This window comes from Phalacrocorax carbo, assembly GCF_963921805.1.
Source record: "Phalacrocorax carbo chromosome W unlocalized genomic scaffold, bPhaCar2.1 SUPER_W_unloc_1, whole genome shotgun sequence".
NCBI lineage: Eukaryota > Metazoa > Chordata > Aves > Suliformes > Phalacrocoracidae > Phalacrocorax > Phalacrocorax carbo.
In genome coordinates this window covers 473,442-545,530 of record NW_026990243.1, presented here as the reverse complement: position 1 = coordinate 545,530, position 72,089 = coordinate 473,442, and the positions used below count along the sequence as shown (strand labels likewise).

Below are 72,089 nucleotides of genomic sequence, written 5' to 3'. Positions count from 1 at the left end.
TAAAATTCACAGGCCTTAGAATCTTAGTATGCAATGTACATAAATTAGAATTCAGAAAAACTAATAAGAATACTGTATTTTTAAGTAAGCCAATCTTATTACTAGGCTTTCTCACCCCCTTAACATAATCTCCACTGCATAATGAGGACATGTGCAAAGCACAGTTTCAAACTTCAAGTAAACAAAATAAGTAGGTAATCTACATCTCCAAGCTTTAGAAATCAAACAATTAAAAATAACTATAAAAGCGACCTTCTCCATTTAAGTTTCATCTACAAACTGAGTGTTTAGAGAAGAACCTAAATTAAAACTATCAATAACTCAGAATGTTGTATGTAGAGAAATAGAGAGAAATACAGGGTTTTTATATCTCCTTAACCTGGTTTCAGGAAGTAACCTGTAGTAAAATATTATCAACAAGTATTAGAGACTGACTTAGAGAAAGGAGAAGTTTTGATTTATGCCACATGCTCTGGGATAGGAAAACAGGAGATGAAACCTGCCTAACTTTTAAGTTACTCTGTAGGGGAATAGACAGGGATCGGCGACCGGAAGATTACGGGATGTGACGGAAAGATAGACTCCTCCCCATAGGAGTGGCAGGAACAGGAACCGCAAGAGCTATATAAGCGTGTGACGCAGCCAAATAGACGGACATTTTGTATCCATCATATTGGTGTCTGTGCATCACTGTCCCCAGGGTGGGTAGAGCCCTGTGTCCCGGAGGTATGCGGCCCAAGATAAGTTCTCCCATAGAAGCGTACAGCTACATTACTCTAACATCAGCTTTAAACAAACCACCTCACCTGTTCTGAAGATGAGGACATATTCCGAAGAACAGCAATATGATGCTTTGGGGGAAAATAAAAGAAGGAAAAAAAAAAAAAGGAATGGTACAGAAGATTAAACAAACACCTCTTCTTACACAAGTAAGGAGACACAAAAATCCAAAGAAATTAAAGGAGAATGTATATGGTTTATAAATAATGTACAGCTTATCTAGAGAATTAATTGACAATAAGCTATTATAGGTTTAAAAGTTCTGCAAGATCTAGAAAAAAAACCAGGAAATTTTAAGAAAACGGCATAAAAGTAAAAAGGACATTAAAAAATCCTTAGAGAGGGGTAAAAGTCACAGAGCTGTAGAACAAACCAATTTGGAAGTATATTGGAAACCTCTGAATTAGTCACTCCATAAGCACCTTCCCCAGGGCTTGAGAAAGTTTTGCATCTGTTTCTGAAGCATCTGGTACTAGCAACTATTTGAGATAGGTTACTGAAATACCTGTTTATTCCTGTATAAAAATTCCTATGTTTCTAAAAAACAAAGAAAACAGCAGCAAAATAAATAGCAATAAGAAAAGTATCCATCCTCCAAATTTACTTTTCATCCAACTCCAAATCTCTTCATTCCCCAGGCAGCTGTTGTTCCTGTATATAACATATCCTGGACTAAATGAAAGCTAATCTGAGAGAATGGAAGTAATAACTACAGACCTAAGAAGAATTACTGTGACACTAGCCTATTCTGAAAACTTACTCTTCTTAGTATTACGGTGATTTTACCAAGTGTCAATAAAATCAAAGATAATTTCTAAAAGTAAGAATAAAACATAGTTATTTTATATGCTGTTAAATTTTGATTCAGGACCACTTAAAAAGTATACATAGACAACAGTACTGCTACTAATTTGTCATTCAATTACTGTTTTATCCTTGATTTGTCCTCTACTGAATGACAAATCTCATGTTACCAAAACGAACTATAAGGACAGCTTAATTATCAGCCAAAATACTTATCAAACTTATAATTCTCAGCATTAAATAACTGCATTGCATGAATACTACCCTCTCTTAAATAAGAGCTCCCACATGAGAGATCTGAAGGGACAGCACTGAATGCTTAAACACATGGCACTAATCAGAATTCTCCATCCTTGTGGTAAAATTTCTGAAAACTGATTCATAAAAACAAGAAATACATACACACAAGCATACTGATTTCAGTAAAACTGAAGAGATCTTTCAGTTTCATGATCAAATTTGTGGTCAAAGCCAAAGATTGATTCCAAACTCAAACAACAAGGGCACTTACCTGGGACATCCAAGAAAGGACTTTGAACCTAGTTTCCTATGCTCCACGTTAACACTCCCAACCAAGGGGCAATTTGCCATATCAAGACAGATGTCTCTTTCATTCAGATATGGAATATGGGAAAAAAAAATTTGGAGCACCACAAATTCACGGGATGGCAAAACCATTACCCGATCAGTTCTGACAGACCCCAGATCCCTGGGCTGTCAGTCACAGCAAAGAAATTCAGGTTTCACCATGCAACTGTGGCAAAAAGCCATACGATACAGATTACCAGAAGCCCTCAGAGTAAAGAAACTCTTCTTATCACATTTCTTCAGAAGCCCCAAACATTGGGCCATTGATTTGAAAGGACCCCAAAATACACCAGCCACTGTTAGTATTGCCAGAAATTCCATGCAACGAAGGCTTTTCCAAGTTATATGGTCTAATTTTACATCCTGTGTTTTCACAACCAGACGCTTCTGTTCACAAACAGTGCTACTTTTCTAAGCCTCCAAAATATCAAATGCAGTACCTACTGTGCATGTGTCAAAGAACCAAACATCACGTGTACAATCAGTCTAACTCTCCACATTAATCTGTCCCAGACTGAGAAGACCCTAGATGATCACTGAAGCAGGGTCTCTAAATTCCTTCAGGGAGACATGACCCATGCAGGATAACAAGGAAAACCATCATTAAACCAGTTTTACATATTCTCCAGCCTTCTAGCTGTCAAGCTATGCACAGTGTAGGACAGAGAAAAAAAATGTCAGTTCTGATTTTCATACACCCAGCTCACATCATAAACTGGAACCAAGGATGCCCCCATTCCCCTCTCCCTTTTTTTCCCCCTGAAAATACCTGAACCTGTCCATTATCTGCACTAAAACATAATCAGTACAAATATACTAACAAACCCTACATGTGAAGATGCAGATCAAAAGTTTTTCAACATGGTACAACATAAAAGTTTCCTGAACAAAGTTAAGAGATTTTTCTTAGATGGGATAACTGCATCTACATATAGTCATGCTTGCAGATGCTCTCTTTGCGAGAGCTGTATTTTCCCCTGCATGCACACAGAGTTGCACTACCAAAACTTGTGGGGAACTCAGGCTTTTAAGTAAGAACAGCATTTGTTTAAATACTTCCCTCAAGCAAGGTGTCAGCAGGAGCTCTGATCACCTACCCTGATATTTGGTTCCAAAGTATTCATAATAAACACAAACACCTTCTGCATAAGCCCTTTTAAACCAGTGTAAAATTGTACTGCAACTGACTCAAGTAAGCTGCTGACATCATTTAAGAGTGTTCTTTTTAAGTCTTTTCTGTACTAACACATATATAAAAGAAAAATTCAAGCTATCTTCAAGTTTTTAAATAAAAGATTATTTACAATAGTTTAATCAATTTACCTGGCTTTGGAGCTGCCTGAGACCTGAGCATCTGGTGCATTCTAAACATTCGCAAACACGGCATCTTTGCAGAATGCACCTTAGGTGGTAACAAATTGCCAAAAACAGGAGTTGAGCACCCACTAACAGCAATATGCAGAAGGTTCACCATTTCACCCAGACCTCACAGCAGACTCCTTGCCACGTATGGAATCCCTGCTGCACATGTAAAAACAAAGCAAGAATTATTAACAATACTAGACAGAAGATACGTAAACTCAGCAACTTCAGTCAACCGACACTAGCCACGAGACGATCATTTCTCCCTAGCTAGAAAACAAAATCCAGTTTTTCCAAACTGAGTAAGGCAAATATCAAACTGAAGCAGTAAGCCCACGAGAGAATTGACATTACAAGTTGACCTACAGATTGATATTTCTGTGACTCAAGACTGTATTCTCTTTACGCCGTTGCTCTAAACAAGCAACTCTCACAAGTGAAAATCTCCTGCACCCCAAGGAACCACACAAACAATTCAAACCCCTGCTAGAGCTCCCAAAGGAGTTACCCTGAGCAGGACAGCCGCTTACAGGCATCAGGAGACATACCAAAGCAGACACTCACAGTAGGAAAGGCACCACCAGGAAAAGTGGGTCAGCGAGGAACAGGCAGGAGAGCCGGTCCGCGCTCCCCGCCAGCTGCTGGACCGCCCTCGCTAGCAGGTGGCTACTGGCTGCCGGCAGAGGGAAGGGTTCTTCGCCCGGAATCCGCCGTCCGTGTTTATAGAGGCACTAACATGCCGTGCCATGCCGTGCCATCCCTTCCCTCCCTACGGCTCACGACGACAGCGACTCACTGCTCCCCACCGGCGCGGCCCACAAGGCGGCGGCCCTGTTTCACTTCCGCTGCTAATTTACAGCCCGTGGCCACTGACTGACCTTGGGCAGGCGGCTCGCCCTCCGCGGCTCACCCTCCGCCGCTCCCCACAGCCACAATGACCGGCGGCCATCGCGCCCGCCCAGGGGGATGCTCGGAGCCACCACCTCTCCGCCCCCCACCTACGAGCGCTCCCGGGGGACCCTTTCCGCGTCACCTACCTTCTCCACACGTCCGCCTACCCTTCGTTCCCGCCTCTCCCTGGGTGCTGCAAAAGCAGGACACCACAGCCTTCTCCTCAGCAATGGCAGGAGAAAGCGAAAATGCCCCCGCGCACCCCCCAGCCCACCACACCACAGAACAACACACCCACCAACCCCGCCGCAGTACTGACTGACCTTGGGCCTATCTGCCTGCCCGCCAACCCGGAAGGAGTGAGGGGAACGCGAAGGTCGGAGCGGACAGGTCATGCGGCGTCCCTCTCCCCGCTCTGGAAGGGGGCGGCGGGGGTGCCCGTCGCGTGGCTCCCACGTGCTACCGGCGGCTCGTGCTTCAGGCGCCCACGCGCGGATGAGAGGTGGCCCGGCAGCTCTCTACAATAAGGGAGGATAAAAGAAAAAGAGGAACTCTTGCAACTGCATAAATACTAATATATGAATCGATAAAGAGGATGTGCTATTAAAGAGACAGTTTACAGAGGACAGCTTATCAGGTTGCCTACAGTATTCCCTGTATATGTTGTCCTATTTCACACAATCTGTAATTTCCAGGTATAAATTAAACTTTTTTTATTTACATCTGTACAACTGCTTATACAAAATTTGCTTTGCCTGAGGCATTTTACAGTGTCATACAGCTTCCAGTCTCACAACTAGTGAATTATGACAAGAAGTTATGACGTGCAGAAAGCGGACTCCACAATCTGTAAGACTGTAAAGTAGGTATGTTTATTCAGCGCTGGGCAGCACGGGGGGTAGTCCCACTAAAGTCGTGCGCGCCCGTGTGATAGTTTGTCTTGGATTTATACAGTAAAGCATTACATATACATAAGATTTCCCAATACGCCTATACATATGCATGACCTTTCCCCGCTTCGTAGTAAAATTAGCCAAAAAAAGTTATTTCCATAAATCTTTCCCAACTAAGCTTGCGCAGCGCCTCCTCGTGGTGGTCATTGGGGGTCATAAAGATGAAGGCTGCTGGCTCCTCTTCGTCACCGCTAGTAACCTTTTGGTTTTGCGCAGACTCAGTTATCTCTTGACACTTGTCCAAACTGCAAAGTCGGTTTTAGCTGGTTCTTGAGACAATTTTCAATCCTTATCGCAGGTGGATTCCAGGCCTCCTTGCTAATTATTTTACACAGCGGCTAGATAAGCGTTCCGCGACAATTAACTTTCAGCTGGATAAGCATTCAGCAATAGAACAGTTAACTTTTGTTTTCCCCCTTTCAGTCCCCCCTTTCTACAGAGTTAGTAAATTCTTTTACTACACCCCAATCTAATACAGTGTTTCTTTATCTAATAGTCTTATTCTAATATTCTAATACAATGTTTCTTTATCTAACATTCTCAAAGTATTTGCCAGATTCCAGTCTTCGTCGCAGTTCGTTCTTTTTCCATTCACTGTAGGAATCTCCTGTACTCCAGAAACACCATAAGGCACCTCGTACTTCTATGCAAAGGACTATGGATAAGACTATAATGATTATTATAGTAACAAATAACTGTTTTAGCCATGTTAAATTTGGGAACCAAGTAGTTAGTTTTTCCCATAGCTCGAAAAACCCCCAGGACGTGTCGTCTTGAGTTACTCTATGTAAGAATTTTGATTGTTCTCTGATCCCCTGTATGTCAGCAGCGATTCGCCCACTTTGGTCTACATACGTGCAAGAGCTGGCATTGACTACTGTGCATACCCCTCCCTGTGAGGCTAATAATAAGTCTAGGGCCATACGATTTTGTTATACTATTTTCGATAAACCAGTAGTTTCTTCTTGGAGTGCCCTGATGGCATCTACAGTTTTATTCTCGATTATCTCTATTACAGCCGAGATGTTTACTATGGCCTTCTCCAACTCGCTAACCCCCAGGGATGGAATTAGCCACCGCACAAAGCTATGGTAGCCTGTCGGCCTTTCTATTAAGGGGTTATTTGTTCTTCGGTTTCTGATTAAAGTGTCTCTCCGTCCTCTTCTCGAGGGATTCTGTGCTGTTTTATCAATAATAGTGATGTTGGGGATCAGGGCTCCCCGTCACCCCAGAGGCAAAGTCTTCCAAGCTGCTGTACCACACAACCTGTCCCTAGAGGAACTGGGAGGCCAGTATAATTAAGTGACTGGAATGCTGGGTCAATATTTGTCATGTTCAATGAGATGGACTCATTGCAATTTAAATATTCTCCAACAAACATGCCATTTCTTGAGCTTACCAGGCAGTGGTCTCCTGAGGTATTGGCTGTTATTGTTTTCATTCCCAACCCCTGGCCCCACTTGGTTTGGGGATCTTTCCTGAGAGTAGTATTTTGCCAGAAAGTATAATCTGTCCAAGAGATATTTAGTGGCAATGGGACTCCTATAAGGGCACTCCATGACCAGAGTGCCTTGGCATTTGAGTATAAACCCAACAATCGGTCTTGTTTATAATTAGAGTAATATTCTGTGTCAATTGTACATACGAATTTTCTTGCCAGGTAGCTATGCTAATTGCCTGTAGATCTATCAGGATTATGCAAATCTTAATCCGCATTCTACCTCTGCAGTTTGAGCTTCAAGGATCCCTGGACTTCAGAAGTCCAAACCTTTTGCGGTGCTTTCTTCACCCTAGTGTGATGTATACAGGCACTCTGCTCTTTGATCTTGATTGCTGTAAAGGAGGTGAGGAGTACCTGGAACGGTCCTTCCCACTGTGGTTCCCGAGTTTTTTCTGCAAGAGACTTTATGTACACATAATCTCCAGGCTGGATATTATGTACAGGTCCATCTAAACCCCTACCTCGAGCCTCAACTACATGCTTTCTGACTTTATTGAGCTGTTTGCCCAATGCCACCATATAGGAAGTTATGATTTCATCCCCAGCTTGTATGGATATTCCTCCCTGTATCCCATAGGGTCTTCCATACAAGATTTCAAAGGGGCTCAGTCCTTCTTTTGCCCTTGGTCTTGTTCGTATGTGCAAAAGGGCTAAAGGGAGAGACTGAGGCCAGGTCAAATTTGCCTCTTGTCCCAATTTCACAATTTGCTGTTTGATTAAGTGGTTCATTTTTTCCACTTGGCCACTCGATTGAGGGCGATATGGGGTATGAAGCTGCCAATCTATACCCAAATGGTGGCTAATTTGTTGTACCACTTCTGAGGTAAAATGTGGTCCTCTGTCAGAGGATATGGTAGCTGGAACCCCAAAGCGTGGTATTATCTCTTGTACCAATATTTTAGTTACCTCCCGAGCCTTGGCTGTTCTGGTCAGGAATGCTTCTGGCCAACTTGAAAAGGTTTCAGTTAATACCAGTAAATGTTGATACCCCCCTTTTCTTGGGAGTTCTGTAAAATCAATCTGCCATTGTTGTCCAGGCCCATTGCCTTTCCCAATTTGGCCCATTTCTGGCCTGGGGTTATTTTTAGGCTTAGTCTGGAGGCAAATATCACACTGCTGAGTCACCTGTCTTACTGTAGTGTATAAATTTCTGGCCACAATTTCTCTAATTAAATATTTATATAGAGCTTCTGTCTCCCAATGCCTTTTTCTATGTTCCTCGCTTACTAAATGCCATATTAAACAGGAGGGAATGATTAATTTTCCCTGTGGGGTGTAGGCCTACCCTTCTTTGTTATATGACCCTTCCAAATCTGTGATAAGCTTCTGATCCTCCTTGGTATATTTTGGCTTACCTTCTAGAGAAATTCGTCCATCGGGGACCAGAGCTCCTTCCATTGTTACCTCTGTTTTGGTTATTTGTTTTGCCTCTCTATCCGCTAGCTCATTTCCTTTTCCCAATTCTGAGCTCACTTTCTAGTGTGCCTTAATGTGCATGATTGCCACTTTCTCAGGAAGTTGGACTGCCTCCAACAGCCTCAAGATTTCTTCTGCATGCTTGATATTTTTCCCTTGAGAGTTTAATAGTCCCCTTTCCTTCCAAATTGCTCCATGTGCATGCACAACCCCGAAGGCATGGTTGGTAAACCATCTTCTCCTGTATGTACCTCTGCAAGTCCTTTCCTTCTCCATGAAGTAGATTATTCAATTATTCCTAAAGGCCAGCAAGTATGCGTTACTTTGGGATAGAAAGCAAGCAGAAATACCAAATACCCTTTGTAAACATGACAGAAGAGTGTTTTCAAATAATGTCTTAAACACATTCTGCCACTTTTTTTTTTTCAAGTCTGGATATAATACAAACTCGGAAAATTTTAGTAGAAGCTGATCTTGTTACACAGAAAAATAATCAGTGTTTGTTACCTCTGTAGATGTAATCATGTCAGTGTGCCAAATCAGCTGGAATCTCAACTGAAAACTAAAGCTTTTATCTCCATCAATAAAGTAACTCCTGCTAGGGAAACTGGAGTGATATCCTGGCATAAGGAAATATCACCAGTGCCAGGGAAATAATCTGTTCTCTATCTTCAATCAATACTGCTCCTTTTGAGAGATGCTTCCCCTCTGGTTGGTATCACATACCATCAGCAACTCAGGAACAGAGCATTCTGCTATAATCATGCAATTCACATTCACCTCTGCACTTGAAACCTTTCATCTTCCATGAAACGTAGAGTATGTGTATACTATGTGGCACTGCAAACAAACTCACTAGAAGGCCAGTCCTTCTGCAAGTTAGGAAGGTAGAATAGCTGGATGAAGAAAAAGTTAGAGCAAAACAACTCTGTCTTCAATGCTTTCTTTTTCAAAACCCTATTTTATGATATCACTTACTTTCTTCCGGGGGAGATACATCTACAGTCTGTTGCATAAGCATTTTGGAGAGATTCTGATTAAACGCTCAGTGTATGCCTAGTCCAAAGCATTTTCCATCTTTTATTGAATACCTTTCATGATCATGATAGGTGAATGTTTGCAAGCATGTGCCAAAGGCAAAAAAGTTGTACTCAACATTTTTCCAAACTTTTGTATCTGTTCACTATAAAGAGGGAAAATGCTCACACTCTTGATGACTAAGACGACACTGGCTTTTTTGCAGCGCTAACCCCGGCAACAGAGAACCAAAGAACTGTGCCAACATTCATCCCTTTGAAATAGACAGCAAGAAGATATTTTCTTGTAAATCAAGTCACACTGAATGCGCAAATGGCAGCAGCAAGTAGTACAACACACATCTCCTTGATAGTGCCAGAGAGTAAAACCAGAGGTTTCTAATTGCTTTGATAAATATTTATCATGAAAATAACAGGTGATCAGCTTTTATATATTTCTGTTAAGAGAGACTGACAGTACATAGTACAAGCTCCAATGTAGGATACGCAAGTAGAGCCTTTTCTAAGCCTTATAAATGGAAAAATCTGGGTCAACTTTCAAGGCAGAAAGAGGTGCAATCTTTTAACAAATTTCATGTTCCTAGTCCAAGTCCCCATACACTGGAGCTAGAGAAAATTAATTTTTTAAAAGAAATGTAAACTGAAGCAAAGCCTTAGTATTGAAAATTTCAGACACAATAAATGTAAGTATACGAACTGCAATTGTTAAATCTTTTAAAGAGAAACTTCTTGCTTTGGACAGATTTTGATTTTGAGAAAGGAAATGGTCTAATTTTACAATAAACGTTTGTTTTGCATTAAAAAGTTACAATTCATTTTAAAAAGCTGATTATCCCTCTGCTGAAATATATGAGTCTAGAAGCGATGTAAGTGCCTCATGAGAACTGCCTTTGGTTGTTTAACTTCTTCATGTTTCGCTACATGTCAAATTATCTGCTGGATAAAATACTCCCTGAAGAGACAGTTTCCTTCTCCAGCAATAGGAAATAGCGGTGAATGATAGGAAGTCTAGCCCAATCTACAACCCCAATTTCAGTCAGCTGCCGTCTAGTTAGGACAATCCGCAGTTACTAGAATGCAATTCAGTGCACCAGAAGTAGACGTCTTTTTTAGGAAGAGATAAATCATGTTTTAAGCACCAATGAACAGACTGACTAGCTACACACTGAGTATAAAGGGAGTCTATGATGGCTTGCTATGAGATAGATGTCTGCATCGCAGGTATCCCCATTTAGTCAGCTGAACCCAGCTGAGGTATCTGGGTCAGGTACATTGAAGCAGAAGCATACTTTCATCCAACCTGAGGTAAGTCAAGCACTAGGAGAGAACATGAAACATTTCTGGTGTCTCTGTAGCCATATGAAATTACTAGAAATGCCACTCAGTCAACATTTACATGTCCAGGATGCAAGAGCATGGCAAATTGTTTTTACTTTGGAGGGGAGGGAGCGAGTGGCTGCGTGGTGATTAGTTGCCGTCTGGGGCTAAACTATGACAGTATGGAATATAGTAACCACAGAAGAGATGACATAAAATATTATATAGCAATTATATTATACCATTCAGTTCATTGGCTATTTTCACCCAAAAACGAATCCCTTTGAGGCACACATCTGACTTCTCCATCCTCCAGCATCACACACCAAGTGCACCCAGGTCCTCGAGCAAAAGCAATTCCACGAATGGGTTTGCCTTTGTTCAAGAAAGGAATAACCCAGACTGTTTTCCCCAGCATATTTTTTACGTGCACTACAGGGACCCTATCCCCTTCCACAGTACGTAAGGGTTCTGACTGGGCAGGGCCAGCTCAATTGGCAGATCCCCTTGTGTTGACTAACCAGGAGGCTTTTACTAAATGTGTATCCCAGTGTTTAAATGTCCCACCCGGCCCCCGCCCACCCCCCCCCATTGCTCTCAGTGCAGTCTTTAACAGTACATTGTATCGTTTCATTTTCCTGGAGGCTGGTGCATGATAGGGGATGCGATACACCCACTCAGTGCCACGCGCTTTGGCCCAGGTGTCCATGAGGTTGTTTCGGAAATGAGTCCCCTTGTCTGACTCAATTCTCTCTGGGGTGCCATGTTGCCACAGGACTTGTTTTTCGAGGCCCAGGAGACTGTTCCAGGCAGTGGCATGGGGGATGGGATATGTTTCCAGCCAGCCAGTCGTTGTTTCTACCATTGTAAGCACATGGCGCTTGCCTTGGCGGGTTTGTGGGAGTGTGATATAGTCAATCTGCCGGGCCTGCCCATATCTATGTTTCAGCCATCGTTCCCCATACCACAGAGGCTTTACCCGCTTCGCTTGCTTGATTGCAGCGCATGGTTCACATTCATGGATAGCCTGTGCAATAGCATCCATGGTCAAGTCCCCCCCTCGCTCATGAGCCCACCTGTATGTTGCATCTCTCCCTTGATGGCCTGAGGTGTCATGGGCCCACCCAGCTAGAAATAATTCACCCTTATGTTGCCAGTCCAGATCCACCTCAGCCACTTCAATCTTGGCAGCCTGATCCACCTGCTGGTTGTTTTCATGTTCTTCAGTGGCCTGACTCTTGGGTACATGAGCATCCATGTGACGTACCTTTAGAATCATAGAATCATTAAGGTTGGAAAAGACCTCTAGGATCATCAAGTCCAACCGTCAACCCAACACTACCCTGCTTCGTAAACCATGCCCTGAAGTGCCACGTTTACACGTCTTTTAAATATCTCCAGGGATGGCAACTCTACCATCTCTCTGGGCAGCCTGCTCCAATGCCTGACCACTCTTTCAGTGAAGAAATTTTTCCTAATATCCAATCTAAACCTCCCCTGACGCGGCTTGAAGCCGTTTCCTCTTGTTCTGTCGCTAGTAACTTGGGAGAAGAGACCAATACCCACCTCGCTACAAACTCCTTTCAGGTAGTTTACAATCAGGTTCTCTACCCGGGCAGCAATATCTTGCCACAATGCGGCAGCCCAGATGGGGTTGCCTCTGCGCTGCCAGTTGCGGACTCAAGAGATGCAGATTCAAACTGGCCAAAGGGATATTCCATATCATGTAACGTCATGCCCAGTATGTTAACTGGGAGGAGCTGGCCGGAGGAGGGAAGCAGCAATCACGGCTTGGGGACCGGCAGCGTCGGTCAGTGGGCGGTGAGCGGTTGTATCGTTTGTGTTTCTGGTTTTTTCCCTTTTTCCCTTTTCCTTTTTATTATATCATCATTATTGTTATTATTATCATAATCAATATTATTATAATTATTATTCTAATTATTAAACTGTTCTTATCTCAACCCATAAGTTTCCTTTTTTTTTTTGCTTTTGATCTTCCGATTCTCTTCCCCATCCCACAGGGTTGGGGGGAGTGAGCGAGCAGCTGCGTGGTGTTTAGTTGCTGACTGGGGCTGAACCACGACAGTAAGGCTATGAAATAACTGAGTGCTTGGGTCTATACATTATATACAGTTAAATGAACAAAAAGACAGAGGTGACTGTTGAAAATATATTGATAAAGCCTTATTACTTGAATCTTACAGTATTTATTTGGCCCAGAAACACTTCATATTTTTAGACAAGTCATCACAAAATTTGCTTCTAAATTGTTGGCAGTAATATATGAAAAGAATTTGGGTTTGTTTGAATATCAGCAATTTAAATTGAAATGTAAAAGTGAAACTAACAGCATTATAACCTTGTAAATTCCTTATGCCACTGTTATGTCTGCTATCTTTACCGTAGTTCCTGTACCAGAGCTCACAGCTACCAACTTCTTTGTCTCATCTGCAAAAATTGTTGTGAAGGAGTGGACAGCAAGCAGATCAAGGAAACTACCCCGCACCAGTCCAGGAAGACCTATTCAACGTTATGCAATTTTTAAGGGGAAAAAAATGACAGCTCAAAGTAAGATTGAATTTACTTGGCAACATGACGAAGGCTCCAGGGACATTAATAACATTCCTTGGACAAAGGAATTGTTTCTGTGGTGGCTATGGCAACAGCATATATTCTGACCTGGTGAATTACCCCTCCAACAGTTTCAGTATACAAATCCATTTTCACACAGATTTTTCACACATATTTACTAATACAAATGTTTTCAGTCAGTTGGTTTTGTTGAAACAAATCTGTTTTTACAAACTGCCTAGAAATCTACTTAACACTTCCATCAAAAGGAATAAATTTCTTTTAACTAGTTTTCAATATTCTGAAGATTTCCTTGACATTGTATTAAAATGTTTTTGCAAAGTAGTGGCATACCTGGGTTTCCTATTCATTGAGACAAGCACTCCGCCTTACCCCAGGAAAATTCAATACAAAATTAGATTAAGCAAACGTATTGATTATATGAACATTGAAGGAAAGATCAGTGTGCGATATATATAAAAATACAAGTACTATTTATCTTTAATGGTGGGTTTATGTTATAAGTAACAGAAAACAGTTCCACAGTACAGCATTCAAAATTATAATTCAATGCAGAGAATGTAAAATTTGGGGAATTTTAAGAAAGAACTGAAGGTACCAATTTAATATTTTGAGGAAAAGTGTTACTACTGGGTTTTTTCAATGACCGCAAAGGGTACTTTAACCTGAAAGCCCTTCCTTTGTTTCAGTGCAAGGTCTGCCTGTAGCAGGGAAACAAAAACTAACTTGTGGACTCAAATTACCAGTTGATCAAAGCCCATGCTATGTAATGCTTACAGTACAAAATGTCTTCTGCCCTGAATAAGTCTGCATAATTGACAGAATTTAGATTGGCTCAATTATTTAAACAGAAATGTACTCTTCTGATGCATTTCATCACTTCGCTTCATACTGACAGTAGCTGATGGAATAAAAATATGTGTTCAAAATTATCTATGTACTAACGTTTCCTTTAGACTGAATTTTAACCCCTTCCCTCCATCTCTCTTTCTGGAACTTTATTTCTATTGGCAAAGGAGATGTCCTTCTGATAATGAGCTAATAACAATGGCCCAGCTGTTAAAATTATTTCAATTTAATTCAAACTTCAAGCATGGCATCAATTATGAATAATTCACTTATCAATAACCAATTAAAGGCACATGATAGCTAATACAATATACTTCCCTGTAGAAAAAACGGTACCAGCAGTCACATGAAAATACAGATTGCATTTTAAACTAGAATATAAACTGATAGGAAATGTGTTCACTCTTTCTGTTAAGGCCACCAGGGAACTGGGAGAAATTTTATCTTGTTTCTGGAGGACCAGGGAGAAGAAATATTCAAACATTTTTCTTTTAACTTGGCAATTATTAGTACTGTGCTGGTTTTGGCTGAGAAGGGGTTAATTCTCCTCACTGTGGGGGTCGGCTACCTTTCCAGCTTCCCGCGCTCTGCCCCAGCGCGTGGCGGGGGGTGCTGGGAGGGGCAGGGCCATGGTGGGGGCGGCTGACCCCGACTGGCCAATGGCAGGTTCATTCCATACCATGTGACACCATGACCAGAATATTGGGGGGGGGGGCAGCGGCAGCACGGAGGCGGCGCGGCGTCGGGTCGGTGGGCGGCTGCGGCGCGTGCGGTTCGTTTCGGCGGTTCGTTCCCCTTCTCCCCTCCCTTGCCCCCTCCCCCGGGGCTTTGCGCCTCTCGTTGTTCTCCTTTACATTGCATTTCTATTGTTGTTTCTTTTAATTTTAATTATTAAACTGTTCTTATCCCAACCCACGAGCGTTACCCTTCTGATTCTCTCCCCCATCTGCCGGTGGGGGAGTGAGCGAGCGGCTGTGTGGGGCTGAGCTGCCGCTAAACCACGACAGTCTTTGGCGCCCAACGTGGGGCTCAAGGGTTGGAGATAACAACAGCTGCTGGTCACAGCACCATGTTGTCCTTTTTGCAGTTGGTGTTAAAGATGGGTGTTGGTTTGTTGAGTCTGCTGTGTTCTGCTGTGATTAGTAATGTTTTGCCTACAAGATTTGTTATACAAACACTCGTTTTCAGCTTTATCTGGTATTTGGGGTTTTTGCTGAAACCGTTACTGTACTTTGCATACCACCTTGTTGAGGCAATTAGCAATTATACCTCCTCCTCGGAGAGATTTTATATGGAGGAAATACGGAATAGTACCTTTGCAACTTTGTTCTATGATGTCTGTGCCTTTGTTACAACAACGTTTTTGTATCTTGAACATCCTTGGGTGGTTAAGGTGCACTTATTGTTAGTTTTTGGGCATGTTGTTTTGGTTTTGACTAAGCAACTTAAGAATATCACCCAGAAATCTGCCCCGAGGCTTGATAGTTATGAGTGGCAGGGCATGTGGGATAGCATGGGCAAATACCTAGGGCAGTGGGCACCCCCAGTGTTTTGGAGTTTCACCCCCGAACAAGTGCAGAATCCTAAAAAACTAGTAGAATATTTGGAGAAAGTATGTTGTTGTGCTGGGAACTCCAGAGAGACACAGATAACTGCAACATGCTGGGGCCTGGCCCATGCATACCGAGCCCTGCTCAACAGTATTCAGTGCCCCCAAGGGGAAGAGAATGTCTCTGGATTGAAATGCAAAGTGACTGGCACTGTAGACAATCCAGCCCTGAACAACAGGCACTGCAGCCACTCAAACCCCCACAACAAGTACCGGAGCTAGCTCAGAAAATAAACCCGTACCAGTATCAGTTGCCCCCATACACAAGACGAAATATTGGAAGCGGACATCAACTCGTTTAGAACGGGATGAGGAAGAACCAGGGCCATCGCGGGGAGAGGAGGGAGAAGTAATAAATGAAATAGAGACCACCCGATACCTGTCCTTAAGCGAGTTGCGAGATATGCGACAAGATTATAGCCATCGTTCAGGTGAGCACATTGCCACCTGGCTGCTCCGATGCTGGGGTAATGGGGCCAGTAGCCTGGAACTAGAGGGAAAAGAAGCCAAACAATTGGGATCCCTTTCTGGAGAAGGGGGCGTTGACAAAGCAATTGGAAAAAAACCACAAGCCCTCAGCCTCTGGAGGCGACTCCTGTCTGGAGTGAAGGAAAGGTATCCCTTTAAAGAAGATGTTACATATCGCCCAGGAAAATGGACAACTATGGAGAAAGGCATCCAGTATCTAAGGGAATTAGCTGTGCTTGAGGTGGTTTATGGTGACCTGGACGATCAACGGTCATCCAAAGATCCAGATGAAGCTGAGTGCACATGACCCATGTGGCAGAAGTTTGTACGGAGCGCACCATCTTCGCCTGCAAGCTCATTGGCAGTGATGTCCTGGAAAGATGACGAGACACCAACGGTGGCAGAGGTGATTGATAGACTCCTGGATTACTAAACAAATATCTCTTCTTCGCTTGCCTCAGCTGTGGAGAAACTATCCCAAGAGGTCCAGCAACTCAAAGAAGATCTGTCCTACTCCCCACCTCGACAGAGTAGTGTCTCAACTGTTAGGAATAAGCGTCCTTTTGCTCAAAGAAGGGGATACACACCACGGGCCACCCTATGGTTCTACCTGCGTGACCACGGAGAGGACATGATGAGGTGGGATGGAAAGCCTACCTTGACCCTACAGGCACGAGTACATGAACTGCAAGGAAGAACAGTCACTCAGGGAGGCTCTTCCAGGAAAGCTGCTGCTCCAGTTTCCAGCGAGCAAGTCCCCAGACAGAGGAGTAGAAGCGCTGATTTTATTTCTAAGTGTAATAGAGGGACTCCTGATTCACATTTGCAGGAAGTGAGTTGTGACTGCCATGATCAGGACTAGAGGGGCCCTGCCTCCAGCCGGGTGGAGGAAAGGGATAACCGGGCTTACTGGACTGTGTGGATCCGATGGCCTGGCACGTCCGACCCACAGGAGTATAAAGCTTTAGTGGACACTGGTGCAGAGTGCACCTTAATGCCATCAAACTATATAGGGGCAGAACCCATCAGCATTGCTGGAGTGACAGGGGGATCCCAAGAGCTAACTGTATTGGAGGCCGAAGTGAGCCTCACTGGCAATGAGTGGCAAAAGCACCCCATTGTGACTGGCCCAGAGGCTCCGTGCATCCTTGGCATAGACTACCTCAGGAGAGGGTATTTCAAGGACCCAAAGGGTACAAGTGGGCTTTTGGTGTAGCTGCCTTGGAGACGGAGGAAACTGAACAGCTGTCTACCTTGCCCGGTCTCTCAAAGGACCCTTCTGTGGTGGGGTTGCTGAAGGTCAAAGAACAACAGGTGCCAATCGCCACCACAACAGTGCACCGGTGGCAATATCGCACCAACAGAGACTCTCTGATGCCCATCCATAAACTCATTCACCAACTGAGGAGCCAAGGAGTCATCAGTAAAACCCACTCACCCTTTAACAGTCCCATATGGCCAGTCCGGAAGTCTAATGGAGAGTGGAGGCTAACAGTAGACTATCGTGGCCTGAATGAAGTCACTCCACCGTTGAGTGCTGCTGTGCCAGACATGCTAGAACTTCAATACGAACTGGAGTCAAAGGCAGCCAAGTGGTATGCCTCAATTGATATTGCTAATGCATTCTTCTCAATCCCTCTGGCAGCAGAGTGCAGGCCACAGTTTGCTTTCACATGGAGGGGCGTCCAGTACACCTGGAATCGACTGCCCCAGGGGTGGAAACACAGTCCTACCATTTGCCATGGACTGATTCAGACTGTACTGGAACAGGGAGAAGCTCCAGAACACCTTCAATACATTGATGACATCATTGTGTGGGGCAACACAGCGGAAGAAGTTTTTGAGAAAGGAAAGAAAATAGTCCAAATCCTTCTGAAAGCTGGTTTTGCCATAAAACAAAGTAAGGTGAAGGGACCTGCAAGAGAAATCCAGTTCTTAGGAATCAAATGGCAAGATGGTCGTCGTCAGATTCCAATGGATGTGATCAACAAAATAGCAGCCATGTCTCCACCAACTAGCAAAAAGGAAACACAAGCTTTCTTGGGCGTTGTGGGTTTTTGGAGAATGCATATTCCAAATTACAGTCTGATCGTAAGCCCTCTCTATCAAGTGACCTGGAAAAAGAATGATTTCAAATGGGGCCCTGAGCAACGACAAGCCTTTGAACAGATTAAACGAGAAATAGTTCATGCACTAGCTCTTGGGCCAGTCCGGGCAGGACAAGATGTAAAAAATGTGCTCTACGCTGCAGCCGGGGAGAATGGCCCTACCTGGAGCCTCTGGCAGAAAGCACATGGGGAGACCCGGGGTCGACCCCTAAGGTTTTGGAGTCGGGGATACAGAGGGTCCGAAGCCCGCTATACTCCAACTGAAAAAGAGATATTGGCAGCATATGAAGGGGTCCAAGCTGCTTCAGAAGTGGTTGGTACTGAAGCACAGTTGCTCCAGGCACCCCAACTGCCAGTGCTGGGCTGGATGTTCAAAGGAAACATCCCCTCTACACACCATGCAACTGATGCTACGTGGAGTAAATGGGTTGCACTGATTACCCAGCGGGCTCGAGTAGGAAACCCCAGTCGCCCAGGAATCTTGGAAGTGATTATGGACTGGCCAGAAGGCAAAGATTTTGGATTATCACCAGAGGAGGAGACGACACGTGCTGAAGAAGCCCCACTGTATAACAAAATGCCAGAAAATGAGAAGCAATACGCCCTGTTCACCGATGGGTCCTGTCGCCTTGTGGGAAAGCACCGGAGATGGAAGGCTGCTGTATGGAGTCCTACACGACAAGTAGCAGAAACTGCTGAAGGAGAAGGTGAATCGAGCCAGTTTGCAGAGGTAAAGGCCATCCAGCTGGCCTTAGACATTGCTGAACGGGAAAAGTGGCCAGTGCTCTATCTCTATACTGACTCCTGGATGGTGGCAAATGCCCTGTGGGGCTGGCTGCAGCAGTGGAAGCAAAGCAACTGGCAGCGCAGAGGCAAACCCATCTGGGCTGCCACATTGTGGCAAGATATTGCTGCCCGGGTAGAGAAACTGGTTGTAAAGGTACGTCATGTGGATGCTCACGTCCCCAAGAGTCGGGCCACTGAAGAACATCGGAACAACCAGCAGGTAGATCAGGCTGCCAAGATTGAAGTGGCTGAGGTGGATCTGGACTGGCAGCATAAGGGTGAACTATTTATATCTCGGTGGGCCCATGACACCTCAGGCCATCAAGGGAGAGATGCAACATACAGGTGGGCTCATGATCAAGGGGTGGACTTGACCATGGACGCTATTGCGCAGGCTATCCACGAATGTGACACATGCGCTGCAATCAAGCAAGCGAAGCCGGTAAAGCCTCTGTGGTATGGGGGACGATGGCTGAAATATAAATACGGGGAGGCCTGGCAAATTGACTCTATCACACTCCCACAGACCCGCCAAGGCAAGTGCCATGTGCTTACAATGGTAGAAACAACGACTGGCTGGCTGGAAACATATCCTGTCCCCCACGCCACTGCCCGGAACACTATCCTGGGTCTTGAAAAACAAGTCCTGTGGCGACATGGCACCCCAGAGAGAATTGAGTCAGACAAGGGGACGCATTTCCGAAATAGCCTCATAGACACCTGGGCCAAAGAGCATGGCATTGAGTGGGTGTATCACATCCCCTATCACGCACAAGCCTCCGGGAAAATGAAACGATACAATGTACTGTTAAAGACTGCACTGAGAGCAATGGGGGGTGGGACATTCAAGCACTGGGATACACATTTAGCAAAAGCCACGTGGTTAGTCAACACGAGGGGAATCTGCCAACCGAGCTGGCCCTGCCCAGTCAGAAATCCTACATACTGTGGAAGGGGATAGAGTCCCTGTAGTGCACACAAAAAGTATGCTGGGCAAAACAGTCTGGGTTCTTCCTGCCTCCGGCAAAGGCAAACCCATTCATGGGATTGCTTTTGCTCGAGGACCTGGGTGCACTTGTTGGGTGATGCGGGAGGATGGAGAAATCCGATGTGTGCCTCAAGGGGATTTGATTTTGGGTGAAAACAGCCAAGGAACTGAATGGCACAATGTGAACTGCTATATAATAAATACTGTGTGTCACCTCTTTGCTGTATCAATGATATCAGAGTACGAGCCTCCCAACCCATGGAAGATCAACTATGAAACAAGCCGTGCAGCAGTGATGGAACGATGACTGACTCGGTATGCAGCGACCCAACGCCACACACCATCTCTCCCACCCGGAAAGACTGGTACAACAGATGGAGCCCAGAGTCATGGACTGGGTGAACTCAATGGACATTTTAATGGACATTTTACAGGGAAGGTCCATGAACTAAGGGAATGATGTCTGTGTATTATGTTAAAGGATGGGAAGGGGAGGGGTGGTGGTTGGTACGGTTGTATTGCATCGTATGGGACCTGGGCATGGTGTAAATGGTATGGAATAAGGGGTGGAGAATGTGCTGGTTTTGGCTGAGAAGGGGTTAATTCTCCTCACTGTGGGGGTCGGCTACCTTTCCAGCTTCCCGCGCTCTGCCGCAGCGCGTGGCGGGGGGTGCTGGGAGGGGGAGGGCCACGGTGGGGGCGGCTGACCCCGACTGGCCAATGGCAGGTTCATTCCATACCATGTGACACCATGAACAGTATACTGGGGAGGGGCAGTGGCAGCAGGCAGGCGGCATGGCGTCGGGTCGGTGGGCGGCTGCGGCGCGTGCGGTTCGTTTTGGTGGTTCGTTCCCCCTCTCCCCTCCCTTCCCCCCTCCCCCGGGGCTTTGCGCCTCTCGTTGTTCTCCTTTACATTGCATTTCTATTGTTGTTTCTTTTAATTTTAATTATTAAACTGTTCTTATCCCAACCCACGAGCGTTACCCTTCTGATTCTCTCCCCCATCTACCGGTGGGGGAGTGAGCGAGCGGCTGTGTGGGGCTGAGCTGCCGCTAAACCACGACAAGTACCTACTTCCTGTGACAGCAAAGCATTAAAACAGGAAAAAAAAATAGTTCTAAACCAAAAGTCAGTCAGAAAAACCCCACACTTCCTTCAAATTTATAAGTACAACTTGAAAATATATGAAAAAGGTTTAGATTAGAATAGTAAATGAACCACTGAAATAACAGCAATATTTCAGTGATATGCCTCACACATTGTGCATGAAATTATTAGATTAAGTTTGTTAAAAGTTCTTTGCGTAATTCACATGCTTTTTCACATTTACTCTTTATTGTAATGCATGCAGTAAAGCACAAATTCATTAAGATATGTTTAGTATCTTGGTTTATTTTTGCCATGGTTTTGTTGCACATGGCAGAGATCAATGCATAGCTGGAAATATCAATGAATTTTACATGGAAAATATGACCGGGGAGGACTCCTCACACTCTTCCCCTGCTCCGGTGTAGGGTCCCTCCCACAGGAGACAGTTCTCCACAAACTTCTCCAACATGAGTCCTTCCCACGGGCTGCAGTTCTTCACAAATTGCTCCAGCATGGGTCCCTTCCACGGGGTGCAGCCCTTCAGGAACAGACTGCTCCAGCATGGTCACAAGTCCTGCCAGCAAACCTGCTCCAGCGTGGGCTTCCCACGGGGTCACAGCCTCCTTCGGGGCACATCCACCCGCTCCAGTGTGGGGTCCTCCACAGGCTGCAGGTGGATATCTGCTCCATCGTTAACCTCCAGGGGCTGCAGGGGAATCTCTGCTCTGGTGCCTGGAGCACCTCCTCCCCCTCCTTCTTCCCTGACCTTGGTGTCTGCAGAGTTGTTTCTCTCACAAATTCTCACTCCTCTCTCCGGCTGCTGTTGCTGCGCAGTAGTTTGGGCTTGGGTTTTGGTTTTGGTTCGTTCCCCCCCCCCTTCTTAAATATGTTATCACAGAGGTGCTACCACCATCAATGATAGGCTCGGCTTTGGCCAACGGCAGGTCCGTCTTGGAGCCGGCTGGAACTGGCTGTGTCTGACATGGGGGCAGCTTCTGGCATCTTCTCACAAAGTCACCCCCGTAGCCCCCTGCTACCAAAACACTGCCATGCAAACCCAATACACAAGGAGCCTAAGCTTGCGTTCCTGTGGCGTCAGCGGGGCTGTAGGAAGACTCCCATTGATGTTAACGAGCCTTGCCTTGAGCCTGTGCTTACGCTACTGGAGAAGTTTTAATAATTTCAAGAATATTTTGTCACCGCTGTTTTAATTTGTATGTTAATTTGCCTAGAGAAAACATACTGGCTAAAAGGAAATCTTTTTCTTGGTAAAGTTACTGGCATAAGAGCCCACATTTTTCTAATGCTGACTTTTCTTTAAAATATTCTAAACAAAATAAAGTGTTTCCAATTGCTCCCTCCAGCTGGAGGTGTAGCTCTGTGTATGATATCCTTTGCTGGGGCTGTAATCTGATTCATGAAAACGCTGTTATAGCCTGGTGCCCTGCTCTGAAAAAGGAACAGAGAAACCCACCTGCTTTCAGGGGCGGAGCTGCAAGAGTGGTGCTTCATGGGCAGACTTGCCTGGGGGGCTCACAGATGAATTACACAGAGGTGAGGGGAGAAGAGGGGGTTTTGCTGTTAAAACTGAGTAAACAAGAGACAGTGCCAATGTGGCTGTTTTTTGTTATTTAAATGCAGATTATTTGAAAGACACGTGTATTTCATCTGGCACCCTCTTCTTATGCTAGGACTAATTGGAGCCTAAAGCCAAAATATTTTTCAGTCTAAGAAATCCCATACTGTATTTAACATAAGAAACATATGACTAATTCCATGGAAGAAGCCAGGACATGCTTCAGTGTTTTCTGGATTGGGGTATTATTCCTTATATAGTGTAATCTATTCATAAAGCTTTAGAGGGGCTGGCACAGTTATTGATAAACAGAACAGCGTGTGTCACAAGAAATTTGTAGTTTCAGGGCTTTCTCCTTTGAGGATGTAGACCGATGTTTCAGTTGATTCACACCAGTAGATTTCCTGAAGTGTCGTGGCTCAGCCTGAGCTGGCAACTAAACACCACGCAGCCGCTCGCTCACTCCTCCCCACCCACCCCTGTGGGATGGGGAAGAGAATCGGAAGAGCAAAACAACTTGTGGGTTGAGATAAGCACAGTTTAATAATTACAATAAAATAATAATTATAATAATGATTATGATAATAATGACAACGATGTTAATAAAATAAAATGGAAAAGGAAGGGACAGAAAGAAAAAAATAAGAAAAAAACCCACAGAAACACAAACGATACAGCCGCTCACCACCTGCCGACCGACACTGCCCGTCACCGAGCCGCGATTGCTGCCTCCCTCACCCGGCCAGCTCCTCCCAGGTAGCATACTGGGCATGACGTTACATGATATGGAATGTCCCTTTGGTCAGTTTGAATCCGCTCTCTTAGCTGTGCCACCTCCCCTCCCGGCTTCTTGTGCACCCGGCAGAGCATGGGAAGCTAGAAATGTCCTTGACTAGTACAAGCGCTACCCAGCAACAGCCAAAACATCTGTGTGTTATCTCAACATTTTTTTCATGCTAAGTTCAAAGCACAGCACTATGCCAGCTGCAGTGAAGAAAATTAACTCTATCCCAGCTAAAACCATGACAGTATCCACCACTTATTCCATATTATTTACATCATGCTCAGGTCCCATACTGTCCAATACAATTTCAATAATCCCTACCCGCCTTCCGCCTTCTCATCCTTTAACAGGATATACAGATTTCATTTATCATTCCCCTAGTCTATGGACCTCCCCTGTAAAATGCCTGTGAAATGTCCATTGAGTTCATTTAGTCCATGACTTTGGGTCTCATCTATTGCAAGAGTCTTTCAGAGAGATGCTGTGTGTGGTGTTGGATTGTTGCATGCTGAAGTCAGTCCTTGTTCCATCACCGCTGCACTGGTAGTTCTTGTTCTCTCACTGCTGCACTTTGCTTGGTACAACTGAAGGTTCATTTTTTATTATTATTAATTGGGAGATTCCCACCATGATACCATTGATATGGCATATAGCAACCATAGTAGTGATGACATACAACATTATATAGCAATTAACAGCATATTATTCAGTTCATTGGCTGTTTTCACCCAAAATCAAATCCCCTTGAGGTACACACCGGACTCCTCCATCCTCCCGCATCACCCACCAAGTGCACCCAGGTCCTCGAGCAAACGCAATCCCACGAATGGGTTTGCCTTTGCCTGAGGCAGGAAGAACCCAGACTGTTTTGCCCAACATATTTTTTATGTGCACTACGGGGACTCCATCCCCTTCCACAGCACATAAGGGTTCTGATTGGGCAGGGCCAGCTCGCCTGGCAGATCCCCTCGTGTTGACTAACCAGGTGGCCTTTGCTAAATGTGTACCCCACACCAGTAGATTTCCTGAAGTCATGGGTGCATGTATGTTAGAGCGTGTTTAGATTGTCCCCCTTTAGTTAAGATTGTCCCCCTCCACAGTTAAGGAGGAAAATGCACTAAACTAAAAACTGATACTTGTTTTCAGGGAGATAAGAGTGTTTGTGCACATGTGTGCAAAAAAACAGAATTTTAAAAAGTACAATTCTATCAAAAAGTGTCCTAAACTATACAGATAGCCATGTCTTTATTCCCTATTACATCACTGTTACTAACATTACCAGAGAAAAAGAATAAGCTTTTAATTTTTTTTTTCTTCTTGCCACTTTTAAATGCTATGTTTTCTTGCACTAGGTAATTTCTTTTTAAATATTTTCTCAGATCCGAAACAGTTCCAGGGCCTGAGCAACTCTCCCTTGATGGCCTGAAGGTGTCATGGTCCCACCCAGATATAAATAGTTCACCCTTATGTTGCCGGTCCAGATCCACCTCAGCCACTTCAATCTTGGCAGCCTGATCTACCTGCTGGTTGTTCCGATGTTCTTCAGTGGCCCGACTCTTGGGGACGTGAGCATCCACATGACGTACCTTTACAACCAGTTTCTCTACCCGGGCAGCAATGTCTTGCCACAATGTGACGGCCCAGATGAGTTTACCTCTACGCTGCCAGTTGCTTTGCTTCCACTGCTGTAACCAGCCCCACAGGGCATTTGCCACCATCCAGGAGTCAGTATAGAGATAGAGCACTGGCCACTTTTCCCGTTCAGCAATGTCTAAGGCCAGCTGGATGGCCTTTACCTCTGCAAACTGGCTCGATTCACCTCCTCCTTCAGCAGTTTCTGCGACTTGTCGTGTAGGACTCCATACAGCAGACTTCCATCTCCGGTGCTTTCCCACAAGGCGACAGGACCCATCAGTGAAGAGGGCACATTGCTTCTCATCTTCTGGCAGTTTGTTATACAGTGGGGCTTCTGCAGCACGTGTCACCTCCTCCTCTGGTGATATTCCAAAGTCTTTGCTTTCTGGCCAGTCCATGATCACTTCCAAGATTCCTGGGCGACTGGGGTTTCCTACTCGAGCCCGCTGGGTGATCAGTGCAACCCATTTACTCCACGTAGCATCAGTTGCATGGTGTGTGGAGGGGACGATTCCTTGGAACATCCAGCCCAGCACTGGCAGTCAGGGTGCCAGGAGGAGCTGTGCTTCAGTACCAAGCACTTCTGAAGCAGCTCGAACCCCTTCATTTGCTGCCAATATCTCTTTTTCAGTTGGAGTATAGCGGGCTTCAGACCCTCTGTATCCCCGACTCCAAAACCCTAGGGGTCGACCTTGGGTCTCCCCTGGTGCTTTCTGCCAGAGGCTCCAGGTAGGGCCATTCTCCCCAGCTGCAGAGTAGAGCACGTTTTTTACATCTTGTCCTGCCCAGACTGGCCCGAGAGCTACTGCATGAACTATCTCCTGTTTAATTTGTTCAAAGGCTTGTCGTTGCTCAGGGCCCCATTTGAAATCATTCTTCTTCCGGGTCACTTGATTGAGAGGGCTTACCATCAGACTGCAGTTTGGAACATGCATTCTCCAAAAACCCACACCACCGAAAAAAGCTTGTGTTTCCTATTTGCTAGTTGGTGGAGACATGGCTGCTCTTTTGTTGATCACCTCTACTGGGATCTGACGATGCCCATCTTGCTGTTTTATTCCTAAAAACTGGGTCTCCTGTGCGGATGCGGGTGCGGTTCTCTTGACCTTGTTTTATTTTATGGCAAAACCAACTAGCTGTTGGGATCCCCCTGTCACTCCAGCAATACAGATGGGTTCTGCCCCTGTATAGCTTGATGGCATTAGGATGCACTGTGCACCGGTGGCCGCTAAAGCCTTATACTCCTGCGGGTCTGACATGCCAGGCCTCCAAATCCACACAGTTCAGTAAACCCGGTTATCCCTTTCCTCCACCTGGCTGGAGGCAGGGCCCCTCTAGTCCCGATAGCAGTATTTGCTACTCACTTCTTGTAAATGCAAATCAGAAATGTTTCTATTAAGCTCAGAAATAAAATCAGTGCTTCTACTCCTCTGTCTGGGGAACTGCTCACTGGAAACTGGAGCAGCAGCTTTCCTGGAAGAACCCCCCCTGAGTGACTGTTTTCCCTTGCAGCGCACGTACCTGTGCCTCTAGGGGCGAGGTAGGTTTTCCATCCCACTACGTCATGTCCTCTCCGTGGTCATGCAGGTAGAACCATAGGGTGGCCTGTGGTGTGTATCCTCTCTCTTGAGCAAAGGGCCACTTACGCCTAATGCCTGAGATACTGGTCTGTACAGGTGGGGAGTAGGACATATCTCCTTTGAAATACTGGAAGTCCTGGGACTGTTTCTCCATAGCGGAGACGAGGGAGGAAGACATATATGCTTTGTAACCTTGGAGTCTGTCAATCACACCCCCCACCATTGGTGCCTCGGCATCTTTCCAGGTCAGTACTGCCAATGAGTTTACATGCAACAATGGTGCGCTCCGTACAAACTTCCGCCACATGGGTCGTGTGCACTGGGCTTCATCTGGACCTTTGGGTGACTGTTCATTGTCCAGGTGTCATGGTTTTAGCTGGGATGGAGTTAATTTTCTTCACTGTAGCTGGTATAGTGCTGTGTTTTGGACGCAGTATGCGAATTATATTGATAGCACACTAATGTTTTAGTTGTTGCTGGGTAGCGCTTACACTAGTCAAGGGCTTTTCCAGCTTCCCATGCTCTGCCAGGTGCACGAGAAGCCGGGAGGGGAGGGGGCACAGCCAAGAGAGCGGATCCAAACTGGCCAAAGGGATATCCCATATCATATGACATCATGCCCAGTATATTAACTGGAGGGAGTTGGCCGGGGGACGCAGCGATCGCAGCTCGGGGAACGGCAGCATCGGTCGACGGGTGGTGAGCAGATGCATCACTTGTTGTTTAGTTTTATTCCCTCCTCGCGAGGTTTCACCACGCTCTCTCTCGTTATTTTCTTTTTCATTACATTATTATAGGTTTTATTATTATCATTACTATTTTATTCTAATTATTAAGCTGTTCTTATCTCAACCCACGCGTTTTCTTACTTTGGCCCTTCCGATTCTCTCCCCCATCCCACTGGGGTGGGGGGAGTGAGCGAGTGGCTGTGTGGTGCTTAGTTGCTGACTGGAGCTAAACCACGACACCAGGTCACCATAAATCACCTCAAGCACGCCTAATTCCCTCAGGTACTGGAAGCCTCTCTCCATGGTGGTCCATTTTCCTGGGTGATATATAACATCTTCCTTGAAGGGATGCCTTTCTTTTACACCAGACAGGAGTCGCCTCCAGAGGCTGAGGGCTTGTGCCCCTTTTCCAATCACTTTGTCAGTGCCCCCTTCCCAGTTATTTGGCTTCCTTTCCCTCTAGTTCCAGGCTACTGGCCCTGTTATCCCAGCATCGGAGCAGCCAGGTGACAATGTGCTCACCTAGACGACGGCCAAAATTTTTTTGCATATCTCGCAGCTCACTCAGGGATAGGGATCGGGTGGTTTCCGTGGTTTTTCCGGAGCACGGTGAACAGGGCAGGCAAACAGGGTTTGGTGCGTCAGAAGGGTGTGGCGCCTGATAACCACTGCCAGAAGGAACGTGGCGACTCAGACGGAGCCCCCACATAAAAACACAGCTGTCCAGGTCTCCGGCTGCAGGGAGTGCCCGAGCCTGGCGCTCGTATCGGAGGGCAGCAGAGCCAACAACTGCTTGTGGTGTGACCAGGTGGATGATCTACTCTGCCTGGTGGCAGAGCTGAAGGTGGAAGCGGAAAGGGAGCGTGAGAGGGAGCTAGATTGGTGGAGCTGCACCCTATCATCCTTGGGGCCATGGCAGCAGATGGAGGCTCCACAAGAAGCAGAGAATCTCCTACCCTCTTGCCACATAGCAGAAGGAGGGAACCTAAGAGATGGGGGGGAATGGAAACAGGTCCCTGCTCGGGTCAGCAGGCGAATCCCCTCCTGGCCTCCCTCACCTTCCCAGTTGCCCTTACACAACAGGTATGGGGCTCTGGAACTTGAGGGCCAGGCAAATGAGGATGTAGGTGAAGGTCCATCCAGGGGGTTGCCTAGGGAGAGTCGGTCAGCCCCACGCATTATGACCGCCTCTGTTAAGACGAAAAGGAGGGCAATTGTTGTAGGCGATTCCCTTCTGAGGGGGACAGAGGGCCCAATATGCCGACCAGACCCATCCCACAGGGAAGTCTGCTGCCTCCCTGGGGCTCGGGTCAGAGATGTTACTAGGAAACTCCCTGGTCTGCTACAGCCCTCTGATTACTACCCGCTCTTGGTTATGCAGGTTGTCAGTGATGAGGTTGCGGAGAGATGCCCAAGAGCGATCAAAAGGGACTTCAGGGCACTGGGGCGACTGGTCGAAGCATCGGGAGCACAGGTAGTGTTTTCCTCAATCCCATCAGTGGCAGGGAAGAATAATACTGAAAGGAACAGGAAAACGCATCTGATTAACACATGGCTCAGAGGCTGGTGCCACCGGTGGAGTTTTGGGTTTTTTGATCATGGGGAGGTTTACATGGCACCGGGCCTGCTGGCGGCAGATGGAGTTCGCCTATCTCAGAGGGGGGAAAGGATTCTTGCACATGAGTTGGCAGGGCTCATCGAGAGGGCTTTAAACTAGGTTCAAAGGGGGAAGGGGATATAGCCAGGCCCACTAGAGAGGAGCCTAGGGGCGGTGTGCCAGGGTTGGGGGTGAAACCGATAGCCCAGCTCAAGTGCATCTACGCCGATGCACGCAGCACAGGCAACAAACAGGAGGAGCTGGAAGCCATTGTGCGGCGGGATAGATATGACTTAGTCGCCATCACAGAGACATGGTGGGATGACTCTTACGACTGGAGCGCTGCAATGGATGGCTATAAGCTCTTCAGAAGGGATAGGCAAGGAAGGAGAGGTGGTGGGGTGGCTCTATATGTTAGGGAGTGTTTTGATTGCATAGAGCTTAGCGATTTTGATGATAAGATCGAGTGCTTATGGGTAAGGATGAGGGGGAAGGCCAACAAGGCAGATATCCGGCTGGGGGTCTGTCATAGACCACCCAACCAGGATGACAAGGTAGATGAAGTGTTCTACAAGCAGCTGGTGGAAGTATCACAATCGGTTGCCCTTGTTCTAGTGCGGGACGTCAATTTACCAGATGACTGCTGGAAATACAACACAGCAGAGAGGAAACAGCCTAGGAGGTTCCTGGAGCGTGTGGAAGGTAACTCCCTGATGCAGCTGGTAAGCGAGCCTGCCAGGGGAGGTGCCTCGCTTGACCTGCTGTTCACAAACAGAGGAGGACTGGTGGGAGATGTGGCAGTCGGAGGCTGTCTTGGACTTAGCGGCCATGATATGATTGAGTTCTCAATCCTTGATGAAGTAAGGAGGGGGTTCAGCAGAACCACTACCATGGACTTCCGGAGGGCAGACTTTGGCCTGCTCAGGGCACTGGTTGGGAGAGTCCCTTGGGAGGATGTCCTGAAGGGCAAAGGAGGCCAGGAAGGCTGGGCTTTCTTCAAAGAAGGAATCCTTGAAGGCGCAGGAGCAGGCTGTTCCCAAATGCTGCAAGACGAACCGACGAGGAAGACGACTGGCCTGGCTGAACAGGGAGCTTTTGCTGGCACTCAGGAAAAAAAGGAGAGTCTACCACTTTTGAAAGAAGGGGCAGGCAACTCAAGAAGAGTACAGAGGTCTCGTTAGGTCTCGCAGAGAGAAAATTAGGCAAGCAAAAGCCCAGCTAGAACTCAATCTGGCCACTGCTGTAAGGGATAACAAAAAAATGTTTTTGCAAATACATTAACAACAAAAAGAGAGCCAAGGAGAATCCCCATCCTCTATTGGACGCGGAGGGGAACTTGCCACCGAGGATGAGGAAAAGGCTGAGGTACTAAATGCCTTCTTTGCCTCAGTCTTTAACCACCAGACCAGTTATCCCCGGGGTATTCAGCCCCCTGAGCTGCAAGTCAGGGACGGGGAGCAGAATAAAACCCCCATAATCCAGGAGGAAGCAGTTTACGACCTGCTGCTCCACCTGGACACTCACAAGTCTATGGGGCCAGATGGGATCCACCCGAGAGTACTGAGGGAGCTGGCGGAGGAGCTCACCAAGCCACTCGCCATCATTTTTCAGCAGTCCTGGTTAACAAGGGAGGTCCCAGACGACTGGAGGCTTGCCAATGTGACACCCATGCACAAGAAGGGCCGGAAGGAGGATCTGGGGAGCTACAGGCCTGTCAGCCTGTCCTCGGTACCAGGGAAGATTATGGAGCGATACATCTTGAGTGAGCTCAATAGGCATGTGCAGGACAACCAGGGGATCAGGCCCAGCCAGCATGGCTTCATGAAAGGCAGGTCCTGCCTGGCCAACCTGATCTCCTTCCATGACCAGGTGACCCGCCTAGTGGATGAGGGAAAGGCTGTGGATGTTGTCTACCTGGACTTTAGCAAAGCCTTTGACACTGTCTCCCACAGCATCCTCCTAGAGAAGCTGGCGGCTCATGGCTTGCACGGGTGTACTCTTCGCTGAGTAAAAAAGTGGCTGGATGGCTGAGTGCAGAGAGTTGTGGTGAACGGAGCTAAATCCAGTTGGTGGCCAGTCAGGAGCGGGGTTCCCCAGGGCTCAGTGTTGGGGCCAGTCTTGTTTATCATCTTTATCAATGATCTGGACGAGGGGATTGAGTGCACCCTCAGTAAGTTTGTAGACGACACCAAGTTGGGCGGGAGTGTCGCTCTGCTTAAGGGTAGGAAGGCTCTACAGAGGGATCTGGACAGGCTGGATCGATGGGCTGAGGCCAATTGTATGAGGTTCAACAAGGCCAAGTGCCTGGGTCCTGCACTTGGGTCACAACAACCCCATCCAATGCTACAGGCTTGGGGAAGAGTGGCCGGAAGGCTGCCTGGTGGAAAAGGACCTGGAGTTGTTGGTCGACAGCTGGCTGAACATGAGCCAGCAGTGTGCCCAGGTGGCCAAGGCGGCCAACAGCATCCTGGCTTGTATCAGGAATAGTGTGGCCAGCAGGACTAAGGAAGCGATCATCCCCCTGTACTCGACGCTGGTGAGGCCGCACCTCGAATATTGTGTTCAGTTTTGGGCCCCTCAGTACAAGAGGGACATTGAGTTGCTGGAGCGTGTCCAGAGAAGGGCAACAAAGCTGGTGAAGGGTCTGGAGAGCAAGTCTTATGAGGAGCAGCTGAAGGAACTGGGGTTGTTTTGTCTGGAGAAGAGGAGGCTGAGGGGAGACCTCATCGCTCTCTACAACTACCTGAAAGGAGGTTGTAGTGAGGTGGGTGTTGGTCTCTTCTCCCAAGTAACTAGCAGTAGAACGAGAGGAAATGGCTTCAAGCTGCATCAAGGGAGGTTTAGGTTGGATATTAAGAAAAAATTTCTCTACTGAAAGAGTGGACAGGCATTGGAACAGGCTGCCCAGAGAGGTGGTAGAGTCACCATCCCTAGAGGTGTTTAAAAGATGTGTAGACGTGGCATTTCAGGGCATGGTTTAGGAGACATGGTAGTGTTGGGCTGACAGTTGGACTTGATGATCCTTCTTGCTTGGATCTAACAGTACAGCTCCCTTTTAATTTACCACGCATGCTTATAGATTAAGGGATTTACTAGAGGGGGGCGGTTCCTGGCCTATGGGCCTCATTTTTAGTATTATAACAAGGGTAGTTCCCCTACTAGGCACTTTGTTTTAGTTCTTGTCAACATACCAATTAGTTGTTCTTGACTACACACTTTATCAACCCGTTTGTAGCGGCTTCTGAGGCGGGATGTTTGCTTTGATCAGTCTCTCAGCTCTCCTCGAAGATATAGTCGTAAAACAAGTGCTTCCCTATCTCTCAGTTTCTGTCTCTGGCCCTCAACTTCTGTTTTGCCAGGCTCGCATAGTTCATTGTTATGTCTTTAGCGGACAGTTCCAAAAATTCCATTTTCTTAGGAATATCACTAAAATGTGCTTTGTGTTTTAGGCTCAGTAACCAGTACAACAACATGCCTCATCAGTATGATAGGGATCAGTATAATTCCAATTATTAATAATATATTCTGTTTTAAAAGGTAGAACCAGCCATCTCTGTCTTTCTAATTAGAAATATGTTGTCAGCATAAAAAAACCAAACATGTAAAAGAGCTTGTGTTCTGAATAGTGACAAAGTTGCAGTTTGTGGTTTCTCAGCATGGGGCACTGCAGGTGTGTGCAGTATTGCATCTGAATTAAGTTTTAGACTATTACCTAACATGCTTAGGACAAAGCAGGTAATTCCTCTAGTGGATATTTATAAGCAGTCATAACTACATTTGGTAAATGTTTTAATCCAGTTATTGGGCACTTAGAATATGTCTTGCTAGCTTAGCTATCTCGTTTTCTGCTGTTTGGTCTCAGAGGACTGAAGTAATTCACAGGACCTCAGCTACTTGGGCCAGAACATTCTGATGACTGAATGTTATTTTGACTTTTAAGATAAAGTGTACTGAGATAATTAACTCTAGAGGAACCTCAACAAAGGGAGGAAGGACATAAATTTACAACACCTGACATCTCTCCTTGAGGATCAGTACTGTTTGCATACCAGCTCAGCAAAATCAGCAAAATGTCCTAAACTGATGCCCTGAGATCGATCCATCTCATTGTAATATGAAAACTACACCTCCTATCTAGAAAAAGCCCCCTATTCAAATAAGCCCCTTACTCTCTGAGCATGCATAGTAAATTTAAAAAGAGCTGTACCTTTAAGATGAAGTGAGAAAGAAACTAACCAATGACTAGCCGGGGAACGTGAATATTAGATGTTACTAATGCATTTAACTGTATAAATACTTACTGCAATTTTGAGCAGGTGTGCTGGCTTTGCGGAGTTACCACCTAGCACTCCTCTTTGCACAAACATAGAATAAACAAATATCTTGGCTCTGTGTGTAAGATTGGCTTATTGCACACCAGGTTCAGGGAGATAAAATACAAACATCAGCTGAGGTATATTCTGTGCACCCCAGTTATCTTCCTAATCTTGAAAGCAGATTGTGATCTGGAGTTTGCAAGGCACGTAGAGCAAGACTCCAGACTGAAATTGAACATAAATAGGTGAATTAAATTGTGAACCAACACATGAATTGAATCATTTGGAGTTAATGTGATAATATCAGCAAAATGCATTACATGGACTGTCTCCTTCAGCTACTTCCTGTTGGCATGGAAGGTTTTAAAATTAAATTAGAAGAGCATTTGTTATCATATGTCATGTATAAATTCTACATAAAATACATTATTCTGAACAGTTATATGAAGTAGACCTAACAGTACAATAATATTGTCACACTGGAGGCTTAACTTTGTTGGCTTAAATTTACAATTTAGCCTATAGCTTTTCTACACAAATCCCTTTCTTGTGGAAAACAGCTGTATATGCACAGTGTAGTGTGATGCTTTTAAAATCAGACTCCTGTATCTACAGGTATCCTACCATGTGTAGCTGCAATCTTAGTCCTGTTACAGTCACAGCATACTATTTGTTCCTGTAGGGAAACAAGTACAGGAGAATATCGTCTTTTTGAAAACACTGTTTCCAAGCTTTTCTGATTTTTGAGGAAGGCATGACTCAAATACATCCCGAGGGCCAGAAACCGGCTGCTAACACAAATAAACCCCACGCTTGTTTGTTGTTGGAAGTTGATCCCGTGTTGGGGGCGGCTGACTCATCAGTTCTGAACACGTGGGGTTGGAAACACGGCCCGAAATCCGGGCGAGAGCTTTTAACCCGTGGCAGCCGAGCTAGCCTCCTCGACAGTGGCAGCTCTCGCGGACACCCCGCCTGGCCCACACCTGCAGGCGGCGCGGCGCGGCGCGGCGCAGCGCAGCGCAGCGCAGCGCAGCCCGGGCACCCTCAGTGCGGCGGAGCCGTAGCCGCCTGGTGGGCCGCGCTCCTCCCCCTCCCGGCGGCGGGCGGCAGCCGAGATTGCTGTGGTAATGGGCGGTGCGAGGCCGCGTGACCGTCGTGACGGAGCGTGTGGGGCTGAAACTGAAAGCGAAGGGCTCGGGCTGCGGTGAAGCGGAACTGAGTCGTTTGTTCCTTCCCATAAGCGCCTGAGCCCCCCCCACTCCGAGCATGTCAGATAATTTCGACCGAGCTCCAGGTGCTGGCCGGGGTCGCGCTGCTCCCCTCAGTAGCGCGGGTCCGTCGGAGAGCGGCGGCGGGGCCTGCATCGGCGTCGGCGATTCCCACAGCTCAGGCTCGGCCGAGAAGCAGCCCAAAACGGGCGGCTTCTTCCCGCAGCAGGAGCCGTTGCGGCCTCCGAAGACGGCGCCGCTGGGCACCGGAAACGCAAGTATTGGCCGCCGTGTAGCAGCCCCCTCCCTGCCCTTCTGGCGGCCCCCGGTGCCGAAGGTGTCGGGGAGCGGCTCTCTAAAGCCGGCCGCGCTCCCCTCCTTTACGCGCACCGTTCTGCTCCTGTTAAGCTTCCTGTTCGGACAACTTCCCCCCCGCCCTTCGCTGTCCTACTGAGTGTGAGAGTGGAGCCCTGGGGCTTCTCCCCCCCCCGCCTGGTCGCGATGACGCGTCCTTTCTCCCACTCCCCCCACCTGTGCGCGCTAGAGGCTACCGTGGCTTGAAGGCCAGCGCTCCGTGTATCCCAGGCGCCTGCCTGGCTCCTCTTGGCACTGCATGGAGATAAGCCGTGTAGGGGGCCTGGCAATTGCACTTTTCCTTAGATGAACGGTCATGTTTCTGGGCTATGGACCTGTACCCAAGTAAAGTGTGATGTTGCGCTGCAGCCTGCTTGCAATGCTTCTCTGTCCAACCCTCCCTTTCTGTGCTCACACATCTGTCTGTATGTTTTATCCATTTGTTAGTCTGACCACAGATGGTCTCAGTCTTTCTTCTCCTTAATGAAGAGCTCTCTAACGCTGGTCTAAAGGTTTGCTAAAAAACAAACTCAACCCAACAGTAACATAAAGCATTGTTGGTTAGCCTTTTTAGGTAGATATCAGATTCTGTTTTCAATAAACTTAAGAGCAAATCTATAAAGATAGATTTGGAAAATGTGGTTTAAAAACACCATTTCATTGAATTTTTTTGCAAATGGTGTACAAGGAAAATGATAGTTAAGTGTCTTTCAGGATTATATTAAAAATTAGTGATGTCTTCCATTTATTGACCTTCAAAGTCTTGCCTTTGCATCTGAAATCTATGAAAACCCTACAAAAATAATAAGCATATCATAAGATTTACTAGTTTCTCAGTTTAGCTCTTTTAGAAAACATGTTTTCATGGGGGAGGAGGGCTCTTCCCCCCCCCCGCCCCCTTTTTTTTGCCTAACTTCACATGAACATTGTGCTCACTTTTTGCTATGTGGAAAGGCATCTAGAGTTTGCTAAAGTGAAAGCTTTTTATCCATATTTAAGAAAAACAATACAAACAATATATTTGAAGTATACTTGGAAGTATATTTATAGTATAAGTAAAAGTATATTTAAAGTCCAAAAAGTAATGTATTCCGTGTGTCCTCTGTGTGAATACACAGTAATTCAGTGATTTCTAAGAAAAACTGTTAAAAAAAAACTTTTCAGAACACCTGCAACAGGCAAGAATTCCATCTGGATCACAAGATAAAGTTTCAGTTCCTGATTCTGAACCAGAAATGGCTGTACCTCAGGTGGCTGTGGCTCCTGTGGTAATGTCAAAGTTGTCTGTTAAAGCACCTGAGTTTTATCCTTCAGGATACAACCAGAACTTCAATCAGAACTTTGCAGTGAGTGTTTATCTTCTCTTCTTAGTATATGACAATTTACTTACTCAAATTAATGTTTTCTTGAGATCTTGTGTATCAGGTAACTCAAATGCTGCATTTGCCGAAGAGATTCCAAAAATCTGGTGATAACCTCCAGAGATACAGTCAGAACGTTAAGTGATAATGAGTGAATATTATGCTGTGTGTGAGAGCCTTTAGTGTGGGGTATTTTGCTAAAGCTTGCTGCAGATAATGTTCCTTGTTGATTACACCCAACATAACAGTAAGTTGTCTTTTTGGTGACTGCCTCTGTTGTAGTTACATCTGCACTGCATTTTAAGTAAAAGCTTAGCTGCACTTTTATTCAGATTTCACAAGTTTTTGAAGCAAGTGTGGGAGAAAGCTTGAACTTCAGCTTTTTGAAGCATAGGCTTTACCTTTCCTAAATTTATTGTGCCATGGGTATGATTGGCCATGACTGCCTAACTTTATGTATAGTCATGTGTCTCTTAATTTCTTCAGTGATATTGTATCACCAAAGTGCAAAAATGTAGGGTTGGGCTGATTCCTAGTAGTTAACCTACCCACATACCTAATATGAAATATATTTGCAGACAGACTAAGGGTAACCTTGGATCAATATTGCAGATTCCTTATTCCTTAAAAGTTGGTATTCTTTTCTACTCCCCTTGTCTTCCGTTTTATTGCTACAGTAATTCTATTCCAGGGAAGATCTATGTGAATTCTTGGAATATCCTCTTGTTATGCAAGCAGACAAACTCTGGTACTATATATAAATAGGTGGGAACTATTACTGTTACAAATACAATCAAGTGATGATAAACGACTATACTGAAACATAGATTTGGAATAATTTACAGAAAAGTACTTGATTTGAATGCTAAACATGGTGGCTTGGTGTTCTGAAGTTTTTTCCTCAGCAGTAAAATTGATGTTATCTGGATGTTACCAGCTTTGTCAGCTTACTGAATAAAATCCCTGTCCTGAATAATACAAGCCTATAGCCAATATACAACTGTTGACAAATGCCAATACCAACATGCTTCAGTGAATGGATAATCTAGGGGAAAAAATACTAATTTGCCCCAGTACGTTATGTGTTTTCTATAAATAAAGAAAAAATGCCATTTGGAATGGCATGCATGTGCATACATATAATTACAAAGTTTTGAGGCCAGCAATGTTGCTTTTTAGCTGTTTTGCAAAAGCACACAAGCATGTGGGAGTTCCTGGTTGCTGTGTTGTAGGAATATGCTATGAATATGTGTGACTCATCTATTAATGAAAATAATTCTTAAAATGCTAGCAAAACCTGGAACACTTATTTGGAAGTATGCTGCAGGGACCCTAATCTAATTAGAGTATACTAGTCATAGAATAGTGATTTTTGACTTGTTAGTCCTTCACTATTACAAAGTTTGGTTGTTTTTGTGGTTTTTGTTTCGGTTTGGTGTTTTTTTTAACTTTAATGTCTTAATTTCATAAACTGGGTCCACCTCCAATAAAAATAAGGAATTTAGCACATTTTACTATTATAGAGACTTTCACTGAGTTTTAAAACATTTGAATCAAAACAAAGGTTTGAGAAACTTCTGTATTTCTGACTTTAGAATACTTAGCTTTCATTTATAATGTCCCCTGGAATTTTTAGATCTGAAAACTTGCATTGTTTTTGCTATTTATTAAGCATTTATTGTTTTAGAAGTAATGTGTTGATTCTTTGTTTGATTGTTGCTGTAATTACTATGTGTGTCCATATAATACTTGATCATTAGATTAGTTACTCCAGTTAGTTCTGATACTCAAAACTATCAGTTATCCATGAAGATCCTTTAAGGGGTACAGCATCCAAGGCATACTAGAATTTTCAGAAAAACTTTACTGGGACTTTGGGGAGGAAAGACCTCCATGGGATTCTTTGTTTGCATACAGCTGTCCATCCCATATGAAGTTGTGGATGTCTGCAGTAGAATTGGGGTTGGATTGCCAGTAGGAAATGTTGGACTTGTTATCTGGCATGGGTATATGAGAATAATATGGCTGTCACCCAATCAGAAGGGTGTAATGTTCTCACTTCAGTTTTAGGAGTGAGATTTGTATTATCTTAGTTGGAATTCCACCACCACCCCTTAACTTCAGCTGATTTCAAAAAGGAGGCTAAGCAGCCTCAGTGGTGGGTTTTATACTTTTAGCCAAGCATGAGGGTACCATTTAACCTCATACAACATGAATAGGTGGTTTTGTACGTGCAACAGTCTTTGTACTTAATTTTGCAATAACTTTATTGTAAACTTGTTGAGTATGTATAATCTGAAGGGTGTGGGAAGCTTGTTCCTAAAGAAGTCTGAAGAAATCAAATCAATGATAAATTATTGGTGACTAAGTTCCTAACTGGAAATGTGAATCCTTCTCAAGGTATAGGAAAGTGGTAATTAGCACATGTACTGAAACAGAGCCTGAGAGCAGATTTGGCTCATGGATCTTTTCTGTAGACTTCCTGGTTTTTATCTTTATGTAAATTAGAGGGATTTTAGTACATACTTAGCCTTTTCATTGTTGTGTCTTTACTAAGAGTCAGTTAATTAATTTAAAGAGAAGCAAATCTATTACCTTTAAATTACTGACTCTTGTGTTTTTGTTGTGTATATTCCAGGTTCCAGTCTTATAGCTATCAAACATAAAGGAGAAGAATTAGACAGTGTTGGCCTGACTGAGAAATCACTGAAATTAATCAAAAATTTCTAGTTGACTTTAATGGCTTTGAGTCATAAATTTGTAATTAATGTGTAAACTTATAGCCTCCTGTTAGCCAACTGCTGTTTAAAAATAACCAAGAAGAATTTGCTTTACTTTCCCTTAGTTGATAGAGTATGTGATGCTGTCTTCTCTGTTAAATCTTAAAATTTGCCAGTGAGAAACATGAGTGGTTTATATCTAGAAGTTACTGGACTAAGTCTAATTAGTTTTTAAAGTATTGAGTGTTAATAATTTAGCAATATACAACATATAATAATGTTTGACTTATTAATTTCTCTCTCCCATCTGTTCTGTTCCCTGACATAATTACTAAAACCTAGACTGCCTTTGGAGTTGCATATTTAGTATAGGTAGATGAATGTGGTGCTGAGTTTAGCCTCTTTGTTTAGCCTTTTGATTACAAAATGGGAGGAGTATGAATATGGGACACCAATATACCAAATGGGTTTAGAGCCCCTTCTAAAACAAGGACATTTTCCTCCAAGATTGAGTTTTTATCAGGTGAGGCTGAGAGGAAGATATCTTCCTCTCTGCTAAATGAGGATCTCATAACAGCCTGATGGCTGTCAGAAAGAGCAGCTTCTTTTACTAGATACAGCAATTGCATCCCCTGCAACCTGGCTGGAGAGTTTTCAAACAGGTTGTTTGAAAATGCTAGTTTGAAGATGCTAGTTCAGCTGTATGTGACTAAGCTGCAGTTGTTGCACAATAATGTCATAGTTCTGTGGAACAAAACAGTTTTAACTTTATTCTACAGAACATACTGGGCTATTTGAAATTGCCTAGTAAAAGTTGATTTCCTTTAGAGAAATAGAATATTTAGCAAGTTACAGAGGCCTGTTATCTTTTATTCTTTGGCTTCATAAGCTCCAAACTGTTAGAATCCTAGAATAATTTAGGTTGGAAAGGACCTCTGAAGCTCCTCTGGTTCAGTCTTCAACTCAACGCAAAATCAACTTGGATCAGGTTGTTGAAGGCTTTATCCTTATGAGTAGTAACAATTTGCCACCATTTCCTTAAACCCATTTTTTTTTTCCTATTTCTAGTGCGCCTCATTAAGTAACTCTTTCTTCAGTATTATTCACTGGGAAAATATTCTACTTAATTAAACATCATAAGAAATATTTCTAGTTTTTCTTCTGTTATACTGATGTGTCCCTCATTAGCTTAAGATGTATACCCTTATAACATGGGTCTTTGAAGAATTTTGAAAAATCTGCACCTTTTTCCCCCCCACATTCTTCATAGGTCACAAAACTAATGTCAATACTTGATTTTCAGCAATGCGTATCTATCTCCACAGTTTGTATCCAGGGCTTTTATCTTTCACAAATACATGTTGCCTCACAGTAGAGGAGAGACTGAGGCATTTTGAAGACAGAAAGTAAAGGATATCCCCTCATTAAGGGAGGAATGGTAGGGAGAGGGAATATATAATTATAAACCTTATCAGTTTATTTATGTCCACTAAGTGAAAAGCGGTTTATCATTTTTTAGCTCAATTTTTCATTACAGTAGATATATTTTCAATCTTTTTCATGTTAAATAGTAGATCAGTTGAGAATTCTGATATCCTGTATGTTACCCTTATGTCTTGAATCAGTAATTATAATTCAGTTCTTTAGCAATCCCTCTTTGGGCTCCTGCTTACACTTCTGAGATCTCATGAGATACTTTTCACAAAGTGAATTATTTGTACTGTGTTATTACTAGTTACATCACAAAGTATTTTGCTTCCTATGCTATTCCTCTCATATACTAGAATTGTAACCATCCAGAACAGCATTGACTTTAGAGACTCTTGCATACATGCATTTTTGAATAGACAAAATTAGTAGCCTTCTGTTCCATCAGCAGGAGCATAAACATTGATAAAGTGGTATTGTTCTAGCTCCTTTCTTTAGGGAGCAGGTGTTTACTGTCTGGTTTTTAACCTCAGTAACTGCAAATTAATGCAATACCATTTGAATAGTTTCATTTCATGCCTTGTAGTTTTTAATCCATTGCCAAGAGATGCAAATTTGCTGACTTTAAAAGATCAGTGTTCCTGGCTATATTTTATACAAGGGAAAGCTACACTGTATTGTATTTCTGTAGTTTTTCCCCCTCCTGCATATTTTGGAGCACTTCTGCGCTTTATGTGAGCTCCAAAGATTTTTTTCCCATTTTCAATTATTTTTCCTTCTACAGTTTATATATCTGCAGCACAGTTTGTGTGCGTATCAGGAAAGGATGATGAGCCTCAGTTTGGTAGCTTTATCCTTAACAGGTATACTTGTTAGTTTGTTAGCTAATCTTACAGCCAATTCCTTTTTAATCTGTCTTTTGATGTATTTTTCTAGGAGACCCTAATCTCTATAAAAACATGTTATCTAGTTCTTAAAATTACAGGACTACTAGAGCTTTCTGATGCATTGAGGTCTATGCTCTCTAAAAATGTTTAAGTGAATTGTGTAATAAAGATCAAGTATGCAGACCTTCAGGAGTTACTCAAGACTAAGGGCTATATGGTTACTTCTGGAGATAGTAAGCATAACAACTTTATTTTAGGTTCCTTTAAAATAGCTGGTATATTTTTTTCACTGCTATAGGATTCTTCCTTTGAAGATGGATATGATGGCTATCTGACTTTGGCAGAATATGTACAAGACTTCCTAAATCACCTCACCGAGCAACCAGGTTGTTTTGAAACTGAAATTGAGCAGTTTGCTGAAACACTGAATGGCTGGGTCACTGCAGATGAAACTTTGCAAGAAGTTGTTGAACTCATATATCAGCAGGTAGCCTGTGTGTTCTGTCTTATAACATGGATGTTATGCCTCTGTTACCTAGCGTCCAAGATATGCATACCAGTATTATTTGTTATGTAATTGTATCTATGTAGTATTTTAATGGTTTGAATTTTTCTTTTTAGCCTGAAATGTATAGGGAAAGATTTTTCTCAATAAACTGAAATAATAGTTCAAGTGTGGGATGCTTAGCTGGTTGATAAATTTCCCTGATTTACTGTTTCCTTTGCTGTGTATTTGAATCTCCCAGGTCACATACTAGAGTTGAAATTACAGCAGTTAGAGTTATATTTGAATTGCTGGATTTTATATAGTAGAGACTCTTAAGCAATGTCAGCTGTACATTTTTATTCTATCCTACAAAAAATTCTTCATAATATGTAGATGTGTTTCATTGCTTAGTATTTAAAAAAAAACAAACAAATTTATACCTACTGTACACATCCTTTGGGAAATTCTCTTTTACTGACAGGCTTTGTTCTTCATTTGGAATCATACCTATTTTGGAACAGCATAATTGGAAAAAAGGAAAGCTAGTCTATTGGTAACTTGGTCCAGTCCCATTGATGGCCATGGAAATGAGGACAGAGACCTTGAACTGACCTCTGTACTAATTGGGGGAGCCATTGGAAAGAACAGCTTAATCTGTGTTGCTAAGCAAATGAGCTGCTGTTACTGTCTTCTGGGTTAGCTGCAGAGAATGAAATCACACTTGTGCTTGCTATTTATTATATTGGGTATCTCTCACTTTCCTGAGTTGCTTTCAAATTCTATTTTGGAGAATGTAAACTTTATTTACCTTTTAAGTTCAGATACTTGCAGAATTTTCTTTTTACTGTGAAATAGCCTGAGGTATGTAGAAGCTGCATGACTGGTCATTGCACAGAACTGTAGAGTCTTAAGATTCTTATTATAATACAGAATTATAATATTTGGAATATATTATAATACATAATTTTAATAAGGAATTGGTGCACATTTAGTTCAGAATTTAATTCTAATTTAGTTAGACTACCTGTGCTGTGTTTGGTAGCATCATTTTCCCATCCTTTATTTGGACACATAGAGAATAGTTAATAAAAGGTGAAAATACTCCATGTAACTTTATTGGAAGAAAAAAAGGAATTTATCCTATTTATAACTTCATATATGTTACGTTAAGTGAGAATCAATTTATTTAAGCCTTTTAATGTTCCATCTTCTCTTCCCCTATTTAAAACATCCAATGTTAGGGTTGGCTGTGCTTTCCTTAACTGAGAAGCATTGAGTGTTATCAGTCTGAAATATAATGGTTTTATGTGAAAAATAAAACTTAGCTCAGTGCAAAATGCTGTCTCAGTATCCAAAAGTATATGATTTTACCTTAATTGTATGTCAGGATATGATAGTTTTTGAATGTCAGTCAAATAACTATGCTTATTGTTCTTCTGTCTTGAGCTTCTGCTCAAGTTTTTGTTTCCTCATCCTGGTTTATCACAAAACTTCAATTAAAATTGCTGGAGCGTATTCATAAGTATCTGCTTCAGCGATGTTTGAGCAGATTTACAGATGCTAGATTTGTGAAGGAAAAATACTAAAATGAGGGAAACCCAGGTCCTGTACAGTTTTCCCTTCATCTGGGTATCAGGTATCTTAGCCTGTCTACTTCCCTCTGTTCTTCCTAATCCATTTGTCTCGACAGAGTGAAGTGTCAGTTCTCTTGTTTTCCAAAAGCTGAATGCTCTGACCTCATGGTTTGAGAACATTGACTGGTAATACAGTAGATTGTTGCTGTTACAGCAACTAAAATTTCTCAAGATATGTATTGGTAGACTAGCCTTAATGCTTTGACTTTTTTGAGTTGGAGATAAACTGGGATTATCAAGCAACAATAATTCAGGGAAGACCTTATTGCACTATAATGATTGGTTATTAAGATTATGTGATTTTTCTTTGGTCTCTGTGTGGTATGTCAGGTCCTAATACCCAAAATTGAATTGTTTCAGTAGTTGATGCAACTACAACTGCAGACCAACTAATTAGGAAGATAATGGTTTAAAAAAAATACAGATGAGGTTTGAAGAAGTTGTGGGGTTTGGTTGTGTGGTGTTTTGGTGTTTTTCTTGTTTGTTTTGTGATGTCGTTTGAGTGGTTGGGGTCTTTTTTGGTTGGTTGGTTGGTTTTAGGAAAGAAGTATAATTAAAATGATATATTTTGCCTTATGAAAAGGGGGGCACCTTTTCTAGTCCAAGCAACTAATTAAACCAAAGCACCAAAAAGCTCATTAGCTATTTCACATGCCTTTTACTAGAAACTAAAGTCAATTTGACTATCTTAAGTAATTAAGTTTGTATCTTCCAAAGATACCTCTGTTCTTTCCACCAGTGTTATGCACATAGTACAGTTACATTGAGTGCCTGTAGAAGGTAACTAGCTATAATGTATTGACATGCTATGGCAAGATGCTTTATTCAAACATGTTAGAGGCAGCAGCATGCAAGCACATTTATAGTGCCAATAGATGATCAAGATGTAAAAGGAACGTTCAAAGATGATAAAACCAAAGGAGAAGTTTAACGAATTCTTAGCATCCCTGGGGTTTTTTTTGGCAGAGCTGATTAAGTTACTTAAACCAGAGCCTCTTTTCACTGAAGCTGTATCTGAGAAATAATCTCAAATTCAGGTCTTGTTAGAAGAGAGTTCAAAACAAATGAACAGTAATAAATTGCCAAAATAAGGGGATGTTCTACTTTAAGTTCCAAGACAGGTCGAATGTAGACACCAATGAATTCCCAATTACTTTTTTTCTACCTCTTGGAATTTTCATGTATCAGATTTAAAGCAAAAATTTTTTCAGTGTATAACTTATGTTGTGGAATTTCATTGCCGCCACCTGTTTTTAGACGATGTTCAACAATAACAGGATTTCCTTTTTAAAAAAAGGACCTATCAAGAGCTATTAACTGTAATGATACGGTTTTAACACCTGAATCAGGAGTTTGCTGGAGCATGTACAGGAGAAAGTATTTATCTTTACTTGCCACGTTCTTGTGCTCTTTCCCTGGGCATTCACTATTGCCAAAAATAGATTCTGGGCTAAATAGCACTTAGACTGAATGAAGGTGGTTATTTTTTAATTTTTATTATTTAGTTAGTTTTAATGCACTCATTGCTCCTTGGGAGAGTGTGTGTATCCTCAAAAAAGTGTCTTAATGTCCACTGCTGACTTTGTTTATTAAAAAAAAAAGTTTGTAAGTGACTTTCAGGCACTCTTTGGTGTAGGTCACAATGGAGAAGTAGAATTGAGGATGCATGGTGTAATGGTGGTTTTCTTAAAGCCACAAAATCACATAATGAGCTTTTAAATGCTGAAATGCATATAGCAAAGTGTTGATGAGGTACAAAACTTAACATGAGAAATAGTAATTATTAATCTTCTGCTCTTCAGTTGTCTAGTCAACTGTTGTTAAACAGTTTTCCAGAAAGCTTTTAAAGATATTTCCTGATAACCTAATCATGACTCTTATGAATAATTTATTTCTCCACTTTTATTTTTGGAAGGCCACATCTGTCCCAAACTTTTCCTACATGGGAGCACGGTTGTGTAACTATCTATCTCATTATCTAACCATTAGTCCACAAAGTGGGACCTTCCGACAGTTGTTACTTCAAAGGTCAGTATCAGCATGTCATTTTAAGTCTGTTACTTTTTCAGGTTAAGTGTCTTCCTCTTTTGTATGTAACTTTTAACATAGCATGCAAAGAGGTATGTATTTAAAATAGAAGTTCAGGTTAAGGATTATTAAAGCACAGGTACGTACTGGATATCGAATACATATTTCAAAATATTTTTATATCTTTTGATATGGAAATAGGACTCAATTTGGGGTTCTGTAGGCTCTTTTGAACTGAGTATATTAGACTGATACTGAATTACAGGGTAAATTTAAAAGCTAGCTAACTTTAAAAGTATATTAAATGCACATATATGCAGTGTCCTTGTCATTTGACTCTTGCCAGGACTTATTTGTGGTTTTTCTTCAATTAGTTTTCTGTCTGGAGTTGCTGTTTAAGGTTTGTTCATTGATTGGCTAACTGACTCTACACCTATGAAGTAGATGCATAAAATCCAGAAGGATAAACTTCAATTTTCAGTTACTACAGAATTTAGGGGCTTATGGTTTAATAATGATTAGACTTCATAGTTGACAAAAATGTAACACCTGTTAAAATGGATGTGTTTCCTTTTAAATCTTACTATATGACATTTGAAGGAGTAGTACACTTTAATACCTTAGAATCCTTTGGAAATTAGCCTTTTTTTCTTTAAGGACTTTTGGCTTTCTAAGCTTCAGACTTCCTTCTTATTTTAAAAGTTTTACTTAGTCCACCTATGTTTAGGAGCAAAGGCATGATAAACTTAAAAGATCACCAAAATGCATTGCTGTTAATCGGGAGTGGTACCTTTATGGAGAAGCTGAATTTCTGTCTGTCTTTCTCCCAAAGCAAATGAGCCTCTCTGCCTTCAAAATTATCACGTTTTTCTTGTGTTTTTTAACTGTTTGTTACTTGAACAATACCATGAAGGAAATACCTGTTAATGTTGGATTATCCGATTCCTGGTTTTAAAGCCAACCCAGTAGTTCACATTCCTTTTAGCATCCTGAAGCCATAAATTTAAAGTTGCTTCTGTTTTTATTGCTAATATGGATGGAAAGGGTGGGAAGAGGGAAATAACCAAGCTAATGATATTAATATAGAGAACTCTTGTTTATCAGCCCAAGTTTCTACTTCAAATTTTTTATTTCAACTCCTTAGACTTTTCAGTTTTTCAGACTTTTCAGGTATTTCTTAATCTAGTATATAACTACTGAGAATATATTGGAGGTTGTCTTGCTTTCCTTTTATTTCAAATATTTAACTCTTTTTGAACTGCTATGTAAACTTGTATATTTTTGACACAGTTGTTGAACACTAGAAAATTACCTCGCTGCCATGTTATCTTAATCAGTACTAGCATTTATATCTAAACTATGCATCGCTATCACTTAAAATGGTGAGAGAAAAAATTTGTCAAATAAGTGTAAAGGCATCTAAGACAATGTGGGAAATGCCCTGAAAGGGGGGGAAATGTCTTTCAGAGTATACCTACTTTATTTCTGTTGATGTTTGGCTTCCTATGTTAAACTTCCTGGACCCATATTCTAATATATAAACTGTGTAACTGTCTCTTAATTTTTACGTGTTGCAATTTGCTCTATTTCATTTTGCTGTCTCAGATATCTCAGTGCTTGAAAACACAATCGTGTAATCATACGTATTCATCTAGAAGGACAAAAATCCATGTTGCCTTTGTGAAGTCCTCTCACTTCCTTTGCAGATCATACTTCCTAGCATTCAGCATTTAACAGTTTTAATGCAGTGAATAAGTTCTTAGCATTCTATTAAATAAGTAGCATGTTACATATGTTGGGATGTCTACAGATTATATCATTTTTGTTTTAATGTTTTCAGGTGTCAAACAGAGTATGAAAACAGAGATGAAGCTGCCAAAGGAGATGAGACTACTCAAAAACAATTTCATGCCTTTGTGTTGTTCTTAGCTGAACTTTACCTTAACCTAGAGGTAAGAAGAAAGTTCCATGTCAGATGGTTCTTTGTTAATTTTTGTTGTTTAGGTAAACACTATAATGGAATAACATTTGACGTGTGGTGATTTTTTATGGGTGGGGGATTTTTTGTTTTTGGTAAAGGGAGAGGGGAATAAAGTAAAAGAACTTAAAGAACTTTAGAACAGTTTCATTATAATGTGTGTCCAAGAAATAGATAAACCCAAAAGGACAAGATCATCAGAAGAGAAATTTATAAAGATGTAAAGTGTAAGAATTCATAAAAAGAACCAACTATAAACCACCTTTGAAATGAAGCTTTTGGTATTTTCTTTTGTCTAGTAAAACCACCAGATTACTAATAGCCACTAATAGGAGCTATTATCAAATGTTTGAGGAAGGCGTGGGAATCTACAAAATGAGCAATTAAAGATGCAGACCTTTTAAAGAGATTTCTTCTGAAGTTTGAATCCTTGGCTTATGCATGAAGCATGAAATCTTGTATTTAGATCAATTTTTTTCTGATATGTACAAAGAAGTGTATGTACACATAAAAATTCCTTGACTCTTATTACCTGTGAGTTCAGTAAGTTCACTAATTTCTGTAGTGTCCTTAAAAATATATTTTTGACTGGATTATTTCAAAGGTTTGATTTAAGCACACACTATAAAAATGTTCTGCTGGCATGAGGAAAGAAAACTCTGACTCTTCCATTTCTGTTCATAAGTAGACCTTGAAATCAATTTTCACTTTCTAGAAGTAAAAAGGAAGCTTCCAAAGGGTTTGGGAGAGGGGGAGTTGTCCAGTTTGGAGTATACCATTTATTTTTAAACAATTTTCTAGAACTTAAATATATAGAGTGCCCTCTAGAAGTAAACTGCTCTACAGCTATATAACGTAGGATGGGAAAGAGCATGGGATTCTGAGAATTTGGGATGATGTGGACCATTTGCCAGGCATTTTGCAGCTTTTCTGAGCAATTTATTAGCATTTTGTTTCTTTGCTAAACAAGCATTGCTATATATATGTCAGAATTGTAAGGATACTACTCAAAGTCTGTGTTCTAGAATAATTACAGTATTTGGCATATTCTTCCAACTGAAGAGCTCAACTATGTTAATCCCAAACCAAATCATGCAGCATTTGAGAGAGAAAATGTGACTAATTTCTAAAACTTAAGTCTTTTACATGTAGTTTGTTTTTTTGGCTTTTAAAATATATTTTGCAGATTAAAGGAAAAAAGGGACAGGTAACGCGAGCAGAAATTCTTCAAGAAGGCCTTCGGGAATTACTAAATGCACTCTTCTCTAATCCTGTGGATAATAATTTGATATGTGCAGTGAAACTGATGAAGGTGAGACAGTAGTTTTAAAAGAAGGAAAAAAAATAGTTGGTCTTTTTTAAATATATCATAATAGTCCTGAATGAAAGAGGGAAGATCATGAATACTACTTGTTTATATAATTATATGTAGATCATAATATATTTTAAACACAAATACTAGATACTTTGGGGTTTTTCCTCTTGAGTTTTGTTTTCATCTGGGATAAGTAAAAATAGAGTACATAACAGCTGGCAGTGGAAAGTGAGGAAAACAAGATATGGTCATATATAGTTCCTGCTGGTCAATGGGGGGGGGGAGAAGGGGAATTCAAGTGAAAGCCTATTTCTTTGTGCCACAGGCTAGAATGGATTCCTGGGCCACAGATTCAAGATCCAGGCTAACAGAGGTAGCCACAACACCTGATTCCTTCTGTAGGTTGCTACTATAGTATGTGGCTAACAGCTCTAAGTTAAGTACTATGGATAGGTTTCTAATTATGGGTAATTAGAAATTCTGAATTTATTAGGTAAAAGGAGGGAAGGAGTGTTTTGTCTCTTAATCAGCGTGAACATTATTGGAGTTAAGCAACTGTCTGTCATTCTTGGATGTTCAGCTCATATGCTTCCATGCCTTGTGAATGCTTTAACTGGATGCCTCAAAAAAGAAATGAGCAATGCATAAAGTCAGCGGGTTGTGCTTCTGGAAGTGTAGGTGATAATGTCTTATGAAAGTATTTCTTGTCAGAAAGATGAGAATTTTTGCATATCTAAATGAAGTGCTTGAAGATTGGGAAGAGAAAGCAGAGATGCTTTGAATAATGGGAAGAATGTTTTTTCAAAAAGCCTTACTAGACAAGGAAAGGTATGCAAGGAGCATTATGTTTCTTTTTGAGACAATGGATGTACCTTCATACCTTTGGGAACAGTAGAGTAAATAAAACTGCAAATGAGGAAATATTTCATGGGGCTTTATGCATTACATCACAGAATTGTAGGGGTTGGAAGGGACATAATTAGTAGAGCAAGCTGTACACTTTTTTTCTTAGTACCATTATGAAATTGAGCAAACAGAAAAAGTAATATCTAAAAGTGAAATGCAAGGCCATTTGTGTACATATAAGAGCAGTAGAACTGAAGCCAAGGTGCAAAGGAGTAAGCAATCCCTGTAGTTCTCCTTTTGCCACTTCTGGCGTGGAAGAAAACTCTAACCAACTTGAATGAATTGTGGGGGTTTTGGTATGTTCTTTGTTCTGAAGGACACTCAGCAGTTAGGGTTTATCACTTGAGGTTTTTGGGTTTTGGTTTGGTTGGTTGGTTTGTTTGGGTTTTCAGTTTTGTTTTGGTTTTCTGTTGGGTTTGTTTAGTTTCTCCCCCTTCCCCCCCCCCCCCCCCCCCCCCCCCCCCAGCAAAAGGTTCTTTATATCCATTACTTCCTACTATATTGTCTGCATCATTACTACTGTAGAAATATATCTCTCATGATGAAGACAAGCCTCTCTGCTCTTAAGTTTTACTTGGAGCCAAACAATTTTTTCCTTTGCAGGGAGAAACTTTTATCTTTGCAAGCCATGGTTATACTCATAGTTGGGAAAACGGTTTATTTTAGGAATGAAGGTCAAAAGCTAAACAGTATTTTTGTGGAATTTTGTTTCTGGTTTTTGTGGGTGGTTGGTTGGTTTTTCCTCATTCTTCCCCCTTCTTCACACTCTAATTTTTTCAGGCTCTTCTATCAAATTCTGATTCTGGGAGCTTCTTTTGATATGGTGAATAGGGAAGAAAGGTTTTATATCCTCCAATTCAAACCCTTCAAATGAAGTTTGTATGTTCAAGGAGGTCGCTTCATAGCAAGCGTGAGGTTGTGCTCAATGAGCATATTCACTCCTGCAGTCAATCCTTACATTGAAAGTGCTTCCCTGAGGCAGGGCCCACTGAAGGACCTGTCAAAAAGACAGTACACAAATCAGGAAGCTTTCCAGTGCTACTGTGTGTTCTGATTGTTCTCCAAAGAAGATGGAGCACCCACTATTTCCGTGAATATTCACAGAAATATTTATTTGGCCTCAGTGTCCATTCCAGAATAAAAGACAGTTTTGTGGGAGTTGGTTTTTTGGGGGGTGGTGGTTGCGGTGTGGGGTTGGTTGTTTGTTTGGGTTTTTTTTTTGGGGGGGGGGGGGGGGGGGGGGGGGGGGGGGGGGGGGGGGGGGGGGGGGGGGGGGGGGGGGGGGGGGGGGGGGGGGGGGGGGGGGGGGATGGTTTTTGTTTTTAATGCAAGTGTTTTCTGATGTCTCAAAAGTATCTACACATGTTGGAGTATAATCTGTAGCTAGACTGGGCTACCTCATGAAACCTTGGTTTCACTACTGAAGCAATAAATGTCTACTGTTGTCCTTTCCATTTAATATCGTGATAGATACAGGTTTTTCACCTGTTTGCTTTGCAATATATTTATTTTTAATTAAACCTTCTCAGTGCTCTTATCTAATTACCTAGGATCAAGGCAGGGTCATGGTAGAAAACTGGGAATGCAAAACAAGTGCTGACCAAGATGCTTGCTTTTATCTTTGCATTTTATTCCTTTATATCATCAAATACCATTCTAAGCATTTTTTGGATCATGTAATATTTATTCTGGGTAGATCAGGAATTGCTATTAACTTGGACCAGAGCAGCAAACTAATTTTTCCTAGTTTAATGGCAATGAAGTACCTATTCTTAACAGAAAAGGCTTTCATTCACAGCAGTTCTAGACTGTCTGCTGCTAAAGTGCTCTCAGCAGCAGCTTCAGCCTCAAAGATTTTTATGTATTAAAACTCAGGCTGGCTTGGTCAGATAATCCTTGGCTCCTCTTATATATGCCCAGATGAAATTCTCTGGCATGTCTGATGCTAGGTATGTTGACTGAAGTCTTTCTAAAGCTTACCTATTGTTCTCAGGTAAGCCTGTGGCATCATCTGCAAAAATATGGTCTCTTTTTTCATAGCATGTACTTAAAGCAACTAAGATCTGACAAATGCTGTTGGTCCTTTCAAACAGGATTCAGAATGTTGTGATATTTCTGTGTCGACATGACCCAAGTAACAGTATGGTTAAATGCAATCTCATGTCCCACTCATGTGCAACTTCAGAAATACAAAGTGTAATGATTTTTCACAAGAAATCACTGCAATATTAAAAATTGTTACATGTATACATTTTGTTGTAATGTGACTGTTTCGTAGTGTAATTAAAATGCTGGAGAGTTGTTTCAAGACTGAAAGGAGGGAAGTGGCTGTGAACTTCTAGGGAGCAAACATTGGGCATAGACTACAGATGGTATGGTAACTCTAAAATGAACTATTTACAAGGTCTATTAATCTGTTTTAGTAAAAAGATGTAGGAGATTGGGACCTTCAACCCTCAGGTAGTCACACAATGCATTTAATGTTATGAATTGTTTAAGAAACTCAACAGAAAAGATTCTGTAAGTTTTATGATTTGCTTTAAAAAAACCCAAAAACTAATCCCCTGTCTTTAGTTGACAGGCTCAGCTTTAGAAGATGCCTGGAAAGAAAAAGGAAAGAATGATATGGAGGAAATGATTCAGAGAATTGAAAATGTTGTGTTGGATGCAAACTGTAGCAGGTGAGAAGATAAATTTATGTGCAGCATTTTGTGTTTTTTATATCAAACAGAACACCTTAAAAATCTTCAAGAATAATGAACATGTCCAAAACATTACTTTAAAAACTTTCATTTAGGAAAAGTAAGGTGATATTTGGGTCACTTCCCATGTAACAAAAAGTAATTCTTCAATTGAGGGGGTGGGGTGGGATGTTTTTGTATTTTATCTTTTGCTAGAGATGCATGTTCCACTTAATGAGATGGTGGTGTGTGGTTGGCTTGTTTTGTTTTTAAACGTTTAGGTATTGAAATCTGCTGTAAGTGCTTTAGGCTCTAAAAGTATGTATAAATACAAAGATGCAATATCTCATAGTTCATGCTTTTAAAACTGAATTTAACAGCATTAAATATAGTATACAAATAACTATAAATGTAAGGGCAAAATGGAATATGTGGGGTTTGGGAGGGAGTTTTGGTTGTGGGGTTTCTTGTTTTATTTATTTATTCTGGAGAATCTACCATTTTGGCAGGGTTTTTTTTACTACAGGCTGGAAAAGAATGAGTGGTTGGCTAATGTATTATGCTTCTCAACTTGCAGTCAACTGTATGCCTGAGGCTATCTTATTCTGCTGTGTGTTATCCTCAGCTTCTTGTAAACTTACTAAAAACCTGTAGAGGGTTCAGACATTGTGACCTGATCTCTTGCCATATGGAGGGAGGGCAGCAGGTAGATGGTAGCATCTGTTGGTTGTAATTTAGCTGCCTCCCAGGGAAGATGAGGAAAATCTTGCTTCAGGAACCAGAGAAAATAGCACAAGCCTGAGGCTTCAAAGACACAGAATCATGAACCTCTTTTAATAGAGGAAACAACTGAAGACTCTCTCTCTCACCCCACCCCACCCCCCCACCCCCCCCTGTAAATGAGACTCACTGACCTTTTCTCCATGGACTTTCTTAAAAGAAGTGTCATGGTTTCAGCTGGGATAGAGTTAATTTTCTTCACTCTAGCTGGTATAGTGCTGTGCTTTGAAATTAGCATGGAAAAAAAACCTGTTGAGATAACACACAGATGTTTAGGCTGTTGCTGGGCAGCGCTGATACTAGTCAAGGACATGTCTAGCCTCCCATGCTCTGCTGGGTGCACAAGAAGCCGGGAGGGGAGGGGGCACAGCTAAGAGAGGGGATTCAAACTGACCAAAGGGATATTCCATATCATGTAACGTCATGCCCAGTATGCTACCTGGGAGGGGCTGGCCTGGGGAGGGAGGGAGCAATCGGGGCTCGGGGACGGGCAGCGTCGGTCGGCGGGTGGTGAGCGGTTGTATTGTTCGTGTTTCTGCGTTGTTGTTCCCTGTTTTCCCTTTCCTTCCTTTTCCCTTTTATTATATTAACATTACTGTCATTATTATCATAATCATTTATCATCATCATTCTATTGTAGTTATTAAACTGTGCTTATCTCAACCCACAAGTTCTTTTGCTCGTCCGATTCTCTTCCCCATCCCACAGGGGTGGGGGGGGGGGGTGAGCGAGCGGCTGCGTGGTGTTCAGCTGCCAGCTGAGGCTGAACCACGACAGTCTATTTTTGGCGCCCAACGTGGGGCGAGAAGGGTTTGAGATAATAACAGTTGCTGGTCACAGCATTGATTCATCTGCTCGCAGTATTAGTTTGTCCAGTCTTTACCATGCTGATTGTAAAGTACATGTTAAAACTTGCTGTTGGTTCTGTCAGTTGGCTGTGCTCTGCAGTGATTAGAGATATTTTGCCTAGGAGACTTGTTATTAAAACACTGGCCTTGACTGTTATCAGTTATTTAGGTTTTGCATGGAAGCCGTTACTGTACTACAGCTACCACCTCATGGAGGCAATTAGCAATTATACCTCCTCCTCTGAGGAGTTTTTTATGGAGGAAATACAGAATGGCACCGTAGCTACTATCTTATGCAATGTCTCCTCCCTCATTACAACAACTTTTCAGTATCTTGAACATCCTTGTGTAGTTAAGATACATCTGTTGATATTGCTTTGGCAAGTGGTATCAGATCTGTCTAAGGTTAGTAAGCAAGTTAAGAATATAATCCAGAGATCTGTCCCAAGGCTCGATAGCTATGCGTGGCAGGGTATGTGGGAAAGTATGGGCAAATGCCTAAGACGGTGGGCACCCCCTGTGGTGTGGGACTTCACCCCTGAACAAGTGCAGAATCCTGAAAAATTAGTAGAACATTTGGAGGAAATATGTTGTCACCCTGGCAATTCCAGAGAGATACAGATCACTGCCATGTGCTGGGGTCTGGCTTATGCCTATCGAGCCCTATTTAACACTATTCAGTACCCCCAAGGGAAAGAGAAGGGAACTACTCCGACCCCCGTGACAAGTACTGCGGCCACCCAAACCCTCACGACAGACACTGCAGCTACTCCAACCCCAGCGACAAGCACTGCGGCCGCCCAACCTGCTGCGACAGAGACGGCAGCTACTCCAACCCCAGCGACAAGCACTGCGGCCGCCCAACCCGCTGCGACAGAGACGGCAGCTACTCCAACCCCGGTGACGAGCACTGCGGCCGCCCAACCCGCCGCGACAGAGACGGCAGCTACTCCAACCCCGGTGACGAGCACTGCGGCCGCCCAACCCGCCGTGACAGAGAATGCAGCTACTCCAACCCCGGTGATGAGCACGGCGGCCACCCAACCCGCCGTGACAGAGAATGCAGCTACTCCAACCCCGGTGATGAGCACGGCGGCCACCCAACCCGCCATGACAGAGAATGCAGCTACTCCAACCCCGGTGACGAGCACTGCGGCCACCCAACCCGTCGCGACAGAGACTGCAGCTGCTCCAACCCTGGTGATGAGCATGGCGGCCACTCAAACCCCCACGACAGGCACTGCAGCTACTCAAACCCCAGTGCCAAGCGTTGCAGCTGAACCAGAGGACCAACCTGTGCCAGTATCAGTCGCCCCTATACGCAAGAAGAAATCATGGAAGAGAAAGTCAACTCGTTTAGAAAGAGATTACGATGAACCAGGGCCATCACGAGAAGAGGAGGAGGAGGAGGAACCATGTGTACAAGAAATGGAAACTACCCGATCTCTATCCTTGAGTGAGTTGCGGGATATACGGAAAGATTTCGGGCGTCATTCAGGTGAGCACGTTATCACCTGGCTGCTCCGATGCTGGGATAATGGGGCCAGTAGTTTGGAATTAGAGGGGAAGGAAGCCAAACAACTGGGATCCCTCTCTAGGGAAGGGGGCATTGATAAAGCAATTGGAAAAGGAACACAAGCCCTCAGCCTCTGGAGGCGGCTCCTGGCCACGGTGAGAGAGAGGTATCCCTTCAAAGAAGATATTGTATTTCGCCCAGGAAAATGGATGACCATGGAGAAAGGCATCCAGTATCTAAGGGAATTAGCCGTGCTTGAGGTGGTTTATGGTGACCTGGACGATCAACGGTCCTCCAAAGATCCAGATGAAGCTGAGTGCACACGACCCATGTGGCGGAAGTTTGTACGGAGCGCACCATCCTCGTATGCAAACTCATTGGCAGTGATGTCCTGGAAAGACGACGAGACACCAACGGTGGCTGAGATGATTGATAGACTCCGGGAATATGAAACGAATCTCTCTTCCTCGCTCGTCTCTGCTGTTGAGAAACTGTCCCGAGAGGTCCAACAACTCAAAGAAGATATGTCCTACTCCCCACCAGTACGGACCAGTATCTCAGCCATTAGGAGTAATCGTTCCTTGGCTCAAGAGAAGGGATACACACGTCGGGGCACCCTATGGTTTTACCTGCGTGATCACGGAGAGGACATGAAGAAGTGGGATGGAAAACCTACCTCAGCCTTAGAGGCACGTGAGCTGCAAGGGAAAACAATTACTCAGGGGAGTTTCTCCAGGAGAGCTGCTGCCCCAGTTTCCCGTAAGCAATTCTCCAGACAGAGGAGCAGAAGTGCTGATGGCCTGACTGATCTTAACAGAGACACCCGTGATTCATATCTACCAGAAGTGAGTGATGAATACTATGATCAGGACTAGGGGGTCCCTGCCTCCAGCCAGGTGGAGGAAAGGGATAACCGGGTTTACTGGACTGTGTGGATCCGATGGCCTGGCACGTCCGACCCACAGGAGTATAAAGCTTTAGTGGACACCGGTGCACAGTGTACCTTAATGCCATCAAACTATATAGGGGCAGAACCCATCAGCATTGCTGGAGTGACAGGGGGATCCCAAGAGCTAACTGTATTGGAGGCCGAAGTGAGCCTAACTGGCAATGAGTGGCAGAAGCACCCCATTGTGACTGGCCCCGAGGCTCCGTGCATCCTTGGCATAGACTACCTCAGGAGAGGGTATTTCAAGGACCCAAAAGGTTACAAGTGGGCTTTTGGTGTAGCCGCCTTGGAGACGGCGGAAATTAAACAGCTGTCTACCTTGCCTGGCCTCTCGAAGGACCCTTCTGTGGTGGGGTTGCTGAAGGTCAAAGAACAACAGGTGCCGATCGCCACCACAACAGTGCACCGGTGGCAATATCGCACCAACAGAGACTCTCTGATCCCTATCCACGGGCTCATTCGTCGACTGGAGAGCCAAGGAGTCATCAGTAAAACCCACTCACCCTTTAACAGTCCCATATGGCCAGTCCGGAAGTCTAATGGAGAGTGGAGGCTAACAGTAGACTATCGTGGCCTGAATGAAGTCACTCCACCGTTGAGTGCTGCTGTGCCAGACATGCTAGAACTTCAATACGAACTGGAGTCAAAGGCAGCCAAGTGGTATGCCACAATCGATATCGCTAATGCGTTCTTCTCAATCCCTCTGGCAGCAGAGTGCAGGCCACAGTTTGCTTTTACTTGGAGGGGCGTCCAGTACACCTGGAATCGACTGCCCCAGGGGTGGAAACACAGCCCTACCATTTGCCATGGACTGATCCATAATGCTTTGGAACAAGGTGGAGCTCCTGAACACCTACAATACATTGATGACATCATCGTGTGGGGCAATACAGCAGAAGAAGTTTTTGAGAAAGGGAAGGAAATAGTTCAAATCCTCCTGAAAGCTGGTTTTGCCATAAAACAAAGTAAGGTGAAGGGACCTGCAAGAGAAATCCAGTTCTTGGGAATCAAATGGCAAGATGGTCGTCGTCAGATCCCCATGGATGTGATCAACAAAATAGCAGCCATGTCTCCACCAACCAGCAAAAAGGAAACACAAGCTTTCTTGGGCGTTTTGGGTTTTTGGAGAATGCATATTCCACACTACAGTCTGATCGTAAGCCCTCTCTATCAAGTGACCCGGAAAAAGAATGATTTCAAATGGGGCCCTGAACAACAACAAGCCTTTGAACAGATTAAACGAGAAATAGTTCATGCAGTAGCTCTTGGGCCAGTCCGGGCAGGACAAGATATTAAAAATGTGCTCTACACCGCAGCTGGGGAGACTCAAGGTCGACCCCTAGGGTTTTGGAGTCGGGGATACAGAGGGTCCGAAGCCCGCTATACTCCAACTGAAAAAGAGATATTGGCAGCATATGAAGGGGTCCGAGCTGCTTCGGAAGTGGTTGGTACTGAGGCACAGCTGCTCCTGGCACCCCTACTGCCAGTGCTGGGCTGGATGTTCAAAGGAAACATCCCCTCTACACACCATGCAACTGATGCTACGTGGAGTAAATGGGTTGCACTGATCACCCAGCGGGCTCGAGTAGGAAACCCCAGTCGCCCAGGAATCTTGGAAGTGATTATGGACTGGCCAGAAGGCAAAGACTTTGGAATATCACCAGAGGAGGGGGTGACACGTGCTGAAGAAGCCCCACTGTATAACAAACTGCCAGAAGATGAGAAGCAATATGCCCTGTTTACTGATGGGTCCTGTCGCCTTGTGGGAAAGCACCGGAGATGGAAGGCTGCTGTATGGAGTCCTACACGACAAGTAGCAGAAACTGCTGAAGGAGAAGGTGAATCGAGCCAGTTTGCAGAAGTAAAGGCCATCCAGCTGGCCTTAGACATCGCTGAACGGGAAAAGTGGCCAGTGCTCTATCTCTATACTGATTCCTGGATGGTGGCAAATGCCCTGTGGGGCTGGTTACAGCAGTGGAAGCAAAGCAACTGGCAGTGCAGAGGCAAACCCATCTGGGCTGCCGCACTGTGGCAAGATATTGCTGCCCGGGTAGAGAACCTGGTTGTGAAGGTACATCTTGGGGATGCTCACGTCCCCAAGAGTCGGGCCACTGAAGAACATGAAAACAACCAGCAGGTAGATCAGGCTGCCAAGATTGAAGTGGCTGAGGTGGATCTGGACTGGCAACATAAGGGTGAACTATTTCTAGCTCGGTGGGCCCATGACACCTCAGGCCATCAAGGGAGACATGCAACATACAGGTGGGCTTGTGATCGAGGGGTGGACTTGACCATGGACGTTATTGCGCAGGTTATCCACGAATGTGACACATGCGCTGCAATCAAGCAAGCGAAGCGGGTAAAGCCTCTGTGGTATGGGGGACGATGGCTGAAATATAAATATGGGGAGGCCTGGCAAATTGACTATATCACACTCCCACAGACCCGCCAAGGCAAGTGCCATGTTCTCACCATGGTAGAAGCAACCACCGGCTGGCTGGAAACATATCCTGTCCCCCACGCCACTGCCCGGAACACTATCCTGGGTCTCGAAAAACAAGTCCTGTGGCGACATGGCACCCCAGAGAGAATTGAGTCAGATAATGGGACTCATTTCTGAAATAACCTTATAGACACCTGGGCCAAAGAGCACGGTATTTAGTGGGTGTATCACATCCCCTATCACGCACCAGCCTCTGGGAAAATGAAAAGATACAATGGACTGTTGTCCATTGTACAGTACAATGGACCTGGTTAGTCAACACAAGGGGATCTGCCAGGCGAGCTGGCCCTGCCCAATCAGAATCCTTACGTACTGTGGAAGGGGATAGAGTCCTTGTAGTGCACATAAAAAATATGCTGGGCAAGACAGTCTGGGTTATTCCTGCTTCCAGCAGAGGCAAACCCACTTGTGGGATTGCGTTTGCTCGAGGACCTGGGTGCACTTGGTGGGTGATGCGGGAGGATGGAGGAGTTCGGTGTGTACCCCAGGGGGATTTAATTTTGGGTGAAAACAGCCAATGAACTGAATAATATGCTGTTAATTGTAATATGATGTTGTATGTCATCACTACTATGGTTGCATCAGTGGAATGTTATCACGGTGGGAATCTCCCGATTAATAATAATAGCAAATGAACTTTCAATGGAACCGAGCAAAGTGCAGCAGTGAGAGAACAAGAACTACCAGTGCAGCGGTGATGGAACAAGGACTGACATGCAACAATCTGACCCCACACACACCGCCGCTCCGAAGGACCCTTACAAGAGATGAAATCCAAAGTCATGGACTAAATGAACTCAATGGACATTTCACAGGCATTCTACAGGGGTGTTCCATAAACTAGTGGAATGATAAATGAAAATCTGTATATATATATATATATATTGTTAAAGGATGAGAAGATGGATAAGGATTATTGAAGTTGTACTGAATAGTATGGGACCTGAGCATGATGTCAATGATATGGAATAAGGGGTGGATACTGTCATGGTTTCAGCTGGGATAGAGTTAATTTTCTTCACTCTAGCTGGTATAGTGCTGTGCTTTGAAATTAGCATGGAAAAAAACCTGTTGAGATAACACACAGATGTTTAGGCTGTTGCTGGGCAGCGCTTATACTAGTCAAGGACATGTCTAGCCTCCCATGCTCTGCTGGGTGCACAAGAAGCCGGGAGGGGAGGGGGCACAGCTAAGAGAGGGGATTCAAACTGACCAAAGGGATATTCCATATCATGTAACGTCATGCCCAGTATGCTACTTGGGAGGGGCTGGCCTGGGGAGGGAGGGAGCAATCGGGGCTCGGGGACGGGCAGCGTCGGTCGGCGGGTGGTGAGCGGTTGTATCGTTCGTGTTTCTGCGTTGTTGTTCCCTGTTTTCCCTTTCCTTCCTTTTCCCTTTTATTATATTAACATTACTGTCATTATTATCATAATCATTTATCATCATCATTCTATTGTAGTTATTAAACTGTGCTTATCTCAACCCACAAGTTCTTTTGCTCGTCCGATTCTCTTCCCCATCCCACAGGGGTGGGGGGGGGGGGTGAGCGAGCGGCTGCGTGGTATTCAGTTGCCAGCTGAGAAAGCAATTTCTCTTATTTTAGGGCTTAAATAGGTGGTGGCATCTAATGTATTGGAGACATTACTTTTCACTGTTGACTACAGAATCTTAATGTGATTTAGAGAGCTAAAGTTAGGAGCATGAATTAGATGATTAAAATACAATTTGAAGATCACCCCGTTTCTTCCAGTACTATCCTTTTATAAGAAAAGGATTTGTTCCTCAGCTTGTGCTGCAGGTTTGGTATCTTGATTCAAAAACTATAGCAATTTCTATTTCATATGGACTTCTTATTTCACCACAGAGGAAGTGGAGAGAGTGTCTTATAACTGAGGGGGACACACAAAGCATCTAGACTTGCGGGGACGGAACACCTAACTCAAAATTATCTGCAGACTGGACCAAATTTTGTCCTTTTTGGAGCTTTTTGGGGATTTAGCTATCTAGTATATGCAAGATATAGCCCAATTATTGCTCAGCACAAGAATATTCTAACTTTTGTGGTGCTTCTGTTTATTTCAGAGATGTGAAACATATGCTTCTGAAACTAGTAGAACTACGATCAAGTAACTGGGGTAGAGTTCACGGAACTTCTCCACATACAGAAGCTACCCCTGAAAATGACCCAAACTATTTTATGGTAAGAATGTCCTGACACTTCAGTTCCCTAATTGAATGTGAATTTAACTTGATTCATAGACAATCACATTGCTGAAAGCTACAAACTACTGTCTCTCTGAATGCGTATAACTTACTATATAACTTTATTCTTAGAATGAACCAACGTTTTACACTTCTGATGGTGTTCCTTTCACTGCAGCAGATCCAGGTACATCACAAGCTTAGTATACCTGTCTTCTCAGTTGTCTTTAAAAAGTTGTAATTAAGTTTGTCCTGTTGAAGTACATAAAAAGTATGAGCTTCAGATATTTTAAGAACAACAACTTAAAAGACAAAAATATGTCTGAATTCCTGTCTTTGTGTAACACATATATGCCTTAGTCTGTATTAAAAGAAGGTAAATGTTTGAAATGGAGAATGTGCATTGAAGTTCATATACTTCAGAAGAATTTGTGCCGTAGTCCTCAGCACTTGGTCTCTCCAGGAAGCCAGAAATCTTCAAGTCATCTTTTGTTTGTCCATTGGTAGTAGCAAAAGGGTTTGTTTCTTCCTTGGTTTCCTTGTTTTCGGTAATCAGTGCAGCATGGCACGACATCATTTGAGGTAAAGACATCTGTGACTACCTTTACAGTTCTCTGGGAAGATAGGTATCATTCTTAGAGGTTGGTTGATGTCCTGAGAAAACACTGTAGCAGGAGGTTGGGTTTTTTTCTGTAATGTTTCATGCCATTTATGGTTTCATTAAATAGGCTATTTTCAAACTGTATAGATGTAGTTAATTTAGAGGACTAGTCTTATCTATTACTTGGTCTCATTTTTACTATGCTAGATTACCAAGAAAAATACCAAGAGCTGCTTGAAAGAGAGGATTTGTTTCCAGATTATGAAGAAAATGGAACAGATTTATCAGGACCTGGAGATCAGTATGTTTTCTTTTTGAGTGATAGTGTTTGGTGTGGGGTTTCTGGTGGTGTTTGTGGTGGTTTTTTGTGTGGGGTTTTTGTTTGGTGGTTTTGTCTGGTTTTTTAAACACTATTTTTACTGCAGATTTCGGAATCCTGTCTCGACAAAAATGAAACTAAATAGTGTAACTATTGTTTAGCCCTACAACAGAAGTTATGTATTTGTTCAGGTGTAGTTGGTTTGTAATTGCACAAGTTCGAAACAAATTTTATATTTAGCTGAGTAGGGCAATTAAATTTCAGATATTTTTACATGCATACAAACATACTCTTCTGCATTTTTTTTAAATTTGCAAACAAAATGAAGCACCAGACCTTCAAGCTTTGGTAGTGAGACAACCTGAATTCATCTGACTGCATACATATCCTAGCCAGAGATAATTACAGAATTTTCAGTGTCTTTCAAAGGGAGGAGGTGGTTAAGTTTCTCTTCTCAGGATAAGTAATATTCCCTCAATTAAATGGCTATTCAGTATTCCTGTAGAACAAGAAAAGCAACCTAATGGCAAAAGGGAGAAGCAATAGATGGGAATATAGTCCGAGTTTCTGGCACTGGTTTATAAGAATTTGATAGGAAACCTGTAAAAGAAATAGTCTAAAATAAATTGCTGAGCTTTGTACTCATCTGGTTGAAGGACGACTTTCAGATCATGATTTGATACCCAAAAACACTTTGTGTTATGTTTGTGTGATAAGAGTGCTGGTCTGGATTGATATCTTTGTTGGTAAATTACAAAACTTTTAGATGGCACCTAGCTGAGAGGAGTTGTGTGAACTTCGGAAGATTAATTAGAGATGTCATCAGAAATAAACAAGCTCTTACTGTGGGGAAAAAAACCACCCTTGTGAACTGCTGTGCCTAGAACAAATTAAATGCAAAATGGAGACAAACAGCAGTTAAACACAGCAAGTCTGAAGCGTGACATGTGGAAGACAGAGTTAACCATCATGCAAGGTGACTGTGGAACCTTCTTTGAAGGCTTAAGAAAAGCTTAGACAAATCTATCCTGATTATCTGTCAGCTATTTCCCATGACTGACATCAGGGAGAAGAGTTCTATGTTGAGTTCCTTCTCCAGTCTACACTTCTACAGGAAAGGAGAAACAAAATAAATATGTAGACAGCTTCTTGTAATGTGCGATGATCAAGAAAAAATGCTTTCCTTATTTTACGTTTCTGTGGCACTTACTGTGGTTTTGTGCAAAACACACCATTTATGGCCTCCATATAGATGAGACATGCTGATTCCCTTGTTTGGAACGAAGGCACAAAAGATAATAAACTAGGCATGTGAAACTAATGCACGCTTTGAGAATCAATAGCTGCTGATTTTTTTTTAAGGCTGTTTTAAGCTACAACTCCATTGTCCTAGTTTATGGTGATGAATGCTCCAGTTGGATGTAGAGAAAACAAGGAACGCTCAAGTTACTTCCCAATAACTGTGAGGAGAAAGCAAGTTAAGTGATCCCCATCACTTTCCAGCTTTATCTTGAAACTCTGTGGTAGTCTCCACTCTGCACAATACTTACTATTGTTAACAGGATTCAGTCTTTTCTCTGACCTAAATGAGACAGATCTTTTCTGAAAGACTGGTTACCATGTAATAGAAGGTAATATAATACAGATGCAAAAGGGAGGTGAATTAAGGTTGTCGTCTTCCATATATCAACAAATAGGAATATAGGTTTTCTATATAAATATATTTTTCTGACTAGTGTGCAACCAAGACAGTTGATGCAAGATGTTAACCAACCGAAATTATGCTGATTATGTTTTTTGTAAATACATAAGTAAAAATGCATTATTAATTTTTTTGAAAGCTTGTATTGCATTATTGCTTTTTTTCTATCATCTTGGAAGGTATTTGTCTTTAAACCTGTGGACAGCATAAGATGATCTAAAATGGTGACAAACGTTAGCAATTCGTACATATCTGTGCTGATTTGAGGTTTGTTTGTTTTCCTAGTACCCATAATTTTTTTCTTCATCCCTTTTTAGTAAATGTCATAGTTAATTACTATTTCTAAAACTGTTTCGTTCTTTACATCTACGTAAATATTTTGCCTATTTACTGTTTCTGAAAAATCTGTACATAAACTTAATATTTTTGGTGATTCTTTTTTTAAGGTATTTTGATGACCTTGATGACAAGATGGATCCAGAAATTGAAGAAGCATATGAAAAATTCTGTCTAGAATCAGAACATAAGAGAAAACAGTGAGACGTTACACATTAATGTTAGTTTATTAAGTGAGTTTAGGTATGGTTAGGATACAGGGGGACACAAAACACTTGTACGAAAATAAGGAAGCTTAGTTTTTCCAAGTACTAAAGTTACATACTTTCCATTCTGTTAAACAGAATCTGCCAAAAATTGTAAACTTATGCCCTGTAACTTAAAATGTTGTGTATATATCATAGTTTATTTTATGTACAGGTATATGAACAATGGTTTGGTTGCAATAAACTTGATTTTAAAAGTATCATAATGGAAATTAAAATTTAATGGGGAGCTGTCCCATAAAATTTCCCTTGGTGGGGGGGGGAAGGGGAAGAATAACTTGATCTAAACTTAGTTGCTTGCTTGGTTTAGTATACATTAGGACTTATCCTTTTTACCATATACAAGATCTGGTATTTAAATTTTGTTTTTGTTTAGTTGGTTGTGGTTTTTTTAAACTAAGGAGCATATGATCTAAATATGGATTCCCCCCCATCACAATCATGAAATCATGAGAAATGGTTTATGAAGGGTTTGTTTTGTGGGGGGTGTTTTTTTTTTTCCTTTTCCAAAACACAAGTGAGTTCTGGAATAAACATGTTATATGTTGGTAAGTGAAAAAGGAAGCAGTATTTTGGAAGTTAGGTGCTTTCAAGACCTTTTGGTTCAGGTAAACTTATTCAGCTTTTACAAGCAAAAACTATCCTTTAATTTGCTGTGTTCAAGACTACATAAGCATAGTTATGTTTTAACCCATGCTTCTTGAAGAATACGTGCAGAGCTTGATATGTTAGATACGTTAAAAAAAGTCTAACCTTCCAGCAACCCTTGATACTTTCTCCATTCTTCTAATTTATATAGTTTGTTTTAATTTTGTAGTTTGGGTAAATATATTCCATAAATGTTAACATTCTGAAGCCAACTGCTCTTTTTTGACCCCCATATAATCATGTTAGTCTTCCTAGGATACACCATTGTTGTTGCCAAACTCAGTTGTACTTCTTCCTGTTACCTGTTATTAGACTGAGTAGAACCCCTTACTAAAAACAAATGGGAAAGATTTCCCAAAAGGTAGCTACTGTAAAGAACACATGTTGTAAATATGCATGTAAATAATTCTGTTATTTGTTTGCTGAAGTAACTTGTGTGTCTGCTAATACAGTGAGCACTGACAGTTTTCTGGATGTTTATTTAACATGCTCATTTAGGTTTGAGTTTTGGAAAACAAAATTTAACTAGCTTTGTTTCCTTTGGTATAATTTTCGTTATCTTGTCTTGCTTCTAAAAAAAGATTTGATTTTTTTTTTCATTCGAATATGCATTATAGTAAGGTAATAGTGTCTTCAAGGGACTCTGCCTTGCATGTTTAGTTTCAGTTTTGCATCTCTTCTCTCTCTTTTTCTTCCCTGAAAAGTAGCTGTCAGGCTCCAGATATATACTCTGTCAGCTTGTGGAGACAGTATTTCTTAGATGTAGGTAAGAAATGCGCTAAATCATCCTGTACAAAAATTTGGGGAACTAAGAATTGTATATTTAAGGCAATGCAGATCAAGGTTTGCAAAATAAGCTTTTTTCCTCCATCCGAAATACTGAAAAACTGGGACTTTTGCTCAAGAGAGTGGAAAAATTTGTGGTGTCTGTGCATATGAAGGTTTGTAAGAGTTTTGAGCCTGTACCGCAGTAAGGGAAAACTGGTTTTAACTCTGTCCTGTAGAGTAAGGGTGCAGAATCTTTGCCTTAAATGTTTAACACTCTTCTACTTGTCTTAAATCTCACAGGAGTCTAATACCAAATTAGTGATGGTGGAATGAGATGTGAGAGAGTAAAAGAAGTGTTTTGTGCTGTCAAAATCCCCATTTGCTGCTTCTCTGCCCACTTCTTAACTACCAGTCGTTCTGGGTATGACAGAGGTAATTCTTGAGAGGTTTAAAGATGATATCACCTGAACTTTAGCATTTACAAATCTTAAGCGCACTTTATAGAAGTGTTTCATCTACAAGTTTCTGAACAATACATTACAGATAAACAACCCTTTAAAAAACTTTATTTATGGCATAATGTAAGCCAGCGAAGGCACAGAAGCATGGAAAGTAAACATTAGGGAAGAAGTGAAGCAAACTTTTTCAGCACTGCTTCTGAACAGAAACATCCTACGCGTTCAAATTCTGGCATATGACCAAGCTTCAAACATCAGAAAAAGTATGCACAATATTTACCATTCTTGGCAAATCAATTGTGATTTAAGGAAAATAATTAGTGTTTCGAAATCACACCTTAAAGTAATTTCAAACTGGGCTGCAAGAGGTGCTGCTTTGCACGTGGTTTGCTTTTGAATGAAAGTTATATATTCAGAAATGAAGTAAAATTTTTACTCAGTAATTTATTTTCAAATCTGCTAAGAATGTCTTGCTATTGACCTATTATATATTAGGGAAACAGATGGTCACTGAGTTTCTGAATGTTGGTTTATTTCTCTATGGACCAGTATTTCATTATAATGTTATACCTTTCCTTCCTACTGCACAGAACTCATTCAGTTACTGATGATTCAAGTTTGCAACTTCTCTCTGACTCAATTATAGTTCTAATCATCCAGTTTATGCCTATGGATCCTAGTAGCTGATACGGGGGAAAAAAAATGACATTCTGGCCAAAAGCAAGGAAGATATTGCACTGTTTAGTCTGTGAATTTCTGATTTGCCACCTCTACTTCAGCCTACTTGACCTACTTCCACAGTTCCTATGCTTAGGGTTCTGGCAATAGAGGTGAATTTTCCAGCAAAATACAATGCATCTTCCATAAATAATAAAAAGTAACTGTCCTGGTTTTAGCTGGGATAGTTAATTTTCTTCCTAGTAGCTGGTACAGTGCTGTATTTTGGATTTAGTATGAGAATAATGTTGATGACACACTGATGTTTTAGTTGTTCCTAAGTAGTGCTTACACTAGTCAAGGACTTCTCTAGCCTCCCATGCTCTGCCAGGTGTGCAACAAGTTGGGGAGGAACATAACCAGGACAGCTGACCCAAACTGACCAAAGGGCTATTCCATACCATATGACATCATCCTCAGCAATATAAACTGGTGGGAGTTGGCTGGAGGGGCAGAGATTGCTGCTTGGGGAATGGCTGGACATTGGTCAGTGGGTGGCGAGTGGTGCTCTGCAGTGACTAGTAATGTTTTGCCTGGGAGATTTGTTATTAAAACACTAGCCTTGAGCTTTATATGGTATTTGGGTTTTGTATTGAAGCTGCTATTATACTTCAGGTACTGCCTCATGGATACAATTAGCAATTATACCCCCTTCTCTGAGAGATTTTTTTTTTTCTTAATGGAAGAAATACAGAATGGCACCTTTGCTGCCTTCTATGATGTCTCCTCCTTCAATTACAATAACTTTTCAGTATCTTGAACATCCTTGGGTAGTTAAGATACATATGTTGGTATTTCTTGGGCATATTGTTTTGGTTTTGGCTAAGGTTAATAAGCCGTTTAAGAATATCATCCAGATATATGCCCCAAGGCTGGATAGTTATGAGTGGCAGGGCATGTGGGATAGTATGGGCAAATACCTAGGATGGTGGGCACCTCCAGTGTTTGGGACCTTCACCCCTGAACAGGTGCAGAATCCTGAAAAGCTAGTAGAGTATTTGGAGGAAGTATGTGGTCACCCCAGCAACTTGAGAGACACAGATCACTGCAATGTGCTGGGGCCTGGCCCATGCTTACTGAGCCCTGTTCAACAGTATTCAGTGCTCCCAAGGGGGAAGACAGGGCCTCTGGATCTGATGATAAAAATGACAGGCACTGCAGCTATGCCAATCCCAGCAACAGGCACTGCAGCTGAGCCAGGGAACCAACCCATGCCAGTATCAGTTGCCCCTGTACACAAGAAATCTTAGAAGTGAAAGTTAGCTTGTTTAGAAAAAGATGAAGAAGCAGGGCCATTGTGAAGAGAGGAAGAACTTCTAAATGAGACAAATCCCACATGATCGCTATCCTTGAGTGAGCTATGAGATATGCAAAAAGATCTCATCTGTCATCCAGGTGAGCACATTGTCACCTGGCTACTCCAATGCTGGGATAATGGGGCCGGTAGTCTGGAATTAGAGGGAAAGGAAGCCAAACACCTGCTATCCCCTTCTAGGGAAGGAGGCATTGACAAAGCGATTGGAAAAGGGGCACAAGCCCTCAGCCTCTGGAGGCAACTCCTGTCTGGTGTAAAAGAAAGGTATCCCTTCAAGGAAGATGTTAGATATCACCCAGGAAAATGGACCACCATGGAGAGAGGCTTCCAGTACCTGAGGGAATTAGCCATGCTAGAGGTGATTTATGGTGACCTGGATGATGAACAGTCATCCAAAGATCCAGATGAAGTCAGGTGCATGCAACCCATGTGGCAGAATTTTGTACGGAGCACACAAGCGTCGCACGTGAACTCATTGGCACTGATGGCCTGGAAAGATGAAGAGGCACCAAAGGTGGGGGATGTGATTGACAGACTCTGGGATTATGAAGCACATACCTCTTCCTCCCTCATCTCTCCTGTGGAGAAACTGTCCTGGGAGTTCCAGCAACACAAAGAAATGTCCTACTTCCCACCTGTACAGACTAGTATCTCAGCCATTAGAGTAAGTCTCCCTCTGCTCAAGAAGTTACTCTATGGTTTAATCCCTACCTCTCCTTCCTTGCCTATCCCTTCTGAAGAGCTTATAGCCATCCATTGCAGCACTCTAGTCATAAGTCATCCCACCATGTCTATGTGATGGCAACTAAGTCATACCTATCCCACCGCACGATGGCTTCCAGCTCCTCCTGTTTCTTGCTCATGCTGTGTTCATTGGAGTAGATGCACTTGAGCTGGGCTATCCATTTCACCCCCAACCCTGGCCCACAGCCCCTAGGCTCCTCTGTAGTGGGCCTGGCTATATCCCCTTCCCACTTGGAAGGCTAACATGCCACTTGTGTGAGAGAGTGTCTATCAAAGGACAGTCAAAACATCAGTAAAAGAAGAATAACCGAAGAAAGAAACCTAGTTTTATTTCCCACCGAGAAAAAGGAAAAGTTGTGTTAATGAAAATGGAGAAGTATCTTTTCTTTTTGACTTATGTGGGGTTTAATTTTATGAAATAAGCCAGTTTAAGACCAACATAAGCATTTATTGTTATACAATTGCTTTTATAACCCATCTACTTCCATATATATACACACACCCACCCCCTGCAGGCAGAAATAGGTGCACGTGCCCCTGCAACCTCTGCAGTCTCTCTCCATCAGAGGAACCTCCACCATTCTCCTCATTCCCTCACACCTTGTAGGCATCTTGTGCTTGATCATGTGCCCCTCCCCCCCTCACCAAGCTCATTAGAAAGACTGAAATCCTCATCTTTTGGGTTGATCCCATATTCTTTCTGGGATGGACCCCTAAAGACAAACATGGCTATTTCCTTGATGGAACCTGAGCTCTCACTCTAGGAGTTTACCCAACCAGCCCGCTCCCAGAGCCACTGACCGGAGACAGGTGGGAGCATGGAGAACACCACTCAGCACAGGTCACTGTGGCAGAATATTATAGATCCAAGCAAGCTCCCACATTAATTTAGTCCAACTTCCTTTTCTCCAAGAACAGAGAGAAGAAATAGAGGAAGAACCCACAGGCGTGCCCTAATCTGTGATCCACCCCTAAAAGATCTCACCACAATCTCTAATAGGCAGTCACTGGCTGCATCCAGGGAGCGCTACGAGTTGGCTCACAAGAGAGCCATCTAGCAGGTGGACCATCAGGCTGGGCCAGCGTAAGCGCACTCAAATGCCAGGCAATACCTGTACCAGCGTTTGCATCACAGCAGCAGCTCAGAGGAGTCTTGCAGGGCTGGAAGGAAGAAGGGCTGCACAGAGCCCTCAGCAATGAGATGTAACACCACCCCCAGTCCCAGTCCCAGCTGAGCTGACGCTGACACAGGTCAGGTTCAGCCCAACTGGTGGAGTCTAACATCAACTCCACAGTCTGCAGACTGCATGGGGATTATTGAAAAGAAAATAAATGCACAACAATCAACATAATACAAACTATACTAAGCTAATACGTTAAGACCTGTGAAGTAGAAAATAAAATGGGGGGGAATCCCTTTTATCCTTCTGCAACACTGTATGATAAAAACAGCTAGAGAGAGAGTGAATTAGTCTTTGAATCACACAGAAACTTGCATTAAAAGCAAGGACAAAACCGGAATTTATTAGTAGAATCCATTGATTTCCCAAGACTTTGAAATACATGGGAGAGATTAATTTGTAGTTTGATTGTATTTTGAAATAAAATTTACCATCTCAAACTTTAACCTGGCCAGTGTCTTTTATTTCCTTCCGCAAGGTATAATGCAGATTGGTCAATTATTTGCCATGGAATTGTTCTTCCAAGATAAAAATAGCTTCCATTAAACATGTATTCTGAGGCAACAGAGATGCAACAAAGTCTTTATTAGCCTTTTAAATAACAGGACAAAATTTACATCTAATTCAATTACTTGACTAAAAATGAATTTGGCTCATATTTGACTTTCAAGTGAAAAAAATTATCTGGAAAAAGAAAGCTATAGTACAAAAAGTAAGAAATAGACGATTCTTTGAGTCCCATTCAAATCACTGAGGAAATAGGTTTTTACTTATTTCTAGAAAATGACTATATATTTATGCAGATATGCATTGCTAAGCAGATGGCTTGCAATAAAATCGTCCTGCCATTATTTGCAGGAAAGAGAAACCTAAAATGTGTTTCCATACAAAGGAAAACAGAGAATGTTATATTTTATGTTATCTATCACGGTTTTCTTTCACTATTCCCCACTTATTTATTAGACAGGCCCTAGCAAATACAAATAACTCTGGTTACCTCTTATAAGGTAATCAAGTTTAGTTGCATCAATATATACGCACTCCTCAAAAGTACTGAGTAGTAAAAGATTAAGTATTCATAAGGTGAATTTTAAATGGATCTGGGCAGAAGATAAGCAGTCACTATTATTTTCCAGGGAGGTATTTGAAAAGATATAAATCCTGCACTGCACTTTGAAACGTACTTTATACTGTCTGACATTTCCAGTTTTTCAGAGTAATGTCTGAGACACTCAGGAGATTTATCCTGAACCGGCATTAACAAGCCATTGCATGACAGTAATTATATAACTGAACTTGACTAAAAGAAGGTGTAGATGTACACATATAATACCCACATAAAAGCGGCAGGAGCCAGGGAGAAACAGACCCCTGGGGAACACCGCGAGTTACAGGCCTCCAACCAGACTCTGCCCCACTGATCACAGCCCTCTGAGTTCTGTTGTTGAGCCAGTTCTCTATCCACCTCACTGCCCACTCATCCAACCCACACTTCCTTAGCTTGTCCGTGAGGATGCTATGGGAGACAGTGTCAAATACCTTACTGAAGTTGAGATAGACAACACCCACTGCTCTCCCTTCGTCGACCCAGCCAGTCACACCATCATAGAAGGCTATCAGGTTGGTCAAGCATGATCTCCCCTTGGTGAATCCATGTTGACTACTTCTGATAACCTTCTTGTCCTCTACATGCCTGGAGATGACCTCTAGGATGAACTGTTCCATCACCTTTCCAGGGATGGAGGTGAGGCTGACTGGCCTATAGTTCCCCGGGTCCTCCTTCTTGCCCTTTTTGAAGACTGGAGTGACATTTGCTGTCCTTCAGTCCTCGGGCTCCTCTCCTGTCCTCCACGACCTTTCAAAGATCGTGGAGAGTGGCTCGGCAAGGACATCCG

At 43.0% G+C, this 72,089-nt stretch overlaps 2 protein-coding genes across 11 annotated transcripts in view; one reads left to right on the top strand and one right to left on the bottom strand.

The window, feature by feature from the left end:
- Positions 1-5,000, bottom strand: part of LOC104047827 (NAD(P) transhydrogenase, mitochondrial-like) — an 849,989-nt gene extending 844,989 nt beyond the window's left edge. For 2 of the 7 annotated variants that reach the window (XR_010370808.1, XM_064439801.1), the window contains exon 1: positions 4,572-4,732. The gene's annotated coding sequence lies outside the window, so the exon portion shown is untranslated. The other 5 variants (XM_064439802.1, XM_064439799.1, XR_010370809.1 and 2 more) reach the window with 4 other exon arrangements.
- A 29,481-nt stretch (positions 5,001-34,481) lies between these two features.
- LOC135310805 (polyadenylate-binding protein-interacting protein 1-like) lies at positions 34,482-64,563 on the top strand. Of its 4 annotated transcripts, none has more exons than XM_064439790.1 (11): positions 34,482-34,840; positions 36,081-36,262; positions 41,611-41,799; positions 45,349-45,461; positions 47,302-47,413; positions 48,626-48,751; positions 52,235-52,341; positions 61,020-61,137; positions 61,272-61,326; positions 61,948-62,041; positions 62,826-64,563. In XM_064439790.1, the coding sequence occupies exons 1-11, from the start codon at positions 34,621-34,623 to the stop codon at positions 62,941-62,943; spliced, it is 1,434 nt and encodes a 477-aa protein (XP_064295860.1). In that variant the 5' UTR covers positions 34,482-34,620; the 3' UTR covers positions 62,944-64,563. The 4 variants fall into 4 exon arrangements, with proteins under 4 accessions (XP_064295860.1, XP_064295861.1, XP_064295862.1 ...); XM_064439792.1 differs by having other exon boundaries at positions 34,483-34,840; positions 64,208-64,563; XM_064439793.1 differs by having other exon boundaries at positions 34,483-34,840; positions 63,422-64,563.
- The last annotated feature ends 7,526 nt before the right edge of the window (positions 64,564-72,089 follow it).

What these genes read in the sequence shown, in the direction of transcription:
- LOC135310805 (XM_064439790.1), top strand. Translation starts at nt 34,621, where the DNA reads ATGTCAGATAATTTCGACCGAGCTCCAGGTGCTGGCCGGGGTCGCGCT. An exon ending in AACTTTACCTTAACCTAGAG is followed by an intron (nt 47,414 to 48,625) that starts GTAAGAAGAAAG and finishes TATATTTTGCAG; the next exon opens with ATTAAAGGAAAAAAGGGACA. An exon ending in ATGACCCAAACTATTTTATG is followed by an intron (nt 61,138 to 61,271) that starts GTAAGAATGTCC and finishes CTTTATTCTTAG; the next exon opens with AATGAACCAACGTTTTACAC.